Source organism: Fringilla coelebs, assembly GCF_963513975.1.
Source record: "Fringilla coelebs genome assembly, chromosome: Z".
Taxonomy (NCBI): domain Eukaryota; kingdom Metazoa; phylum Chordata; class Aves; order Passeriformes; family Fringillidae; genus Fringilla; species Fringilla coelebs.
In genome coordinates this window covers 54,094,799-54,155,746 of record NC_140031.1, presented here as the reverse complement: position 1 = coordinate 54,155,746, position 60,948 = coordinate 54,094,799, and the positions used below count along the sequence as shown (strand labels likewise).

Here is a 60,948-nt window from a genome sequence, read left to right as displayed (position 1 = left end):
TAATTTCAGATAGATTAAAACAGTCTCACAAATTATTAGAAAGAAGTGTGCTGTATAGAAATAATATACAAAATCTTTTTCATACCAACATTGTCTTTATATTCTTTCATTTTGATGGCTTTCCAAGTCTGGTACAGTTATTGAACTGTGAGAGTCATTAGGTTGTCCCTACTGTTTGGAGTTTTCCTTAGTTCAGAGTTTTCCTTAGTTGGGAGTCAATAAATGCATTTAGAAAAGAGCAAAATGAATTTCAATAAAACACGTTTTACTCTTTCATCACTAAGCTCTAGATGATAGTCAAAACACTCCCTAACCCCTCCACTTCCTAAAGAGAGCTGTCTTTCTCTGCAGATTCTGAATATAGCCACTTGTTGCAGCATTCCAGAAGCGAAAGTTATCCCACTGTTTCTCCATGATTGCTTACACTGTAGTATTTGGGATTCACAATATTTTCTGTTGGCCTAGATCCATTTTAGTCGGGCTATCAATCCTGCCACCTTTTTCGGGGACTGTGCAACTTCCTATGTGACTGTTCTCAGGTGCTTCCATGGTTTCTAACACTTCAAAACCCATCTCTGCTGCACAAATTAGTGCAGGGCCAACTGAAATCTGCTAGTGTCCACTTGCATACTACCCTTGAATATTTTTGATCAGGCCTGCTGCTGACAAATGGGGTGCACCGGTCTTAAAGTGAGAAAAGGATCTTCACTCAGGAGTTAACAGACCTCATTAAAGGAGTTTTAAACTAGATATGAAGAGGAAAAGGGATAAAAACAGGCTCACTAGAAATAAGCCTGGGAGCACCATGATGATCAAAACCCACAAAATTTTGCCAGGGACCAGTCTGATCAGTCTCAGATTCAGATACTGATCTGTTATTCTCTTGATCTGCTTCCTGTTTCTTCCTTCATCATTCCATGCAACGGGAACAATAGAGGAGAATTTTACATGCACTCCTTATCCCTTAACCAGTTAGTCTCAAGATGCTGAATTCCCTTTTTGATTACCCCTAGACTTCTTATTGCAATTTCATCACAGCCTGCTTGAAAAAGTATTAATATTTGTTAATATGAGGGCTGTACCAGAGTAGAAAGTTTCTTTCTAATGTCTTTAACACAGGCTTTGAGGGGCAGCAGACTTTCTTCAAGGACTGGATCCAGTCTGCATATTGATTTTTTTGTTCCTCAGATGAAAGTCACTATGACAATGACACATCTTTTTTTTTATTTTATTTTTCTGTATGGAAGCAGTCTTGACACAGGGAGTGACTTAAGCTGACTTAACCTCAGTGGCATCTCTGACCTAGATGAACAATCCTTCTCGTTGCTGTTCAGCTGCAATTGCAGAGCCTTGTACCTGTTATATACCAGGGCACTGGGAGGGTGGGGTAGTAATGAAGGGGATGCGCCACTGTGCAAGGCAGAAAATTGTCACCATTTCCCCCCTATCTCTTAAGTCATGATGTTCTGCAGATTAAAGATAGGATAAGGAATCCTCTGTATCATGCCTCCTGTCTGCCTGACAGATTTGTCCCTGGGAAGGTAGGGGGTTTTTCAAGTAGTCTGTCTCTCACTCAGACTCTCTGACACTGCTCACCTCCCCCCACAGTTCTGTCACTAAGCGGAGGTGTTCCTCTGCCTGGGCACACCTCCCACAGGTGTGCTCACTGCCAGTGTTCTCGCATAGGGCACATCCTGCGCCTGACACCTCGCCAGGCAAATGCACAAGGTGAGATACAAGTTAGCAAGACCAAGACGGCATAATAAGTAAACAATCTTTAGTGGTTCTTGGATGAATAGAGAAAGACTCAGTGTACTGCAAAGTAAACGTAGATGATAATAGCAGGAAGGTCCCAGTCTTTTTAATGTCTTTCTTCTCTCCTTCTATCTCCTCCTTTTATTTTATTAAAAAAAAAAGTAGTCTTTACTGAAAAGTTTATAGTAAGGAGGCTCTTGGCACAGTTCATACCTGTAACATGAAAATAAAAGTCAAGTTAGCGCCAGGAGAGAATGTCAAAGATAAAGTTCCATGAGTTAGGTGACCTGATTTAAAGGCTTGCTGTTAACAAAAGAAGAGATGCTTTACCATGTGCAGACATAAATACCCATAAACCAGCATTGTTAGTCACACGCTCTCAGTCTTTTGTACTTGCTCTGGCATTTTTCTGACCGTCTGTTGAACCAGTTCAACTTGCTAAGTAAGGCAAAAAGCAAACCCATGTACAATTACAAGAAGAAGTGATTGCTTATTCAACACCGATTCACAAGAATATTATTTTCATCAATTGCACCAAGAGAAATCAATTTTTGAATAAAAAAGCTGCACAGGTAAACTGTATATTTTTGTTATCGTCTGGGATCACATTCCCTCACTAGCCAAAATCACTCACTTTTCAGAGGTCTGCCCCCGGGTTTTGTGTAAGAAGTATCTATAAAAAGTACCTACAAACTGGTTTTGTAGGCGACAGCAATAAAAATGTAAGAACTCAGTGTATAGAGATGGAGAGTTCCTGTCTCACATGCAGTGTTAGACACCTGAAGATGTCACAACAGAAAGGAGCAGCCAGAATTTAACTTGGGCAGATTCAACTCAGATATAAGAAAGTGTCTTTTTGAGAAGTGTTTCAAAACTAGAATAAAATTCTCACGGAAGGAAAACAGGTTCTCCCTCTCCTGGTATTTGCAAATAATGACTCAGCAACTTTACAAAGTACATGTGTTACTAAAACTCAAGGATTTCATGTCTACACAAAAAGTTTGCAAGGCCAGCTACTAAAAAAATAGTGTAAACGTTAAAATGGGGCGTTTTGCCTCAGTCAAGACATATGTGTTTAACTTGGGATGCCAAGTGCAGGGTCACACTATTTCATGATATTATTGCTTACCTGATTATTACTTCCTATGGAAGACAATACTCAAAATAATTACCTAAGGAGAACAAAACTGCATTTCACTACGACTGGATTCAAATTCTTCTGCTCTGACGCTCATCACAGTGGCGGGAGAAAAAAAAAGTCAAGAAACTTCCCCGCTTTAACAGAAAGCACTTCTTCGAAGCAGCTGACATTCCTCCACTGGCAATGCAGAGTGCTTGTGAAAAACCTTTTTATACCTTTATTTGTGAGGTTTTCGACTACGGTTCCACGCCGCCGGCCGACATTCCGCACCACGGCACTGCCGCTCACCCTCCCACGGTCAGGCCATGTAGCGGTGCCGGGACCCGGGAGGGGAGGTGCGGGGCGGTGCCGGGGCCCGGGAGGGGAGGTGCCGGGGCGGTGCCGGGGCGGTGCCGGGACGGTGTCGGGAGCCGAGAGGGGCGGTGCCGGGAGCCGAGAGGGGCGGTGCCGGGAGCCGGGCGGGGCGGTGCCGGGAGCCGGGAGGGGCGGTGCCGGGGCGGTGTCGGGAGCCGAGAGGGGCGGTTCCGGGAGCCGGGACGGGCGGTGTCGGGGCGGTGCCGGGGCGGTGCCGGGAGCCGGGAGGGGCGGTGCCGGGTGCCGGGGCGGGGCGGAGCCGGCGGCGGAAGCGGCGGGGCCGGCGTTGCCGGGCGGAAGCGGCGGCGGTTGCTGTTTAAAGGCTCCGCGGCGGCAAAAGGGTGGCGGGTGGCGGCAAGGCGGGCCTGAGAGTGGCCCGAGAGCTCCCGGTTTTCTCCGCTCCGCCGTGGGAGTAGTCGCGCTTCCCGGCCCGGCCCGGGCGGAGCGGGGCGATGGTCTCCAGAGCCGCTGATCGGCTGCTGATCGTCGTCTCCGTGCTGGAAGGTGGGTGGGAGGGTCGTGGCCTCCCGGTTGTTCCGCGTCCCTCTGTCCCCAGAGGAAGATGAGGGCTGGTCCCGCCTCCGAGATATTTTATCTGGTGGCGTGAGCGGGGTAAGCTGAGCAGCGTTGAGTAGCCCGATGTTATTAATAAAGCTTTGGACGTACGTATCTTAAGGCCAGGGTTGCCTACCGTCTATTAGGTTTTGGAGGTATTCGCGCAATGTATTGGTTTAAGTGAATGAGAAAAGTAACAGTCGTTCCCTGAGGATTTGGGTTTTGTTGGTTTGGTTTTGTTGTGTTTTGTTTTTAAAGTGTTATTCTGGTATTTCTATCCCTTCGTTGTAATTAGCCTTAAGTGTTGACTCAAACGTATATCTAGTTTGCCATCTTGCATTTCCACAGGTTTTAGTTTCTGCCTAATTAGAGTGTGTGTGTGTGTACCTGAGTTGTTAGGATGTCTTTTTCTCTTTTGGGCTGCTTTGGAGATTAGTGGGGGTTAGTGTTGTTTTGGCTGAATGCTTCCTCTTTGTCAAGTAAATCCTATTACCTCCCTGTCCATTTATGTAGTTTGCCAGAGGAGCTCACAAATAAGATCCTGTCTTCTGATATGCTTGTAGTATTGTCTCCCTACACTGTGATATAATTAAGCTTTTACTTCCTTTTGTCATTTCAAATCAGAATATTGCATGATCCTGAGCGCAGGACTAATCCTCTACAGTTTTAGGTACTCTCTTAATCTGGTAACAATTTATTTTTTCAGCAAGTGGCAGTATGAAACACCATTCACTGCTTTTATAAGATTGTGTTTTTCTGTTTGGATGTCAGACAGTTATAACATTTTCACTTGAAGTAAAACATTCACTCTTTTTCTCACGCCTACTCCCTTACCTATTGCCAACCATAGGTTTCTCAAATAATTCTAATTGCTTGCTACTTTGCTTTGTTACTTAATTTCCTGTTTCTTCACAAATAGTCTGTTTCATGTTACATTCTTTCATATTTCTGCATAGCACAAACTCTTTTTCTCTAAAGATCAAAGCAGGGAAGGTGACATGGGAAATTAATTGCTTTTATGGCCTTGGGTATCTGATTTATGGCATCAGTCTGAGCTCTTGCATCTCTTTTAGTGATGGCACATGCAATGCCACTCTTTCACAGGGCGCTGTTTCCCAAAACGACCCAAGCACATGCTAATAGTTGAAGCCAAGTTAGATGGTGAACAGTTGTCTACTGACCCTGTGGAGCATACTGATCAGCCAGAATTTGCGACAGAATTGGCCTGGGAACTTGATAGGAAAGCACTTCATCAGCACAGGTAATGTTAAAAAGTGAAGTCTAATTTGCAGATAACTTGTCTTTACAGTTAGTGAAGTATAGTTTTTGGTTTACTATCATCTGAATTGTTTTTTAGAAACTTTCTTTTATCTACAATAATGTTGTAGAAAAATGTTCTAACGTACAAAAAAGGTAATGTGTGGGAAGTGAAGTGGTGTTTAAAAATTCTAAAGGGTATATTTCCACACTACTGAAAAACACCCCACAGGCACTTAGAGCAAACTAATAATTCCGTAATCCAAACATTGCAGTCAAGCTTCCTTATGTATACTGCGGCACAAAATTTACTTAATTTCAAGTCTGAAAAGCCTGTGTAAATAGTTTTTGAAAATTTCAAAGAGATAAGCTGAGAAATTGAATGTTTTCATAATAGTTATTTCATTTCACAAGTCTTACAACTTAGTTGTTGTAATGTTATGACCATATAATCAAAGAAGTTATAGAAATCTGTATCATTTTTATTTGACAGAGAAAGATGCCTACATTTGCAATGTGCTAGATGTCTCGTTTGTGCCTTGCAGTAGTCAGGTGCTTTACCCAAAAATCTTGTCCACAAGTCCGATTTTTAAGATGCCCTTCCAAGTGAAATTCAAATTTTGTGTGAGGCTCTGTATCTTTTTCTTTTATGTGAGTGATGTATTTATTTGTTGCTAATGTCTTTTTAATAACACTTGAGACTGAGGCACCAACGCACTCTTCTTAAAAAATTAAACCACTTGTTCATTCTCTCACTTAGTGATGATTTGATGTTCAATGTAAGTTCAGTTTCTGACCTAATGAATCTGGTTATATAATGAGTTTTGTATCATTGGCTTGCTGGAAACTTACGCACTGTCTTTAAGAACTAATTGCAGAGATACATTTTATATTTAATATTGCAACTGAGTTACTTTTTCAGACTGCAGCGTACACCTATCAAACTCCAATGTTTTGCACTGGATCCTTTATCTTCAGCTAAAGAGAATATAGGCTATATTGTACTGGATCTAAGGGCTGCACCAGAAAAGAAACAGGTACATTATGGGATATAAAGATTTAAAAAATAGTTTTGACAACAATGCTGTTACAGATAATATAATTTGAATTAAAGCACAGACTAAACTTTTGAGTCTCATTTTGGAGTATGACTGATCATATAAGGGGGATTTTGTGGCTTTTCTTAAGAGAAGAGACATCTTGACTCTGAAAATATGCACAAATGAAAAAATACTGTTGGTACTAGTCTTGTTTACTTCTGAATTGAATAATAGGATCACTAGCAACCAATTAATCTACACAATATCATTATTTAATCAACTGGAAAATTTTATCTAATCGATAGAAATGGAGCAATGGAATTGAATCTCCATTATCAAATCAAGTCTTAAGTTGTTTTTTTATAGTGGGCCGCCATGGAAAATGATGTGTTAGCTGATTGTTTCCAACCCTTTAATACAGCATAGAGTAAGCACAATACAATTGTTTTTATAAATTTCATTAGCCAACTCCCTTGTATCAAGCTTGATCAAAATATAGCTTTAATATGGGTCATATGAGGAGCCTGGTGTCCTATTTTGGAATCATTCCTCTAGACCATTTTCAGTGCATATGATTTACTGTGCAGTTGAGGACTTGAAGATTTTCCAAATAAAGATTTATGGTATATTTCTCTGTCTAACCTTTGCACTGTACAAGCCAGTGGAAAAAATCAAATATATTCAGGTAGTCATCCAGTAACCAGTCTATAGTATATTTTAGTACAATAGTGTACTAAATTGACCAAATTTTTAGAAATAAAAACCAAAGTGTATTTCTGTAGATGATAAAGTAGAAGTGCTGATTAAGACTGAGTTTTCTGTAATAGTATTATAATATTTTTTTTCTGTTGTATTTAAACTCTTTTGGGTCTAATTTTTGTTTTTTTACTCTGTAGGCACCTAAATGGTATCCTTTGCTTAGTAACAAGTACCCTAAGTTTAAACCTGAAATCCAAATTGGTGTTGCATTGGAGACAGATTCAAAAGCACTGGTTGATGATTTTAAAGCAAAGGAGGCACCTCCTAGAGAAGGGAAGGGTAAGTAACATGACGTTGCTCACTTGGAATTAAAAATCTTCCTGTGCCAGATGACGTATCACTTGTTGCAAATGTGTTGTTTTGAATCTCAAGAGAATTTTAATTTCACAGCAGTTCCAGTAACATCCTTTGCAGCTGATTAATGTGGTAGTAAGTTTTTCAAGGATTCTTTACTGTGATAATTGTGTGACTTTTAGGGGGACAAGTTGCAAACCAGCTGGTATTTAAAATGAGAATAATAATGGGCTTTGGAAAGTTACAAAAGAAATAGGAAAGGAGCTTTATCTTTATGGAAGGTAAAGTTTCAGTAGTATTGGCTTGGAACTCTAAAGTAGTAAAATGTCTCATTTGCTAGGTAGACTTTCTTCTTTTTTGGTGGGCTCTTCTAATCTTTACATACTTAGATTATGTACTATTGTTAAGGTTTTTTTGTAGTAACATCTTCTTACTGTTGGGACTCAATCCAATTCTGAATTCTCTTGTTTATTTTTCTCTAAGGAAATCAGTGAAATGTGTCAAAAATCTATTGGACCTCAAATGTTAACACTAGTAGGTGCCTTTCTGTGCTGTGCCTTCAAGTAATTTTTTCATCTGTGTGTTTTTGTTTCGTCTTTTTTAATGCAAGTTAGTAGCTGTTTAAAAAAAAAAAAAAACAGACAAAGTCTTAGAAACTTGATTTAAAGAGTCCCAAAACAAAAACATGTTTCCGTCTTGCCCTGATCTCTCACCCAAATGCCTATCTATTTAACTTTTGAAAAATGAGCCTTTTGGTACAATTAGTAGATTTTCTCTGGCATACCTTACAATACTTGTGTTCTTGCCTTGAAGGTACATTTTCCCTAATTCTAAATTTGTCATCTGTCTGCTGATGATCTGTGGGTGTAGTTTTGTAGAAGTAGAGTGGTCAGTGTCAGTAAATGTTTTATAAGCTTCTGGCCCGGACTTCACTGACTTGGCTACATTTCAAGAGTGGTTAAGACAAGATTTAAGTTTCAGTGTAAGATAGCTTACTCCATTCTTTCAGGTTTACAGCAAAACACAGGGAACTTTCCATATTGTAACATCTGTAAAGGAGGCAAAGAACTACTCTTAAATTATTCCTTTGTCTTCACTTCCCATGTGGTCTTTGTGCTTGAAAGTTCTCCTATCCCTCATGACACTCACAAAAATTTAAAAGAATACCTTTTTGCCTTTACTCAGCACTGTTTCCCATTTCGTGTTTTTCTTGCTACAAACAAGTTTGCCAGCTTTTTCCTTTTTTTCATCATGTTGAATTTAGTCAGTATCATATTTGTGATGCAGAAAAACAAACTTCTAGGTTTTCACAGTTGTAAAGCTAATGTTCCAGGCATTGGGTATGACAAAGCTGTATTACCCAGTTCTAGTCCAGTCAGAAACTTTTCCATTTAGTATTCATGCGCTATTTTTTTTTAACTGACTTAAGTTGTCTAAGGCTTCCAGTACTTGAAACAGAGCTTTTTTGTTCACAAAATGCTGTGTCACTATTTCTATTTGGTGTAACCTGAGGGCTGAATATGTTGAATTGCTGGCACCATAGAACAAAAACTAGCAAACAGAATACAGAGTTTTATGCACTGAAGACTCCAGATGAAAAAATCTTTAAATGAAGCATTCTAAAGATCTGTGGAATGGCACAGGATACTTCTTCCAATAGATCCCAGTTACCTCATATGCGGTTACTGTCCTGCATTTCCTTTAATGAGCAAAGTAAAGAAATAGCATGGTATACTCTAGCCTAGTGAAATAAACTTCCTGGTCACTGTAATCTTTCTCATTGTAACACATAATAGAAATAGGAACTAGAATTCTGTTTAGCATGGTTCAATGTAACAGTTGTGAATAAAAGTTAATTTCAGATTTTTTTGTAGCGGTTTCAAAGTGTACTGAGGGTCTTCTTTGTGTTTTGCAAAACTTTGGTAATAGGCATCAAGATCTTTATTTGTAATTTTTCTTTCCACATGTAATTTCCATGTGTAATGCTTAAAAATAAAATTGCAGTTATGTATCAGATTGCTGCAGCAATTACAAAGACCACTAGTTACTTATGTTTATTTCTTCTCTCTTAGTACTAACTCTTCTTCGTGGACTGGACCCTAATAGTATTGTGCCAGTCTTGAATGAAGAAGAGGGCTATCATCAAATTGGACCAGCAGAGTATTGCAGAGATCACTTTGTCTTGTCTGTAACCATTGCATTTGCCACACAGTTGGAACAGGTCTGTTTTCTTGCTATGTGTAGTTTTTAAGAAGTGTTATCCCACATTGGGTATGACATTCCTTGTTTCTAATTAGTTTTTTTAATGTTTTTTCGAGTTAATTTCAATAAGTAACCTTGTACCAAAGTGAATTTATATTTGTTTTAAATCTTTATGAAGTCCTTAACATCTCAGACTGCAGATGAAATATAATTCTTTTGAAGTACTAAAGCTGTATTTACTTCAAATTATGCATTCTTATGAAATGCATACCTCTCTACTGCAATATAGTGTAAGAAGTTTTTGTATGAATAATACCAGTCTTCAGTGTGGTGCCCATGCACTGGAATTCAAACAAGGTGAAATGCTTTTCAAGTATGTAAGATAGAGCTCATATATTGCCTGAGGGAAGGACTTAACTAGCTTGGATGAAGTGGCATGCTAATGGTTGTTTCAGCTTTAGACCTTAGCTGCTGTGTTTATGCTGTACTGACAACATTGTTTTAATTGGTCTAGAACTCATGGTGTGTGATAAACTCTCTTCAGTCATGTTTCTTTTTTTTCCAGGGAAAATACTTTTCCATGTCAGAATTGTAGGACCTTGAGAAGCAAAATTTACTGTGCTCATGCTTGTGGCTTGTGCCTCTTTGGGCATTGAACTCACAGTTGCCTACAGAATGAAGTAGCTGTTTGTCTGTTTCAGTCTTTAATTTAATCACATAAATTATATAACAGTATGTAATCTGCATTATTTAATAACTGGAAATATTTTATGAAGGCTGAGCTTATTTCTGAGTGTTTGGTGTTAGTAAATACATGTCAGTTACAGCCCTTGGTGTTGACAAGTCTTGTTCTTTTTTTACTTAAAAAAGTAAAACATTTTTAATTTGAGTATTAATATAATAAGTTATATATGGAGTGCAAGCTATGCTTTAGGTCAGCTGGTCACTCTTTTAGTTCTAATTTCCAAACTAGTGCTTCAGAATTACTGTAACTCTGCATCAAGGAAAGAGATGCATAATTCTCTTCTGCATCTCTTTCAGTTAGTTCCTAGTACTATGAAGCTCCCTGATCGACAGCCTGAGTTTTTTTTCTACTATTCGTTGCTGGGAAATGATGTCACAAATGAACCTTTCACTGATTTAATTCATCCAAACTTCGAGCCAGAAAGAGCTTCAGTTCGAATACGTAGTACAGTAGATGTTCTTCAAGTTTATCTTTGTGCACAGTCAAAATTGCAGGTAAGCTGTTAATTTCAAATGTGAATGAAAATAAATAATTAAAATTAAAGAAATAGAGTATGCCTCAGGTTGTATCTGTGAAGCATTTCTGTTTCCAAAACTAAGATGGTATTATAGTATTTTGGCTCAAATATAAGTTGATTGTCTTGCTGATATGGGGGAAACCATAGCAGCAAGTTTCTTAGCTCAGGTGGAGTACTGTATTTTTAATTAGTTACTGTTACAGCAAGCTGGTTTACATGTCATGATAAAAGCTGTTGCTGAAATATGATCTTCCCAAAGAGCTAATGTGGTTTTCTGAAGAGCTGTGAGCTTTGGGGCCTGCTCTGCACTCAGACCATCTGCAACCCAGAGTCCTGCTTAGTGCTACCCATGGTAATCCCATACCAGCTGCTCAGGTCACTCTTGCCTAAGTTCTAAAATCACTGTCCTCAGCACTCTTTGTGAATGATAAGGGAAGTCTGTCTTTTTTACCTGCTCTGTAGCCAAATGCCGTTTCTAAACACACTACAGACATATTTGGGCTGTTATGGGATATTGCTTGTCTTTTTTAGCCTTGCCTTTAAATGGAGGACTGTGGTGAGTTGGCACTGTTAGGTTAACAGCTGGACTCAGCAGACTTTAGGATCTTTTCTGAACTAAGTGAACCTATGATTCTAAACATCAGGTAGTACTTGGAGTATTTATGGCAATCTGTGTGTCTCGAACTAATTACAAAATTACAAAACAAGAGTCTGCTTTGTTGAGTGAGGATGGTGTAGGGTTTCTGTTAATGTAGCTGGTAAATAAGACAGTATTAGTTATACAAAGTAATTTGTGAATCTGGATGCTTTTGAAGTTATTTTTCTTTAAGTTTATACAAACCATTCTAGGGTTTTTATTCAGGGTGGTTTAAGAATGCTTTTGTTTAAATCTTTTATTGTTTCAAATTTTTTATTTTTTTGCCTTGAGTTTAAATATTTTTGGAGCAACACGTGCACTGGTGTGTTTGGAATTTATTGTTACTCTAAAACAGTCTTAAAACATATATGATACATATGTGGGGAATTATGCATGTTTGCATCATGTGTAAAGAACAATTTTTTGAACAAAAGTTGTTGTGTGGTCAGACCCACATTTTGATTTACAGTTTTGAGTTCTCACTCAGCATCTTAAGTCTTAGGATATAGGATCAGAGCACTGTGTTCTGAGTCTTAATTTTACCATATATTTCCAAAAATGAAGACTTTGGTTGTAAAAGGCGCTAGTTGCCAGACTAGAGTGTGTGTATATATGTATTGTATGACTGTATGTATATGTATGTACTATGTATTTATATATATGTGCACCTAGATATGTATACTGGCAGCTCACACCTTTCAGCATGACAGTTTTCCTTAAGTGCAATAAATATTAAGGATGGGAATACAATGTTCTGATCTGCTAAATCAAAACTGAAGCTACTCTTATTTGGGAAAAAGCAAATTAGTATTTGAGTTTCAAAGAGTATCTTTGAGGAAAATAGATTACCTTAGTGTGTGTTGGTTTTTTTAAGATCCATCCTTCACTTGTATGTATAGCTGTGCAAGGAATAAACAGTTGAGTCAAGTTTTCAAATTATTATGTTTACCAGGAATTAAAGCCACAGTTACTTAATTCCAAAAATCCTTTCCAGTTAAGTGGTGTCTGAATATATGCCCAAAGCCTTCAAGTAACCTTTTTCATTACTTTGCAGTCGTGCATTTTATATGCCTATGCATGGAGGGCAAGGATCTGTGCAGTGTTTAGAAGCCACAGAGTACTGAATTTATCCTATCAAAGAAAGGATATGACAGGACCTCAGAAGGGCAGTGCAGCGATTGCTGCTGCTCTGTCAGTGAACAAATTCCTCAAAACTGATATTTCATAGCTGCTCTTATTCTCAGCATGGAGGGACTAGGCTAGGGATGGTAACTTGTATTTATGCTACCTGTAGTGGAGGGTGCGCAGACGGTTCCAGTGTAAATCACACATACCAGTTACTTTCTAACACTTTTGTGTGTGTGCAGATCCATCTTTGCTGTGGGGACCACTCTCTTGGGAGCACTGAAGTTCCCCTGTCGGGACTGCTGAAGAAAGGAAATGTGGAGATTGACGAGCACCCTGTGGCAATAGAAGGACCATTTGTTCTTGTTCCACCAAATAGAGCTAAACAGAAACTGCCACAACTGCCTCTGGATCTGGCTCCTACTGTTGGGGTATCTGTAGTTCTTCAGAGGGAGAACTTGACTACCCAGGTATGTCTTACCTGTTCATTATTGGTTTAGACACAATTTCATGCCAAAAAATTATTGGTGTTTCTTAATCATATTTGACTGGGTTTTGTGTAAAAAACAAAAAAAAAAAAACAAAACAAAACCAACAACAAAAAACCTGAAAGAATCAATTGCTTTATATGAATAATCCTTTCACTGGCATTTTTCTGTGTCTGAAAAACAATCTCATACTATTAAATGTCATAGACAGAATTTTTCAATACAAGCTAAGAAAACTATCATTTCATTCAGCCTTTGATTCCCTTAAATGGTGCAACTGAACCCAAACAGCCACAGGAGAAAGTTCTTTCACCTGTTAATGGAAAAACGGAGAGCCAGCAGCAGAGATCCCAAAGTGTCCCATCTCAAGCTGACCAGTGTTCTTCAAAAGAAGATGTAGCAACAGAGAGTGAAGTGGAAAGTCTTAAGTTCGAAAAAGGCACAAAACCAAGGAAAAGGGGTATGTGGTATATAACTTCTTTGCCCAGTTGCTAAATATGGTCTTGGAGCATGTACTATTCCTTTCTGATATATTCATGAAATAGTACTCACTTCTATCTGGTGATAAATTTCAGGCAAGTCAGAATCATTTGCATAAACAAGTAACAGAAGGGGGATAAATGTTGTGATTTGAACATGAACATTGTTAAGTACATTTGCAAGATCCAGATTAGAGATTTGGGGGGGTGTAGATTACAAGCGATGTGGATGGTCCTAAGTTTGAAAACTCATAACAAAAGTTTCTTGGATTTTTCTGGAGTTGTGAATGAGAAGGTTTAGTGCAATGCCTATTAAGAAACTGACTTGCTCAGTGAGATGAAGTGGTCTAGTGTTAACTTATTCAATAGAGAAGCAGGGATAATGTGGGATTTTTGAGTTTTCCAAGGAATTTACTATGTGGTTTATAATTTGTGAAGACAAATGTTCATATAGTACAGATTCCTGAACAAAACCAAGCAGCTGGGTTGTTTTGTCTGTTTTTTCATGATCCTTTTGTTTGGACTTGGTAGCCCAAGCCCTAGGAAGACTTGTTTCTGATTTGAGAACTGGGGAGTAGAAAAGTAGAAGAGGAACAGATAAGAAATACCATGATAACCGAATAAATCTCAAAATTGTTGTTTTGCTAAATGTTATTGAACGTGAATCTTCTTAAGAGATGGTTTATAAATAAAGTGGAATTATTGTTTTTCTAGTGATATTTGTATTGCTGGTCTTTTGATCTGTGTCCTAAAGATAGTTCTGTAGAGGAAATTCCGTGTCCTAGAATTGGCTCTCAGGATTTGTCTGCTAATTCAGACAAATTTTCTTTTAATCTTATCTATGCGAGGATTAAGTCCTTTATATGGAATGTAAAAAGAAAGTATTGTGAACCCAGCAGCTGGTTTGAATCTCTGGTTAGGAAATCCAGGATTGTGCTTTTTTTATTAATAGTAATTTTATAATTCTGTTTTGCTAAGATGTAAAACATGTCATTTCACATTTGTCTTTCAGGGCTGGTGGCTGGCTGCCCTCAAGAGGTTAGCAAACAGTGTTTTGAACAGCTTCCAGCTTTGAAATCACAGACCAGAGCAAAGTCGCCTCTGACAGATCTGCAAAATCCCAGTAAGGCAAAATTTATTGAATTTAGTACATTAAATGAAATTTGATTATAGTGCCAACTTATATGAATTTTAACAGTAAGCTGTATGACTTTTAAATTCCATTCAGCCAATTCTTTGCACCAAGTAGTCTACTGACATTCTACCTGAAACACTTAAAATTGTTTCATTCATACATTGTGTTAACTAGCTGATGTTGAAGTTTTACAGCATTTTTCTTTCTTGTAATATTAGTATTAATGCAAGCAAAACACTTAGGAATAGAGTCAATGCTAGTAATGATGTATTTCTTTAAAAATTACCAAAGTGGAAATGGTTTAAATAATTATGAAGGAAGTATAAGAACAAGTAGCACTTGCCAAAGGCCGTTGAGTTCTTATCTGATACTTTCATTCACTCTTTTTGTAGGGGCTTGGTAGCCCAAATAGCCCTTAAAGACTTAAACAAAATGTCTTGAACATTTTTCAAGAACACCTTTCGGAGACCTGTCTGTGGGACTTGTAATTTGATGTTTTACTCTCTGAAGGCAGTATTGGGTCTCATTGTAAGGATATGAGAAGGCTGGATGCAATTGGGCAGGCACTCATTGTTGCTTCTCCTTTCTAAATTATAAAATGGATGTCAAAGTACATGGATTCTGTGACAGAAGCAGATGTGCTTTGCACATTTTAGTTTGCTTCAATGGCTAAACCTCAACTTGAGGCCGAGGATGATGCTGCCTTACATGAGCACAATTGACCTGTTAATCAATCTGATTGTCTTTGTAATTTCCCTAATGAAGTAAGTTAGTTTTTAAAACTCCTAAATTTCAAAAAAAATTTCTATTCCTCAAGTTGACTATGAAAAATTAGCATAAACTGAAGTCTTACACCATCTTTCTGAAGAATTTAATTTCTTTGATCTTACTGTAAACTTTTATAGGTGAGTTACACCTTACATAGCTTCGAAGATTAATAAAGAAAGGAAAAATATTACAATCCTGTAAGAAGATTTAAAGTATATTGGGTTTTGGTGGTTTTTTTTCCTTTGGAAGCAGTAACTTAGAGAAGGAGTGGTTATTTTTCACAGTATTCATTTATTTTACAAGGAATAGAAATCTTAGAGAAGCAACTGATCTACTTGCATTTAAAATGTGACACTAATCTTTGATATATTTTGTTACTTTGGGCAGAGCAAGTTATAGAAAATGCACATGAATTCTCTTTTGTGTTTTCAGCTGATAGTGGTCCAGTAGTGATATCTCAGCCTAACCCTGTGGGTGTGTCCAGTTCTTCTGAGCCTGTGTCAGCACAGAAAATTGTCATTCCAGCAGCCTCTCACCATTTTTGCTTTTCAATAGACTTAAGAAGTATACGTGGTCTGGAAGTTGGTTTTCCAATAAATTGCATTTTAAGGTACAATCTGTTTTTGTTATTCTTGGAAAATAAAAGCCTTCGTAATGTGAGTGATTGCTGGTAACATGGTGCCTCTCTGCTTCTTCATGCCTTTTAAAATGTAGCTGATTTTCAGTAGCAAAATACTTTAAATACTTTAGACTGTTCATCTGGTTTACCTCTAAACTGAGCATTAAAGATGGTGTGTTAAACTTTGCCTTTTGCTGTGGTTGGTATTAAATCTTTCTGGCTGTATTTCCAGTTCATCAATGAAGTGATTTTTTTTCCTTTGGTTTGGCCTTTTTTTTTTTTTTTTTTTTTGGTTTGGGGTTTTTTGTTTGGGGTTTTTTTCAGGTTTTTTTTGGTTTTTTTTTTTTTGTAGTTTTCCGCAGTCTACCAAAAACTCTTTACGGTGCTTCAGTAAGAGACAGATCACTGGTTTGTGTATGGATCCAAAGGAAACCCATTCTAGTTTTAATAAAGAATCTGTGTGGTTAAATGCATTTCTGAGAGACTTGTAAATACAGGGATGATTTATGATTTTGATGGTTTAAAAAAGAAATTCTACTTTCATTATAGCAATTATTGATGATGTATTTGAAGTGAGTGATTAACAATAGTTTTTACAATTTGTCTTCTTATTTCCATCAGGGTGCTTTTGATGTTTGTGATGAAATGTATCTTCAAATGGTGATTCAGTCAAATTTCTGAGTGTTTCTGACTGGGGAGTTGCCTCTCCATTTGCTCTACCTCTTTTCTGGCAGAGCTCTATTCATGTAGTTTTAACTAGTTACTGGGAAGTCTAGTTGTGGTGGTGCTTCTTGGGGTTTAGATTTTGTCTGAACTAGGTTGAAAGGATGTGGATGAGATATAGAGCTAGAATGTTTTAAAATGTAGCTACTATAGAGTGCATCATTAATGTCTTTCCATATTGGCTACCTTACTAAATGGTATGCAGAAAGCAACATACAGTGGATGGAATTTTGCCACATAAAATCGTTTATGTAACATTTCAATAGTTAATTTATTTCAGAACAGTAACAACACATAGGTTTTTTTGGTTTATGCACTTGAACTTTTATAGTCAGTGATGAACATGGCAGGAAGCTGAAGAGGAGAAACATCCAGATACATAAACTGGATTGCAGGGTAAAAAATTGCATATTTGCTGCAGGTTGGAAGCATTATTTTATTCCAGTCTAACAAGCTCTTTCAACAGCTCTTCACAAAAGATGAAGAATGCAATTTTTATACAGAGAGGCATCATTTGATACAGCTTTTATTTTATTAGGAGCTTCACTGACAGCTGGCATTATCAGTTTGAACAAAATGAAGTTTAAGAGGTTCATGACCTCCCCTTTGTTACAGTTTATCATAAACTGAAATGTGCCAGTAGAGTAGTTTCAGGCTACACTTAGTCATATTGGTAAAATGATTTGACTTGCCTTTCAATCAATTCAACTGTGGAAATGAAAAAGCCTATGAAATTTTCTAATGGTTCTGACACTGTGTATATATGTATGCCTAGTTATTAGTGATTGCATGTTAGTCTAGTCTGAACTGTAAGTGCAGTTACAGATGTTCTCAAGTAACAATCTACATGTAAGTATGAATTTTTCTTCTGTTTGTCTGCTCAGTTTATATAATAATTGCAGAGTTCTAGTAAAATAAGAGTTCATCTGGTTGTGAACATACAGGTTATTAAAACTTCTTTTGTCAAAGCAACAGCCAGTATAAAGAAGCTGGATTGTTCCTGAAGGAAATGACAACATGAATATTTGAGAGCTAAGTTCTGTTGTTGAATGTACTACTATACATTTCTCAAACTTTGATGCAGGTCATGCTTTACTAAAATGATGTCTAAACTGGTTTTCCTGTTGCAGAAGGTACAAAAAAAGTTACCTATTTATCGAATTATTATTTTGTTATTGTTTTTATTAGGTACTCCTACCCATTTTTTGGCAGTGCAGCACCTATTATGACAAGTCCACCTGTAGAAGTTAGAAAGAACATGGAAGTCTTTCTTCCCAAGTCATATTGTGCATTTGACTTTGCAACTATACCTCATCAGCTTCAAGATACATTCTTCAGGTAGTAATTTACAATTTTTTATCTTAATTACGCTTTTCTAGATTTTGTTGTAAATGCAAGTCCCATTAAGATTATCGATGCTAGAACTTACTAAATAATTCAAGGGCTAATGCTAATTAATACTTAATAGCTTACTCTTCCAGTTTCTCTATTATCATTTAAAGTCAGGAATTCTACAGTTCTTGATTTTTCTCTTTTGCATACTTAGGTGTTGTTGCTTACAGAAACAAGTACAATTGCCATAAATTTTAAAAGTAAAGCTTGATAGCATCACTTTTGACAAAGTACTTCTTGAAATATGAAATTCTTTTCTTTTTAATTTGCAATGCCTATATGATATCTTTGAAAATACAGCAGGTACCTGGAAAACAGTTTTCAGTGTTGAGGGCTGTAAAACAGTTCTACTAGTAGTTCTACCGGCTTTCAAGAAAACATTAAGATGTAAAAAAATCCATCAAAATAGCAGTATTTTGAAAGTAGCAGAGGGGGGAGCTGTATTTTGAATGACAGTGGCTAAAATTCGTTTGTAAGTATTTATAAATGAAGATGATCAAGTTGTTAGCATCATTCTGTCATTCACTGTAACATCGTTAGTCCCTAATTGAAGAAATGAATGATAATCTGAACCAAGTGATTAAGATACAAAGTCAGTCAGTCTCATTCCTCTAAGTGAAAGGCAGTAAAACCAACTCATATTTTGAGTTTTGTAACCATCACTGATTTAAGAAGTTACTTTTAGAACATGAGTTCTGAATAAGAATGCCTCCTCTTTCATTTTGGTGCCTGATACAAAGATCACTTCTTTGTTTCAGATTGCCTCTGCTGGTTGAATTGTGGCACAAGGATAAAACAGCCAAAGATTTACTTCTAGGAGTGGCAAGGCTTCAGCTTTCAAATGTTTTGGCTTCAGAAAAAACCCGCTTCTTGGGTGGGAATGGTGAACAATGCTGGCGTCAAACTTGTAATGAAATAGTCAGTTTCACAGCAGCACAAGGGTAAACTATTTTAAAAATACTTAGCTCTATAGCAAGTTTTCTAGAGTTGTTTGTTTAGTATTTCTCTGAAAAACTGCCAGTTTTTCCTGCATAGCTTTTTGAATAGGTAAACAGGCTGCAGAGTACTGCAGTATGCAGAGGGGGGAATAGGCATCCAAGAAATAAAAAGCTAAATTGCCACTTCATATTGAGCAATGTATACACTACTACCAAAGTCATTGTAATAAACCTTTATATAATCATGATCCTGGATAAGTTAAACTTCACAGACAGATTAAGAAATAAACAATTGAAAAAATGTTAGAGGCACTTCCTTAAGTAAGTTACTCAATTATAGAAAGGGTTGATATTCCATAATATATTTTACATTGTTTGTCCATAGCATGCTTTTAGATACAGCTGTCTTTGGTGAAAGTTAGGAGGGCAGATACACCCAGAGAATGGAGATGTCTCCTATTTAAGGATAGTAACAGGAGTTTCAGCTTGTGTACATCAGAAGGAGCAGTATTAGCTAATATTCTATCTGAAGACAAATGTTTTTTACATAGAGCAGCGATGGGGTTTTTTATATATATATATATATATATATATATATATATATATATATATGTATATATATATATATGTATATATATATATATATATGTATATATATATATGTATATATATGTATATATGTGTATATATATATATATATATATATATATATATATATATATGTATATATGCATGTGGGTTTTTTTTTTTTTTGATTGATAGTTACTTCTGTCCTGTGTCTTTGTTGAAGATTATTAGTGTTCACAATCAGTGTCTAGACCCTCATCTTTTCTGTGTAATGATGGAATTTGATTATGCGCATAAAAATAAACATAATTGCTATTAAGACTGAGGTCAGTTTTAAACTGCTAATGCAATGGATTTTAAAAAAGGCATTTTATACTTACAGGAAATTTCGTGTTAGTGTCTGGTGTTTCCTCTCCTCCCAACTTAATAAGAAATTAACCTCTGGCTTTACTTCAACTTCTCTGGGAAAGCCAGCATGGCCTGATTCTGTGAAGAGTTACTTTGAGGTCTCATTATACCTTAAGGTTCATCTTGTACTGTTAGTTAAATGAAACCTGGGTTTGCACAAAACATAACCACTAGATGGCATTCTCAAAATGTAATCAGGTCTGTGTTTTGCTGTGCTGGCCCCTTCTGATCCTTGCTCTTGTTGGTGTAACCTGCTTTTTACACTGGTATGCTCAACAGACTTGTTTAATCATTTACTCAGATTTCTGAGGTTAACTAATACAAATCTTGTTTTCTTTTTTAGTCAGTAGCCAATGGAAAGTTTTAAGAATTTAATGCAGCAATTTAAGTGAAGTACAAGCATTTATTGGGTATTTTTCCTTTCCAAATAGAAGTATAGTGTAGAAGGCTGCACCCCTTGTAAAAAGCATTTTAGTGTCATCTAATGTATATTTGCTGAAAGTGAATTTCTCTGAAAACTACAGCTGTGGTTAACTCCTTCAGCATCTTGTTGCTTGATATGTTCTGCAGCTTCCAGGTGACAAGTGATTGTGTAATTTGCCTTACTGAGTAATTATTACTGAAATGAGAGGTTTTGTTTTGACCAAGGTCTACACTTCAGTGTACTTTCATTTGAGACTTTTGATAATTTCCAGTTACATGACTTCTGTGTTCCTTCACTTGAATTCTTTCTGTGCAAAACACTGGCTTTTTTTGCTACAATTTGACTGTGATTAGAGATGAAGCAGTTCGAAACAAACTGTTCTTAAGCAGAAACCACAACTACTTTCAAATTAATTTAATAAAATATCTGCTATGTGGGTATTGTTCCACTGTATAAGGGCAGGTAGATATTTTAACCTCTTTGTGATTTAAAGTTGCCAGTTCCCTATCCTGAAGCTTTCAGAAATACGGTTTTTAGTAGTCCAAGGATGTTTTACCAGAAATTATATGCTAAGTTACTTACATTGTGGATAACAAGAAGGCTACTGTTAAAGTCTAAACAAAGAAAGCTAAGGAAATTTAATGAGTATCTGAAGTTGAAGTCAGCTGCAGTGCCTTTATATGAACAGTTACATCATTAGAAAGGTTTAGGACTCTAGGTACAATTTTGGATTATTCCCTTATTGCAGGGATGTGTTGATTTTAGTAATTTGTTAGTTCAATAGGTTTCCAATGACAAGTTATCTGTTTAAGTCAGAAGGCTTCCCATAGATTCATAAACTAGGCCCTAACTTAGCAATATATATAGGAGAGCATGTTTGAGCTCTCACATAGGCAACTGTTTAGAGATTCTGAGCGTGCACAGAGCAACTTCAGCTTTGCTGTTTTTTGTGTTGTTTTACAATTCTTTTTCTGTATCTTTAGAGAGTTTTAATTAAAGTAACATTCTAATGCTATTTATAGGTCAGGCAGCAGAATAGCAGAGCTTTCCTACACCATCACCTTGGAAGACTACGGACTTGTCAAAGTGCAAGAAGTTATGGTGTCAGATTCTTCTCAAGTAAATTTTACATAAATCTTTTCTTTTTCCTTTTAACATGTCTTTGACGAGTTGAGGTTCCAATGAAAAATCCACTCTTATTATATCAGGATGTAGGTGCTGGTCAGCAACGGCATGTCCCTCACACTCAGCTTTGCTGTGCCCCAGAAGACCATCCAGAACCTCGAGAAACTCTGGAATACAAAGCAGCACTGGAGTTAGAAATGTGGAAGGAAATGCAAGAGGACATTTTTGAAAATCAGGTTTTTACTCTTTTTTATTACCTAAATTATGTCATTGCCAGAGAAGTTTTAAAATAATTGGTACAGAGAATAACCTTAATTATATTATATTTTACTGTTTCAAGTAAGAACTTAATTTTAATCATACAGAATATTAAAATTTCAGATGTAAACTACTCCATTCACAAATTCCATGCTCTTACTTAAGGAAGCAGGTTAATTCTTAAGTGAAGAAGGTGCTGGGTTTGAACTGCAGAATACCATCTTCACAATTTCCCATTACTCTTTATAAAGTACAATAGATTCAAGATTCAAACTGCTGATATTAAGTATTAATTCTGTTTTCTGGTTTAGTTGCCTCTCAAAAACCATTGCTTTCTACTCTTGAGGTCGTTCTAGGTGTTTTTGTTTACTTCTTTTTAAAAGGTACTGAAAATCTAGTACTTGCTTATTTGGTTATTTTCTCAAATACACATTTACTTTGCATTTAGTACTTCAGTTTAAGATGTCTTTCACTATCAGAATCATATCTTGAGCTATACAAGTCAGCATACTGAACACTTTTGGTTGAAGAATTAGGTCTGCTAGTACTCTAAAGGTGCACTTCCAGCAATTTTGGTCTGGTCAGGGGATTTTGTTTCTTTTTTTTTTTCCTCCAAAAGCTTAAAAAGAAGGAAATGGTCCATATGCAAGCACTTGCAGAGGAATGGAAGAAAAGAGACAGAGAGAGGGAGGCGTTAGTGAAGAAAAAGGTAAGGAATTTCCTTCTTATATTTGCAGAAAGTCTAAATTGTTATAAATCTAACAAGGTATTTGGTAACATGTATCAAAGGGTCCGTATTGAAACTTTGCGCCTACTGATATGCACGCATCTAGTCTACAACAGTGCAAAAGAATTAAAAGTAGCTTTTAATCATAGAGTATTTGTTAGAAATTTCCTTAGATTAGTTTGCTGTATATGGGAGCTGTTTGATTGCATTTTACTTGGCTGGTCAAAAAGCCCTTCTATGGCCTATGAATTAGAAGTCCTTCATTGCAAGTTCTTAATCAAGAGCTGGAGATTTTTTTTATATGGAAATTTCTAAATAAAAACTATCTATATTTTATACTTTTCCCCCTCATTTTTTTAGGTAGCAGAATATAATGTTTTGGAAGGACAGCTTCAGAAAACGCTGAGAGATCTGGATAAGCGAGAGCGACAGCTTTTTAGTGCTGAGTCAGAGGTAAAAATTGATCACAATAAACAATGTAATTGTATTAGCTACTTCTATAAGGTTTGAGTTTTCACATAGTGACAACTGTACTTTGTGTCGAAGATACTAACTAGCCACATTCATAGCAATATGTAGAGGAACGCTAGCAATTAAGCCAAGTTTTTTACAGCTGCACTGTTTTACTGAAATAGAAATTCATGAACTTTTAAATGGGTTGTTAGGATTACAGAACTGTAAACCTTCTATTCTTGACAGAATTAATGTTAGTGCAGACATTTATGTAATATTAGCATATCTCCGTTTTAAGTTTAGCATTGTCAGGTGAATGTTGTACACATACACAAGAGCACCTCACTTCAAAAAGTAATTGCTAGATTGATTGTTGAAATAGAAGAAGGTGACAAGGAGATTTGGGAGAAACTTTAGGTTTTGTTATCCAACATTTTCAGAGTTCCTACTTCTGTTTATTTTTTTTCAATAGTGACAGGGTGAAAGAGGATGCAGGAGAAACCAGTAACTACCACTGTACAGAACACCCCCAATCTGGCAAAGTATGTGTGACTTCAGGGGGTGCTGGTCATATGAAAAGAGAAAATAAACTGCCTATTCTTGTATTTCAGAACAAACTCAAAATTATATAGGTAAAATACTGTGGTGTTTTAGTTGTTCTAAAAACTTTCTTTCCGCTTTGTAACTCAGATTAATTTTTCTAGCCTACTAATCCCTTCTGTGCTTGTAACAAAATTGAGAACTCCAACACAGAAATTCGCTGGCTGAGCCAGTGTCCTGTTCAGTACACAGGCTGTCTGTACCTCAAGATGAAGTTTGTGCTGTAAATAATGTTTTGACTTCAACATCTGTGCAAAAAAAAATCTGGTGCTCAGGTTTGGCCAAGTGCATTTCAGTCTGAGTAGAAGTAGTTATTTTGAATCTCATGTATATTTCTCTAAAAACTTTCTCAAAGTTGAGTAAGATTCTGACCTGAGAGCTAGACATGATGAAAATCAGTGAATTCAAAAATCATGGTGAAAATGATGTAGTGTTCACTTAGTAAATTACAGTTTGAGAAACAGGCCATTGGAAAAGTTTCTATTCAGCTAGCAGTTATCTGGGACAGTAGCATCTTTCTAGAAGGTTCAAACATGTCAAGGATTGTTCTTCTGTTTATCTTGATGAGAAATTATCTCAATATGCTCAGTTTGAACAGTGCCGTCTCACTGACGTAAACACTTTTTGGCTGTAGCTGTGACTTTCAGAGTCTCTGCAGTGAATTGGAGTATTTAGCTTTTCACTTTGTAGTAGGAAGGTGGAAGTAAAACCTGTCTTGAAGAATCATGTAGAATCATTTTGATTGTACAGAAGAGCTCCATAGAGCTCTGTTTTTACAGTAGTCAAGCAAGGATATATTTGTAGCCCAAATACAATAATTGGCAGATTGTTAAACTGAAATTCAATAAGAACATATATAGTACACAGTTGGATAATGGGAATTTCATTGTTTTGTTTCAGAAACTAATAAAAATTTTTGTCATTAATAGCAGTAACAGTTGTAAGACTTTTCAAGTGAAGCTCTCACTCCTGTGGATTAATGTAAATATGTGTCTTTTTTTTAGCTTCAAAGAGTAAAGAAGGAGCTTCAAGCAGAGCATGAACGAAATCTGCAGGTGCTTCAGGATTCTGTGCGTCGAGCCAGGGAGGAATGTGCACACCAGCTAGAGTTAGAAAGGTCAAAAATCAAACAACTGGAAGAAGACAAGCTTCGCTTACATCAGCAGGTATGTACACAATAAAAGTAAGCATTTTTCTAAGAGTACCAAGTTCAGTAGTGGTTTGGAGGCAATTGTATTCTGGCAACTTTGTAACAAACATTTTGTTTAAATTGGGGATGTCTGTGCTGAGATCCATCAATCTTGATCAGTTGTATGGCCAGTTTGTAGTGTAGTGCTTGTGTTTATTTTTTCAACGTTGAAAATCAAGTTTCATTTAAAAGCATACATTACACGAAGGACCTGAACAGCAGTGTACATTTCTGTTACTTTAAATCATTGGCGATTAACATAGAAGTAGTTTGTGCATGCAGTTAGTTTTATTCTTCTGTTGCAAAAGAGTATTTCTGTTATCCTTATTGGGACAGAAGGGGAAACTCTCTTGTTATTGTAGTCTTCTATTCTGAGAGTAGTACTTTCTAAACAGAAAATTTAGACCGTGTTCTGTTGTCCTGTAAGCTAACTTTGGCACTAACAACAAGGATAGTCTAGACATTTTTCCTGACTGTTAAAGTAAACTGTAAAAGTTAGTACTTATTTTTCTTAGCTGTTATAGCATTAAACACTTAATTTGTTATTAAGTAGATTAAATCTTACAAATGCCTAAGTGTTCTGAAAAGTATTTTGTTTATGTAGATTAATTACTTGCTTTGGTGGTTTTCATGTCTGATATGTGATAGTGATAATCCAATATTAATTTTCACTGTTTGAAAAACTGTATCAGCAAAAGCCATGTTTTTGTCCTTAGGAAGAGTTGTGATAGACTTTTGTGAGTTTTTTAGTTCTGTAATAAATACTGTTATTAACATATTTCTTTACTTGTTAGCAAATGTTAACCACAGTACAGTGAACTTTTTTTAAAATGTAGCTAATACAAAAATGTTGCTAACCTTGAAGATAGTTATCTTGACTATTCTACTTGAACACTCACCGAATCGAGATGAAGAAACTGCAGAATGCAGTCCTATTCAAAGTGATAAGTGAATCACTTTTGTATTTTATGTGTTGTTGGCAGCTGCCAGTAGTTCTCGCTCAAGTGGCCAAATGCCATCAGCTAGTATTCTTAATTCATATTCATTCTTCCAGCTCCCACTGACCATTTTTAGCTTCAACAGACCTTTTCTAAATAAAACATCACAATCACTTTATTTTTCCTATTCAGAACAGACATACAGTTGTCAGACCAAAGATCTTTTAGCTCAGGACTATGGTGCAGCAATGGCTGGATTTAGAGGATAAGAAAAAAGGAAGTGAGACTCTGAAAAAATGCAGTTTTGGTATATCCAGCAATACCATCAAGGGTTATATGTACTCTTCACCAGAATCAGTTTCATACTCAGTAGCCATCAATGAAAGTTTTCTTCATGATCTCATATGATTCCTTTAAAAAAGTATTTAGTATTGCAACATGCTATGGCAGTGAGTTCTAAAATTTAATTATGTATTTTATATTTAAAACCTTCTTTTTGTTAATTTTAAGCACATTTCTTACTAATTATGGAGAATCCTTTAGTGCCTGTGCAACATACTGTTCCTGATTGCATAGGTGGCTGTCATACTGTTTCTCTTCCAAACACAAGCCCCTCTGTTTTCTCTTGTTTTGTACTAAGGCCATTTTTTCCAGAGCATCCTGGCTGTCTTCCTCTGTGCTGTTCCTGCTATGCTTCAATATGCAATGGTTGTTGCCACATGCTGTTTGTGAGACAAGCTTTTTTCTTTTGCTTTGTTGGGGGTGAGATTTTGTTTGCTTACTTTGGAGTTTCACTCTAGGGCCCTGCTCTTTGTAATGTGCACAAGTAGAAAGTTTCTGTTGCTACCAGATGAATCTCTTCTTTTAAGGCCTTTTTGGGTGTGGAGTTTTTTGCCTATGTGGTATTTTTCAGTTTTTTAACACAGAATGTTCTAGAATAAGTAGTCTTATTCCATACTGTTTAAAGGGATTTGTCAATACACAATTTTCACACTTAAAACAGGTAGAATTCTAGAGTTCTCTGATGTAAGCCCCACTATGTACAAGAGGGGATCCTTGAAGCATCCAGCTTGAGGCATATCACCCTTATTTTCTGAATAAGGAAGTTGTGCTTTATTTGTGGGATTTTTATAGTTTCCTCATGTTCGCAATTCTGAGGTCTCATAAGAAATTCAATTTTTTCAAGTGTTTACAAACAAGAAGTTAAACATCGTTATAGAAGTTCAAGGGAGAGCTGATATTTCTAATAGCAAAAGAAATTGGTTATTTTCTTTGGCATTATGTCTCTGTCTACTTTAAAAATAAGTAGGTAAAAATGAAAGGTGTTAGCAGCAGCATCTTTTGTTCAAGTTCAGTAGGTTATTGTAGTTCTGTGAGAAAAACAGTGACAGCAAACTCTGCTTTTGTATCACTCCCTAGGAAATATCTTTGCTTTCTTACATCCATTCTGTAACAATTATAAATGCAAAAAGCAAAAATCTGGAAGAAAAGTAAGGTGACCCAATTAAAAGATCCAAATAGTTAAACTATTATTGTACTGGTAGAAATTGTTGGCTCTGAAACAAAAATAAGTTCTTTAAAGCATTTTCACCCAGTATTTAAACTATGGGATAGAATTTGTGGAAATACTTGCATTATCTAGTTCGACATAAACACAAGATCAGCACATGGGATCATTTTCTAGTATGGAATACTTCAGTTCTATCAGGTGTATTAAGGTATTTAGAGTTGAATAATATTTAACAGAAGAAAACATTACAAAAAGTTCTTAGTATTTTTAATATATTATAAAAAACACTGTTAAACATTTGACTTCCTTACTTTCTCTGTAGCAATTGGTATTGGTATCATTTTTCAAATTACCCATTGTGTGTAAAAAGCAAAGCACTCTCTTTATAAAAATCTTGAAACTGTGGAAATACACTGTGAGGGCAGAGGTACTCAGCATAAAGTCATTAGTCACTGAAGCCTTTCTGCTTCGGCCTTTCTTCCAAATCATTTGGCTGTACAAAGTATTAGTCGTTTCCTCTTGCAGACATTCCTAAAAAAGTTATGCTGTGAAATTGAGTAAGTAATAAAAGTTCATATAGTAGATAACACTGGCTTTCTTCAAAAGATGTGTAAATCTTAGTATTATGCTTTCTGTATTTCTTCTGCAAGTTGTTTTAGAAATGTGAACAAAAATGTGCATAAATCTTGATCTTATGTTTATGAGGACAGACTTGTTTTTTTCTTCCCAGTACTGAGCAAAGATCCTCCTTAAAACTCTTCCTATTAAAATATTGCTCTGTGCCATTATCAAGAAATCATTAATTATGAATGTGTAACTTTCAGTGTCTGTTCTATATCAGATAATTGACAGTAAAATGTTTGTTCCAAGGTCTAAGAAGTAACTTAAATTCTGTCATCTAATTGTTTGTCTGTGAATGGGCTCTTCTGCTAACTTGCATTTTCGTTTCTTTTATGTAGCTTTTTGAAGCAGAAAATAAGCATAAGACTTTGGAGAAGGAGTTCCAGCAATACAAAGACCAGCAAAGTAGCAAACCAGAAATCCAGCTACAGTCAGAAATAAATCTTCTCACTTTAGAAAAGGTATATTGGATTTTTCTAGTACTTAAAAATTGTTGCAATGGTGTGTCAACTGATAAAGGGGATGTAGAATACTACTGTGTGATGAAGTATTAATTTGTCCATTTTGGTTTACTTTTTCCAGTAATTTCTTCAGAGTTTAAATATTCAGACACAAATAACATCAACAGTGGCCTTATTTCTATAGAAGAAGCAGTAATGTTATAGGCTAACACAGGAAAAAACCATAACCTATATATATGAATCATGATTTATGATGGGGTCTCTGAACATTCTTTTTCAAAAACTAAAGAAAGATGATTACCTTCTTGAGGATTAATTTAAACTGGTTTTCCATTATTTGCATTTTCATAATTAAGTATGTCTGCAAAGAGGTTGTGTCACTTATCAATAAAATGTAATCGCTGTCATGAGTTGATTTGCTTAAAAGCCATATATTCCCAGACTAGAGAATTTAATTAAAACCACAGATAGGGGCATTTAATGCTCAGAGTTATTGTGAGATTTGAGTAAAATTGTTGGTGAAATAAGCTGAAAAAAAATTCAGCCAGGCTTGTTGGCATAAAATGTACTCACTAATACGGCCAGTCTGTATGTTGCTGCACACTTTAATAACCTCTAATAATGTGAGCAACTGATGCAAAATATTTTTGTGTTTTACAGACTTTCTAAGCTCTTACATGAAATATTTTTAGATTTCCTGTTTTTGTTAGATGAATTAAACAGGGCTTTAAGATCTTCACAAGTTTATTGAAAATAATTTTTGTCAGATTCAAAAAAAGCACTTCCTCAGAGATGTGAAAAATACTTAATTTTTTTATTGTGTTTTGTGTGCTTCATAAGTATTTTCAATTGTCTTTTTAATACAATTTTTTTTGTGTGGCTAATGAAATGAATTTTTTAGCAGTAAAAACGTTTAAAGATTTACTTAGTTATTAAGATCATAGATTCACAATAGATACAGAGATTTTAAAGAATGTTTAGGGCAGATGGATATTACAGAAAAAATTATATAGGCTATATCTTCCATCATCAAACTAAAAAAAATTCCATGTACCTTTTTAAGAGAGATTCATCCATCAGCATTTTCATGAAATTAGTGTTTATAACCTTATTTTGAATAAAAAAGAAATGAGGGGCTAGCTGATCTGAGAATCTTTAAATTTAAAGGTTACATCAGCAGATTTAATACTAAAAACTAATCTTTTTCTTTGTATAGACGGACATCCAATAAAAATAAGGTTATATTTTAAACAAGAAAATGTTCTTGTGCCATAATATTTATGTTATATTGTATAACAGCTTTAGATGATGTTGTATATTACACTACATAAACACTTTTCTTAAACCAGACCCCTTGTATATATACATCTTTCAGTGATTGTTACTGCTGTTATTGCTTCAGCTGATATGATTTTAATTGCTTTTAGGTTGAACTTGAAAGAAAGTTAGAGTCAGCTACCAAGTCAAAGCTTCACTACAAACAACAATGGACGAGGGCTTTGAAAGAACTTGCAAGGTTAAAACAGGTATGCAGGTTTTCATCATACGAGACAACGAAATTATTGTTGCATTGGAAGCTGCCTGGATTACTGTTAACTTCTATTTTCATGTTATTAGTGTTTGTTTTTGAGAAGTAAAGCTCTCAGCTATGCTTTTAACAAAAATGAGAACAGCAAAACTGGCTTGTGTTTGACTTTGAACTCAGGAAAGACCAAAGCTCAGACCTGCAAAAGAAGGCTGAACTGTTTAAAAGCAGATGTGATTAGAAAAATAAAAGGCTTAATTTAATTTCAAATAATTCTGCATCAGGACTTCCAGGAAAATATTTTGCCACAATCCCAACAATCTTGGCCAGTTACATAATAACTGTTTTTTATTTTATTTGTATAATGAATGAAGGGTAAAGATGAGAAACAAATCTGCATTTTTAGAAATAAGAGTTTAAGTTTTGATGAATGCATGAAATGAAGAAAGCTTAACTTACACTGGATGTGAAATTTTTCTCTGCTTTTGGAAATTCTAACCTCATACTAATGTAATATGCTATTTTACTGCTAGGTTTTAACAGAGCTCTTGTGTGTCTGTGGGCATCTCTGTAGATATAGTTATATACTTTTGACTTGAAATTACTGTGTCTAAACGTGCAGTAGGAACAGCTTCATCCTTGTTGAATCTGTATTACATGTTGTGTTTTGTCATCATCTGTCTTTCATGAATTCCAGTAAACATTAGCTAAATGATGTGCTTAAGAATGGCTAGCATTTCCATTGGCCCTGACAAACAAATTAGTAGATCATCAATCCCAGCTGATTAATGAACAAACCTTGACGTGAACACAGACCTTCAGTATTCACATTTAGTAAAAGCTTTTTATTGCCTGTCTTTACACCTACTTCCATCTTGAGGAACAGTGTTGGGTTTTTGTACAGATTATGGTACCTGCTTCATTTCTACTGATAGAATATTCAGGTTTTGGAGAATAAGAAGTTAAGCCCATGTTCTTCCAATTTATAATGCTTCTTTAGGCTGTATTTCTGTTTGAAGAGAGTCAATGCATACCACAATGATTTTTAATTAGTAAGTCAAAACTAACCTTCATTTGCAGGTCCTTCAAATTGGACCTGTTTTGCCGAGTGATAAAAAGAATCTGCATTTTGTGAAACATCTATGTTTGAGAAGGTGATAGGAGGAATATAAGTCTTACCCTCTGATTAAAATTTCTTCAGCAGTCATGAAATATCCAGCCTATTTTTTCTTGCCATGTTTTAAAATTTCCCATAGAATAAAAGCAAAGATTGTCACTTGCCACACTGATGTATATCACTATCAGGTTCTTGTTACAAATTTCATCCCAAAGACCTGGTGAACTGAATTCATTAATATATGTTGATGGTTTCAACTGAACCCCTTGATGAAAGTCTGAACCATGAAATAAGTTGGTATGTACAGTGGATTATGCTACCTAAAGCTTCTACAACAGAACAAACCCTTTCAATGCAGTTTCTTGTGGTTTTTATACTCCTGTGCTTAATCCAAGTCTATTGATGAAGATTTTAAGTGACTTTTAAAGAGCCAAATAAAAGTTGAAGCAAATCTGGTCCAAAAAAACTTATTGTTTTAAATATAAATTTGGAAACTGTAGCTTAAGGAATTCTAGATCTGCTTTAGTTCAGATGATTTGTGCAATTGTGCATAGTCTGACCAATTTCTTGTTTGAATTGGATTAGTACCATGTTAATTTTGTGTTGCCTCTGGTGAATAGCCACAGGGCTGTAATCTGTGCCAGTAATTTGTCACACCAAAGCTCTCTAGAGAACTACACAAAACATTTGTGTAGTGAGGATTAGACGCTGAAAGCCGTATCTTAGATTGTTAATAAATGTTAATGACAAAACCCAGCTGGTAAGTCTTGGAAATGAGATCTAATGCTTTGTGCCCATTGCCAAAAAAATGTTTAAACAGAGATTTCCATTACTTAAAGGTGACCTGGTGCAGTCAATTTGTGAATTAAAGAAGCATAATCTACAGGCTAAGCATTTAGTAAAATGCTCTTCTGATTTGCAACCATAAAAGTCAATGTTTCCTTAATTAAAAAGTTTTCTTTTACTTTGGAACTAGTTCTTAGCACACATCTGGGATAGTTTTATATTTTGCAGAATGAGAGACACAGCACATAACTTAAAGTATGGGACTGTTAATAGAATATGATCTAAGCTTCTCCGTGGGTAGGACTTTGAATGCTAAACACAGTGCCACTTTTATTGAAGTACATGAAGGCACGCATGCATCATATTTACCTGTACTTAGAAAATGCAGAAGTTAGTTGAATTTTAATTAGTTTGTAAAATTGAGTGACAATGGACTTCACCCAGCTTACTTTTCTTTTCTCTGTTACTCAGTAAAAGTCTGTATCAATGCTTCAATTGTTATAGCCCGGTTCAACTTTTAGGGAGAGAAAAATGTCATCAAATTAACTACATAATCTGTGCACCCAGGTAAATGTTATCATTTCTGGAGATTTCAAAAGCTCTTTCAATGTTTGATGATTGGGTGATCGAAATACTACACAAATGAGATTTTTTTTTTTAATGTGAGCATTATTTCTGTGAGGAATCATCACTATTTACATGAAATTGCATCCATGCTTACACTGAACTTAGATATCAAATTTAGTACCTGTCTGGTTGTAAGAAAGATTTTATCAAGACAAAAAAATCAAAATTGGCAGAGATGTCATTTTCAGCAGTTGATTATCTCAGTTAGATTTAATCTAAATAGCCAAAATCTCAAAATGTACATGCATCCAGTGTTCTGGAAGAAGCATTTTTATAAGTTTTCTAATGTGCTTGTGTCCTACATTAGAACCAGCACTGAGGTATTTGTTTAAAAGAGCGTAGACCATATTAGCTGGCTGACAATTCATTCTGTCTTGTCCAGTATCTTGCTTATCCACTCAGTAATTAGATTAATTTATAAGTAATTTAGCCAAGAATAGGATGTAAATCTTTGTTAAAAAAAATAAAAAGGCACACATATGCACACAAAAAAACCCCACAGTTGAAAGTCTAAATCTTGGTTAAAAACTGTGTCTTGAAACCATCCAGGCCCTCCTACTGACTTGTCAGCTCTGGGTTATTTTCAGAAAACTTTACTTGAGTTCCTTAGCTTCAATCGTAAGTTTTTCCCACAGACTTGCATGGTATGCATGAGTGGGAGAGTGAATAGTGGCTGCTATTTAGCCATTGTTTAGTCTAGTGTATGTATGTTTACATCTCCCTTTTGGATTTATAGGCAGCTATGGCAAAATAAAGATTGTGCTTCCTTGATTGAAGAGCCTCTTAACTAAAGCACCTGGTGGCATACAGGGATTCTTTAATGATCTGATTATAATTCAAATTTTGATGGTTTTTTATTATCGGGTAATTTTTGTTAAATGTTGATATTTCTGTAGTATCATAAGTTTCAAAATGTGATTGAGATTTCCACCATACAAGCTTCTAAAACACTGTTGCATTCCTCAGGCAGTACATTAAAGATGAAAACTGGTAATGAAAATCAGTAAAACCTTGAAGTATGTTATCTGATAACTAGAATGCAGACTTGTTTGGTATGGATTTATTTTGTTTGTGGAGGAGAATGGAAAAATATGAATTTAATAAGTGAAAGGAATATTGTTGATGAGTTTTATTTAAGGGGGTGAGTGAGAGGCTGAAGGAAAAGGAGCAAGAGAGGAGCAGGATTAGCAGTGCTGAGAAAGTAGTGCAGGAGAAGGTATCTGCACCAACTAATACATATTGCAGAGATAATTCTTGATGTTCTTACATATGATATTCTTGATTCATCTGTTGCTGCCTTCATGTGGGATAGGGGCTGAGGATTGTGTGATGGTGCAAGTAGAATATATTTCTAAGTGTTCTGAGTTTCTAGTGGGTTTTATATTCTATTCACAAAGTTGCCTTTAGTCCAGCAGCTGATGATTCTGGAGTGTTCTCTTGGATGCAATTTAAAAATGCAAAATGTTAGGAACAAAAACAGTAGTACTTCTTACTGAGATTTGAAATAGCCTGACTGTCTAGAATAAGCAGTTGGGAATATATCTGAAATATTCCTTATTTTAGGATATATTATAGGAGTAAAGTTTTGAAAGTTAGCCAGAAAGTCTTGACTGAGAGTTTTCTGCATGCAGCATGTATGTTTAAACTTGTGCATACTGAAATGCCCTTGAAGAACACCAAGTATTCAGCTATAACTCAATTTTTCAGTATACACAGAATAAAATGAAGGTTATTGTTTCAACAAGGGGATTTAGAAATGTTGTACTTAATTTTATGTATAAAGTAAATGTGCAGAAGTGTTTTATTAATTGAATTTTTGCTTTGAAACATTTCACAATAAATTCTGCTACATTTCAGGTCCTACTATACAGTAGAGGTCTGTTCCTTCTTTATTCAAAAAAGAAGAGTGCGTGTTGCTCAGTGGATTTTTACATTGTCATGGAAAAAGTGGATTTAATACCTGAGTGTCTGATAAAGTGACACCAGTTTCATCACTGAGATGAATAAAAAAGCCCTCCTTCTCTCTCACCATAACAAAATACAGTCTTTTTATGGTCCCTCAACAGATCATAACAAAATTGTATACAAATTAATTTAAAGTGAGCCTCCCTTCTTATCAAACTGTTGTAAATCCTTTGCCATCTTCTTGTATTGATGGATTATTAGGAAATGGGCTTCTCGTGATCTGCTATGAATGGTATACATAGAACAAGTTTTCTGTTATGCACCCTACAAATTGTTATGACAGACTTTTTAAAGGAGTCAAAGACTAATGTTGGGAAAGACATTTGAAAAGCGCAGAATATGAAGTGTGTAATGTAAATTACACACAGGATCAATCATTAAAGAATCCCTTCTCTCTTGTTTTAGTGTCTGTTTTCCAAGCTGGACTGTCATGAACTGAATAGTATGAAAATCTTGCTTCAGCAATTGTTGATTTTTTAAAAATGTAATATTATTGTGCTTAAATGTTGTTATTCTGGGCCATAGCATGGCACACCTCTAAAATTCTTGATTTTCAGTGACTTAAATTAATTTGGACTTTTCCCGTTACACCCCAAATAAGTGCCAAATGTTTGCCATGTTTACATCATAAATTTATTAGTAATCAAATTAGATATCAGATCACATTTATCTGAAAGGAATTTGTACCCAACATTAGCTTGGAGACAAAATGTACTGATAAAGGTGTTTCTCTTCTCTATTGAATAAACAAGAATTTAGCACACACTATATTTAATCTCGCTTCTCTACAAATCTAGAACTGTTACCCCTAGTGAAGAGTATGCTCACTAGTGACATTGGTTTTGGTTGGTTTTGTGTTTGTTGGGTTTTTTGATAGAATTTTTCTCCAGAGAAAAATATCAAAAGGAACAGGAACTGAACAAAAGATTCTACAGAAAAGCCTTGCTTTTCCTTCCTCTCTCCTTGACTTCATCATTTTCTGTTGTCTTTTTTCTTGATTTAATTAAACATTATTAAAGATATTTATTTAAAAGTTACAATTCTCAAATGAATGCGTTCATAAAGGACCAATCTATTAAATAATCTGATGAATATGAAAGTATTTGGAGTAGTGTGTCCTCTTTGTGGTCTGATAGATACAGTTTAAAATAGACATTGTTCTAATAACATTAAGAATATGTACTTCTAATATATAACTCTTCTTTAAGCTAGTCAAAAATACCTTTTTTGCTCTCAGGTTGCCATTGTGATCATGTTGCTGGACAGCAGAAATATACGTATCATTGAACATCCCTGCTTCAAATAGTAACACATCAGCATGTCATGAAACATGTGGTCCCATGTGCTGCTTCTGGCCAGCAGGCAATTATGCCTTTCTTCTGCAGTGCAGGTGGAAGAGCACTTCCAAAATTTCCCCTCATACATCAGAGTAATATACTTGACAAACTGAAGGACTGGGTTAGAAAGCTCCTACTCAGTGTAGTCACAGCTATATGATGGTTTGTGTTTATATGAGAGCATTGCTGTCCTACTAACAAGTGCTACTCTGTTTTGTATCAGTTTTGTAGTGTTTAGTTTTTGGTCAATTTTTGCACAATGTACCTTCAAAATTAAATTTCTCACAGAATTACTGAGATACACCAATTTTATGGACTTAGAGTAATACCCACTCTCTACCTCTTGTTTCAAGTACTTCAACAGTACTGCTTTATACGTAGCTTTTTTTTTTCCAAGCATAAATGTCAATCTTCATTGATAATTTTCTGTGGTGAAGAAGCTCCTCGCATGCTCAAGTATATTGCTTAAGTGATTAACTTCCATTCTTTTAATAACTTGAATCATGTCTCTAGTTGAAATACACCTACCTAGTTTTGAATTTCAGCCATACTTTTCATTGGGTGAGAAAGACCCAACTAGTGAAATGAAGTGAAATATCAGTCTGATCCATACAGATGCATTTCTAGATGCACAGATCCATACAGAAGCAGTAGATGCGCAGGATCTAGAAATGTAGCTTGGATATCTGAATAGCCTCTAGCAGCCCTCAGTCAGTCAGTTAGGTAAGCTGTGAGCCAGCAGCTGCATTCAGTGCATTACGTCTTTAATGGACGTAAGTGAATGTATTCTTTATTTATCTGTTTCCTTTTCATTTTTGTCTCCATAGTATCCCACTCTTTACACATCCACCTTTTCCCTGCTGAATTACATTGTATCAGATGCAAAGTTCCATAGTGATTTCTTCATTCAGAAATAAGCTGAAGGGTAGATTCGTGTGGATTTCTAGTTTCACCTTCTTGCTCTTGTGGAGATAATCACTTGCTGTCCTTTCTCTGGTGTTTTAAGCCCTGAGTCAGCTGAGAGTGCTTTTTGCTGTGACTGCTTTGTTTGTGTTTGGTAGGAGGGTTCTTTAGTGTGGTGTTTGGTTGGGTTTTTTAAGACTGGTGGAAAGAGTAACTTTTCTATAAAATCTAGATTAATTCTTCCTGGTGCCCCTGTGACCTGTAAAGTTTGGGTTTAGTTATGGTTTCAACCAGTTTGGCCACTATGGAAGTTAAGTTCTGCTGGTACTTTCTGGGTATTTCTAAGTCCTCTATTTAAAGAAAGAATAAAATTAAAAATGGAAAAATAGGTATTCCTGTGGTGTAAACACCAGTGTTGGTGATAGATTACGACTAACTTCCAGTCAGTGTCACAACTTTTTGTTTGGATTTCCTTATAGCTCTTGAAAATTCTAAATATCAGCAGTCTGTAGTAACCTGTTTTAAGTAACTTGTTTAATCTACAAATACACAATATACTGTATGTATCTGTAGATTATTTTCAGAATAAAGCAGAATAGGTTTTATTACAGTATTCTTCAACCCTTTCCCACAGAAAAGGTTTCTCTCATGTGGGAATGTCCTTCTACAAGGAATTCTTGATGGAGAAGGAAGGACCATGGCCTTATCTTCACTGAGTGTTTTTTCTATGCTTCAGTCATCTATCAGCTGTAGACTCTTTGGCATGATTCCTTCTTCTAGTTTTTTTATTAGTATGTATCTCTTTAGCAAGATGTTCTTCAAGATTTATAACCTGTCTTACTGAAGTTTTAACATTTAATTTGGCTGGCTGGTGTATTGAATTTAGTATAAAAACAAAGTTTTTAGAGTTTTTAGGGTTGATTTTTTTGTTGAATACTTCTGTATTGCGTTGTCTGTTCACATTAACAGTTGAAGCCTTTTTTTAATACTAATTACTTTTGAAATTCAGATTTTCTTGTGCACTATTGATCATCAACGGGGAGTGTTTAAAATGCTGACAGCTAGAATTTAGGAAACTACCTTATTAAAATCTTCCAAATAATATGAGGTTGACTGTGTAAATAATATGCTTACACATATAAAACAAAGAAATTACCTTTTTTTAACCCGCATAATAATTATAATACAGATTGTATTAATAATCAAACACTGAGATGAGAGCAATGTCAGAATTACAAAGATAAACTTGCACTGCACAATATACCTAGATCCAGGATGTTTGTCTAACTCCTGTCTTATTTCTTAACTACCTGAGGTCTTCTGTCTTATTCTGGGTGCAGGACTGACTGTGCACAGTTAGTGCACAAGGTCATATGGAAAATGACGGGGAGAAAAATAAGTGAAGAGAGGACCAGGTTTACTAAGCCACTTTACTGTCATGAAGTGGTAGTGGATTCAAGCCTTAGGTTTTTTTAAGTGTCTGTATAGAGCTTAAAAATTAGAACCAAGCAAACTTTTAGAATGGACAGACTGATTTCATTAAATCCACAAAGTAAGTTATCTAAAATTTTACTTAGTACAATACAATTGCAAAAGGACACATTGCCAGAAATTTGTTTCCAAGGATTATTTTTAACCACAAGTTGTAATTTTGAAAAGCAGTTTTTAAAGCTTTGATCATTAGTCTCTATGGGGCTGATGATGAAGTTTCCTGCAGCTATTTAGCTTCTATTTTTCTCTAAAAAAATTATTTCATATACCATATAATGAAGGAATAAATCTCAGTAGCTTGAGCAGTTCTAGAAGTGCAAGTTTTATGTCTACCAACTTAAGCTAGAGTTAGTAAGAGGGTTTGTTAGTAACTTTGCTATTTTGTTAATGGGAAGATATCTTTGTGATTGAGCTGCACTTGATCCAGCCTGGACAGGTTTACTGTGATGGTGATTGTCAGCGGTCTTACTGCATTATAGATATCACTAAGACATTCTGTTAACTCCTACATTTCTAAAACTCCTGGGGATGTAATTGTCATGGCTTCATTCCTAAAGTTCTGCTCTGTCGCTATAATTAGCACTTTTACATGTAATCACGTAGTCAACTGAGTTGTCTTCACCCTTTCCCACACAGCGTGAGCAAGAAAATGCAATGGCTCACCTTAAAAAGCAGCAACAAGAGCTTGAGCACATGAGGTTGCGCTATTTGGCAGCAGAAGAAAAGGAGCTGGGGAAAACAGACCGACAAGAGCTGGAGGATATCAAAAATGAACTTAACAGGTATAAAAAGTATTCGTAAAATTCCTCCCCAACTGTTGCCTTTTCCTTCTCTTTTCGTGCTGTGAGTCTCAAAACAGAAGATTCAATTAAATCACTATTATAATTCACTGTCAGTTCAGTGAAAGAACACAGTTTAGTGGTCCTTAGGTAAAGATTGCATGTTTGTAAAATGCAGCAGTACGGCAGTTTAGAAAAATCCATGTTTAACACCACATGGTTTATTTTTTGTTAAGGACTCAAATGTACAGCACCAAGCTTTTTGTCTACTTTAAATTTTCAGTTCTAAGCATAGCTGCTGGGTTAAGAAAAGAACAAGAAACATTTTATTCTTATTTTGAATACATTAAAATTTTGAATTTATCTAATGTTGTCCTCTGAAAGCTGTCTGCACTAGTTTTGTATATTGAACCATTTTAATTTGAGTACAGTTTACATTACCAAGCAGAAGCCCTGATAGCTAGTATAGTTACATATGCACATACAAAAGATTTTGTTAATATTTAAGTATTACATTTCTTTTAGTTGTAGTTGTTTTCTCCAGAGACAGAATTTTTTACCTTTTACAGATTTCTTTATTTTACTTTGTAGTTCAGTAGATGAACTAAAGACTTAATACAAAGATAAAGTGAGGATTGAAATTCTCTAATTATTTTTATCTATATCAGGCTAAAACAACAAGAAGAGGAGAGAAAGAAATTGCAGGATGCTAGAGATAATTCTTCTGGTAGAGTGGATAATCTTCATTGCAGAAAAATAAATGAGAATACAGATGATTACCTCTCTCGTCTGATAGAAGAGAGGGATACCCTGCTGAGAACAGGAGTCTATAATCATGAAGACCATATTGTAAGTGAACTTGACCGCCAAATCAGAGAAGCTATTGCAAAAAGGAACATCACTATTTAAAAGCATGCAAAGAGTTTAGAAAGAGCCAAAATCTGAATAGAGTGACATTTATAAGCCTGTAGTACTTTGGGAAATATGTAACATCATGCTTTGTTTTGCACATTATGGTCAGCTCTCTCTGAAGTCAATGTAAATGCTTGCAACATGTCAAGTGAAGCACAGTTGTAAGTTTTATGGGGGCAATGACTGTTTAATGTTTTTATACTCATATGTATATATATAATTATGCGTGTGTGTAAATATATTTATCTTGTGTACCCTCTTCTGAAATGTTTCCTACCTCTTTTTGTAGCACCCTGACTAGGTTTATTTGTAATATTTTTAATAAGGATTCTAAGAGGTTTTTAGTCAATGTTGTGATGATTTCATTCAATTTTTAAAAATATCTCTTCAGCTATGCTAGGGCAAAATGGCATCAGCTGTTTTCTCTGACAAAACTCTTAATTCTCAGCTGAACTAAAGCACTGACCCAATGTTAGTTTTTTGCTAAATGACAAATAATAAATTTTTGCTTCTCTGACTTAACATAACTAAGTTATGTAGGAAATAAGAGACAAGGTTTTGAGTGTCAGGGGGAAAAATCAAACTTTATGGAACTGAAGCCAAATCAGTTACTAACTAGCCATATTGTCCAGGGTTGCCCTAGCAGTTCTGCACATGTCCTGGTAAGGCTATACCCAGGAGGGTGAAGACCTTTTTCAGAAGTATATATGCGTTCTTTTATCAATCCCTAATGAGAAAAGATACCTGAAGCCGTAATTCTGAACACAAACATAAAACAAGATCTTTTCTAAGATGTTTTCTTTAATCAGGATGTAACCACTTTCAAGTTACTTAATATGTGTTTCAAAACATGTTAACTCATTACCACTTAAATTGCATGTAAAGTTTTTGTTTGATTGTGGAAGTACAAACAGCGTGCAAAGGAGAAATCCATAATTAATGTTAGTTTGTCCATAATCACAATTGAAAAGTCTTTGTTTTCCAGCTTTCATTCCATTTCTGTTAGGTTTGTGGGGATTTACTTAGTAACAGTAACTTACAACACTGTCCATTCAATAGGCATTCTTCTCTGTCCTGTAGTCACAACTGTTTCCATTTGGATGTCAAGTACAAAAATCATCTTATGATTTATTACTTTTAGAATGAACGAAGATACCAATGGAAAAAATAGTAGTTTGGGTTTTTTGCATAAAATCAGTGAACTTTCATAGAGAGGCTTGTGTACATGCGACCTTCCTGTTTTGTGTGGTATTAATTATAAGATGGGAGGAGGGGTATTTGTATCTGGCTTTAGCTCTCCATGCATTGTTTGTCCTCTTCCTTACCATGAGTGTAGGTCCTGCTAAATAAACTATTCTTTTAGACTCCTTAGAAAAGTTATAAACAAGCTGTATAAACATTGAGATCATATTCCCTGAGGAGTACTTGAATACTTATCAATACCAGACTTCATAAGAAATGCTTTTGTAAATGTATTTTTCTAAGTGATGTGCTTAGAGATCCCTCTCCACTAGCAAAGAAAATACCATTTAAGTCCCACAGAAATCCATGAAATTCAGTTTTTCAATACTTTTTACATCATGCAGTGTGATATCACTGATGCAGGGCTATATGCAATTATTGTAAATAATGCAGGAAGCGTCTCTCTTGACAGGACAACTTGTTCATGGCTTTTTTTCTTCAAATGCTTGCTCACTTGTGTAGTTTCTTCTCTAGACACTGGAGGGTGCCTGAGACTTAAATATTGCAGAGACAGTGTTGACTAAGTTTTCATAACTGGTTGCTTTTTGAACTGGTATTTTATGACTTTTTGGGTGTATTATTTTATGAAATAAAATTCAAATTCAACTACTCAAATATTCAAATATTAAGGACTTTGCATTTATTTTTTAACTATGGATTTGAGCAAATTTTGTTTACTATTTCCAGTCATATGGCAGTCTTTAGTGCTTGAATCTATAAAATAATAAACTTGTTAATGAAAGTAAATTGCCACTTTTGGGGTTTTTTTAAATAATTATTTTTTTAATTGAGTCTCTTCTGTGGCAAGTAAAAAAAATTACTATCATGTTGCTGTATGTTTTAAAAAGAAATTTGAGTTTTCTTTCTCACAAATCAAAGTACTGAGTAAAATGAAACATTGAATGCTTGTTTTTTAAAAACATTTATAAACTTCATCATTTAAGCTATTTTAGGTCCATTTAGCCACTTGAAAGATCACAGCTTACAAGGTGCAAAGAACAAATTTTGTGATTCTGAAAATAACTTACATGGAATATGTTTTGTTTTATAATCATTACTCTTAGTATTCATTGTTTGTATTAGAATGAGAAAATTATGGATAATCTAAGCTGTATGTTTTATTTTTTTCCAGCACAGTTTGTCTCTGCTTCAGTCTGAACTAGTCCAGAAGCAACATATATTTTTGTAGTAGATATGTATAGCAGACATGAGCTCAATATTACTGTCTTTCACAGAAAATTTTTATGTTGGGTTCCATTTGCCTTTTTATTACCTCAAAGGCATTTTAGAGCTTAGAGTTACTCAGTGGAAAAACCAAATACCATTTTTTAATCAGAAATGTCTCAAAATTTGTATCTTAATCTCTCTTCATTGCAAGAGACATGCCATTTCAAACAAATGAATGGAATAAAAAGCCCATTTTAATTTACCCAATAAATAAAGGCTGCTGGAAGTGAGACTTGTGTTTACAGGTTCAGTCCTAGTTGCATAGGCCAGAGAAAACGTGGTGGGAAGAGGAGTAACTGCTAGACCCCCCTGGAATTCTGGCAAAATGCTATTGATTTTATTGCACCCAGGTTTCACTAGGGAAGCTGTTGGAATTGTTTCAAACCAAGTACCCTTGACATTGTGTTTCTGTGAACCCAGGTGGTGGGGGTTTCACTTCCATGTCAAATCAGTTCAGCTTCATCTGCCTTAAGATTTGGGATTTGGGCCCAGAACTTGCAGTTCACTTTGCATAAGGAAACTTTGATTATAGCCTGGCCTTTTACAATCCAGTCTAGCAAAAGCACTAGTCCACTTTGAAATTAGGGCATTTAGAAGTACTGTTGTTTTCATTATGATCTTCAGGCAGATGATCCTTCCCTATGTCTTTATGTGGTAATTTTGCTTCCAGTGGTGAGGACTTGCTGTTGCCTCAAATTACTTACTATAGATTTAAATGTAGGGCTGGAAATCTGGATGTAGTGTTTGATTGATATGGAGCATTTGCTAAGTCGGGAAATCTTACAAAGAAATTGACTTTTTTCCCCTGATAATTGTTAGATTGTTTCACAGAAAAATTGTGTCTAAATTCTTATTTGTATATTAAAGCAGTGGAATGCTTATACATAAATCTATGAAAAAATATGTCCAATTATTTAGAAACAGTGCAGTTTTGCTTTGAATCTGAATTATTTAAGTATATAGTTACATTACTGATCTTTATAGTATTTTTTTATTTTGGAGTGAATCTCTAACCACTGTTTCTATAATATTTCAGCAGTGATCCAACACTTTTAACACTAATACACTTTCTAAATTGCTGTTGTGGAAAAGAAGCATTGTTATATCTGGCTCTGAGCTTTCAAGTATTCAATCTGCAGTTCTCCTTCACTGCAGTTTAAATGCTTCTCCCTTCCATCCACTGAGATAAACCTTAATGCACAGCTAAAAACAGAAGTCTTTTATCATATCTTCTAAGTGCTACTGGAGTATTTATACCAGTTATTACATATTTACACAATTATTTATTTTGCTACTACTGTGCCTAAATGATCATGACCTGTGTCAAGGCTTGGATGGGAAGCACTAGCCTCACTGTTGTTAAAGACAGAGCTGTAGAAAGGCGGCTGCATACTTAGATCTCATTTCATTTGTTTCTCCAGGGGGTTGTATTAGTAGTGTTTTCATTAGAAATGTTTTTACAGATGTCGGCTATCCAGATATGAAGTCCCTGTAGTGGAGAAGCAGTCAGGAGTTTGGCATTCAGAACAGAAGGGGGAAAAAAAAGTCATCTTTGAGAGACTAATTTATAGAAAAATAATTTACTGACTTTCTGATGCATAAATGTACAGTAACCCCATGGCAGCTTTAATGCAGAGTAATTGAATTCTTGCAAGTACAGTTATTTTCTATTCTGAACTTGAAAAAATGCTACAGCCTGTCGTTCCCCATCACTGAAGACTAAAATAGTCCCCATTAATAATGCTGCTGGAAAAGTGATGTCCCTTACTTTGTAGTCCAGTACTCTTTTTTCCAAGTGTAAAACTTGTGGTAGTTGGGCAGCATTTAAAAAATTTATGTATTACTACAAAAAGTTTTGTTCTAACAACATACATAGCGATTAGATAGTTATGGAAATGTAGTGTCACTGAGTGTTTGAGCAAAAGGTTTTAATGCAGTTACTGACGCATAACTGCATTAACAAAATAATATGGCATCAAACATTAGAGTAGGTTTACTGGGGCAGATAGAGTCTAGGAGAACAGTCCACAGCCTAATACTCTTTCAGCAGTTACTGGTCATTGCTCAAGGCTTTAAATGTACTATGAAAAAAACTATTAAAATTTGAAAATTGTTATGTACTGTGAATATCATATATTTTGGTATACAAAGGCAAATGTAAATAGAGCAGCAAAATTAAATCACCAGTGTTTGAGGAGCAGGCAATCAAGCTAATACATTTTTTGTAAAATTTAAGAGGTAATGGTAAATCTCCAACATTTGTGTATTCGTTTGATAGCATAAGTGAGGGTGTTTTTTAAGTTTGGTTTTCTGAAGGTACAGAGAATAATTTTATTGATCTCATGTTAAGAGATGTTCATTGCACAGACACCAGACCATCAGTACATTTGCCTGCAAAGGCTATTTTTAACAAGAAGATTAATACTATAATACAATAGGTCATCCACATCAGGTGTAGAAAGTACCATGAGCTACTATTTACTTTATAATTAAGCATGGACGCAGCCAAAGTTGCGTCCCATTCATGTCAGATATGAAGTGGACATGATGCTTTTCATCTGAATGAATAACACATCTGAATGAATATTCTGTTAGAGCCTGGACTGTGGGTATGGTGCCATAAATACCCATTTGTACCTGGGCAAACCACAGACCCTACCTGCTGCTCCAGGAGTCCTTTGGGCCAGATATAGGGCATGCTCAGTCTAGATAACATTTTTGATGTTTCCATAGCAATAATGTTTTTTAGTGCAGTTTTCCTGAATCTAGATGCAATGATTTAAATATTCTAACTTACTGGTTTATCCTGACTCTCTGGTAATAAAAAATTAGACTGAATAAAGGGGGCTAATAACCCAAAGTAAAAGGAAGGAAAAAAACCCCAAACAGAATATCAGAAGCAAGAACACACCAGTACCGTAGGGCATGTGTAGGTACATCTCTATAAAAAGGCACTGCTATTTGTGGAAAAAGTTGTGCACCTCAGCAACATGATTATGTGTCTCTTAAGCGAGTTTTACCTCCTGTCCCATCCTAACACATCTTGCAGAACATGTGGCTTTTTTTGTTTTTCTTTTGGCTCCCTGTCTATTGTCTTGCTGCATATATATAGCAAATCATTAAAATAATCCTGAAGTTTTACCTGAGGATACAGATTTTTATGCTACTGATCCCATTTAATTTATCTATGTCATCATCAATGCAGACAGCTTGTAACTGCCTAATTAGAAATAGGTAGGCTTAGCATCTTAAAAGCCATTCTCTCAAACACTGTGTAAGGGACTAGCAATGGTTTGCCATCCTGGCCGATAGCCTGTGTTGCAGTACTTTGTGCAACATAGCAAAATCTCTCCTGAGTTGCTCATGAAGGTGATCCCATTGGTAGGCTGAGGGTTGGACGCCAAGTCTGTGGTTTCTCTGCCCGTCTTGGTTATAGGGGTGTTGAGTGATCTTAAACAGGGCTCTGGGCTTTCACTTCCTATCAGCAAAATGAGAATAATGTGGGAAAAGCTTTTCTGTGTAAGTGGTTCACAAACTGCTTTAAACTCCAGCTATTTGTGTTGTTTGCAGTTGTCTTAATGCCCTTAAAGGGATAGATACTGGCTTCTACTGAGATGCTTCTTCAGCGAATGAGTACGAGCTATTTACTTTGCTCTTTTACAGTAGATAAATCAGTACATTCTTTCATTCTTCTTGCTAATTACCAATTCTCCTGAAACCTTTAGAAAAAAAAATTTACTTCAATCCTTCTAGGGAAGTTAAGGGAGTCTAAGACCGCAGATTTCCATAAAAGGTTAGATTAATCTTTTCGTTAAGAAATTAATTAAATAGAATTATTTGATGAGGGGAGGAGAAAGGACAATTTTTATTTTTTTTTTTTAAGTTTTGGGTCAGCCCCAAACAAGATTTTTTTTATTGCTAAGGGGTAGTGCTACTTACTCTGTGTCTCTCTTAGTAAGATGAAGGTGATTCCTCATTATACTGATACTTTGATGGATAGCTAGTTAATGTTTGGTTGTTACAGCTATTTGATAAAGAAAAGGTCAAGCATTTTTGCCATATCCCATCTATTGAGTAAATAAGTAATTGCAAGGATTTTAGTGAAAACTTTTATAGGAAAATCATTTAATGACTTATTAGTATTGAAATACTAATAAAAGCAAATTCCTATTATCCTAACAAACATGACATATATTTCTGGAAATTAATCTTGAACGTGGGGGAGGCCAACTCTTATCTAAGTAATTCTCAAATGCTGTGAAACCAGCAGGCCACTGCCCCCAAGCCAGACATGACTGTGCCCATGAGATGGTCACAAACTCTCTATTCTGATCTGGAGCTCAGTACAAAAACTCAGGGGATAGGCCACAGATTGTGCCACAGTGGGAGGATGAGGTGACTGCATCACTATCTTTTCCATCACATGGAAAAGATACTTTTAATGCAGCTCACAAAACCTTAACCTTGCCTCGTGTGGCAAGAAATTCCCACTTCTTTGCCAGAGTGCACTTTTACACACACCCATTTTTTTTCTCTCTCCTTTTCCTATTGTCAAATGTAATCATGATGATGAGAATAGCAGATTTCACTAGCAAACAAGTTAATTGAAATGTTTCTTGAATGTTAATGAAATGTTAATTGAAATGTTAATTGAAATGTTTCTTAGTGAGTTATAGAAAAGTTTGATAATTAAACATGCAGAGAAATTATGTGCTACTTTGTTATTGTATTTGATCAAGAAACCTTGATCAAATAATTATTTTTTGAAGAGCAGTATATGCATAAAATAAGTTTGTTTGCTTTTTAAAGAAAATTTTTATGCTTACTCAGGCAATGCTTACTCAGGCAATCTTTTTATGCTTACTCAAACTTACTCACAAGGATTGGGAGGTTTTCATGAGTTTTATTTTTTCCTTCCTTTTTCCTTCCTTTCATGCGCATGGAATAAGTAATTCACGTCATCTGCACCATTATTCCTGGAAGTATCTCGCGACTCTAAAGTAGAATATCTTAACTAAAATAAATGCTTGTAGAATAAAACAACAACAACAACATCGAAGAAAAAAAAGCCTGCCTATGTATTTAACTTGATTGCTGCTTATTTTTCCACACAAGTTTCAGATAAAAAGGCTTTTCATGCTTTATGGAATGCAATTTTTTACAGAGAACAGACAGCATACTAACTTGTGTACCACAAAATAACAAGCTTTTATGAGTACAGGCTGGATTGCTGTTTGTACTACAAGATTCAAACTTTTAACTTAGATAATTTTTGGCTGTGAAAGCACCTAGTCTGTTACTTAAACACCAGTTAATCCTGACTTAGAAAAAAATGAAAGACCATCTAAGGCCTTTAAAACCGTAGCTAACTTTTATACTGTGGTAAGAGATGACTTAGAGTATGTCACATTAAAGACTATAATTCTTAAAATCTTCCCACTGTTTTAGGCATTAGATCTTTAAATGCTAACACTTTTTTTACACAAAAATGTAAGAATTAAAACTGAGACAAAATACAAAACAACTTTTAGTGGGCTCAGTTCAAAATTTTTTCTATGCTCACAAGAGGAGAAAGCAGGCATTTAGTGTTGTCTGCTTTTTTAACAGAGGAACAAGGACTGTAATGAAGAGTAGCAGTATGAAGGAAATGGACTACCCTATGTGGTTTGAACAAAGGTCTACATGTGTGTGTGTGTGTGTGTGTTTAAATATGCTGATAAAAGAAGGAACATAGTGAAAAGAATCCACACAGGCTGGTTGTGGGTTTTTTTTAAGGCAGAGAAACTTGCTTTATCTCATGGTACTTTCTTGATTTTTCTTCTGTAGCACAGAGCAGTACTTCAATGGCTCAGCAGCTAGATTATATAAAGTCATTTTAATAAGAAAAATAATTCTCTTTGGGGGCACAAGAGGCAACTTGGAATCTGGTTCACAATATCTTCCATTTCTAATTCTCTTCTTATGAAAAAAAACCCAACTAAACCAAATCCAACCATCATTTGGGGGCTTCCTTGCAGAGATTTCTCAAATCTTGCATTTATTCATGTAAGTCTTATCAATACATATTTTTAAAATATCACAACCTCTACTCCCTTTTCTAACTCCATTTTTATTATCACAGTATCTGTTTTAATGGCTATTAAGCTACAATGTCCCTACCTTATCTTTGTCAGTTAATGTATCTAATTCCACCATCCCAGAGGGAATAAACCTGAAGCTAAAGCCTGCAATATATTATAGAATCAAGAACGCTTATGCAGAACAAACAGAGGATTTAGCTTGGATAAACAGCAGAGAGCTCAGTGTCTTTTATGTCCAGAGCTCAGGACTGGATGAAGAAAATGACTATAAATCATCCCTGAGAAACAACATAACATAAATGTTGTATGTTTATTTAAAACTTTATACAATCATTTATCTGGGCTATAGCTCAGTTTCAAAAAGTGGTCTGCTGTAATGAGGTACTGAGACTAGCAGTGATCAAGAGTTAAATGATATATAGTCTTCAACCAGAATTTGCTTATGGGAAGAATGGAAAGCACTTAAGCAGACACCAAGTATCTATAGCTAGTAGATCAAGCAAGAGGATAATGCAATAATAACAAAAACTTTGATAAATTTTTTCCTGTTTCTCTTCAAAATATCACATTTCTTGTAACGTGACATTGTTTTGAGAGCTAAGCAGCCAGCAATTTATGCCTAAATTTTCACATTTGAATAAAGACTGATTTGTTGTGAGTGTCTGAGGTTTGATATGATGTTCTACCGGACTTGAATTTTAAAAAAGAGACTAAATCTTTGTCTGGCCTTGCTTTTCAGGGACAAGAGCTCTTTAAAATGTGCTGCTGTTTTGTTTGGGTTTTTTTCTCACAGGAGCAAGCACTTCTGTGATTTCATGGCTAGTAATTGCTAATTTTTTTACTTCAGGAAATTTAAGAGCCGCTGATGATACATTGACTGCCTAGAGGAGACAGGAAAAAAATATTATGCAGCTTTTACTGCAGAAAGAGATTTTTCCTGCGAATACTTTGCACCCTGGAGTGTTCCAGAAGATGCCAGTGTGTGGCCCCAGGGGTGCCCAAGCAGCCGTGAGCTTCCAGGACAGGGTTTAGCCATGCCACCCGCGCAGGACTGGTGCACCTCCCGTGGTGCGTGGGCACGCTCTGGCACACCGCGATTCCCAACACGGCACCTTTGGCTTTGCACCTCAGTGTCGTCCCAGCAGATCTCCCTCAGAGGAGAAGATTCTGTGTTCGGTGGCACAGCAGGTCCCACCCAACCCGTGGCAAAGTGTCTTTGGCAGCGGCAGCTTCTGATGAGACTGCAGCCACTGTGCCTCTCCCCAGGTACGGCATGCAAAGACTTTCAACTCTGCCTGACAAATCTCCCGTCACTTTGACACTGCATTTGGGTCTGAAACCCTACAAAGTTTTCATTTCCTCCAGAGATGATCTGGTGGCAATTTAAAGCCTCCTCTCTGTCACCAAATTAATGTTAATTTAAGCTCTCTCTGTTCCTAAAATTAATGTTACTTAAGCTGCTCCTTGTTACTCTAGCAATATTGGAGGACTGAAGGTCTATTTGTCACACACTAAAGAACTGACCATCAAAAAGAAAAATAAAAATCAAGTCACACCATTGTCACCTAGATATTTTTATTTATTTCGTGGTTCATGAAGATGAGGGCCTGCAGAGTTGGGTCTGACTGGAACACTGTATCTCCTGACAAAAACATCAGAGGTGAAACCTTCTTCATCCTGTTTCCCTTCCACAGTTGACAGCACCCTGTAAAACAGTGCTGTAAAGAGCAGAGGCTCATAAATACTTCTATGCCTATGCAGCTCCGGATGTTTTCAAGAAAATATATTTATTATGTCAATAACTATAAAAAAAAAGATTACTTATTCAATAATTCATAATGGTTTCAGAGCTGCTGGAGGCTAATATGGCTCACTTTACTTTAGATAACTTATAAATGTAGATTATTTTCATGACAGACTGAAATTACTTTCTGGTGAATATTTACTTGAGCTTTAATTTTCCTATTAACCCAACATGTACTAGAAAAGATGATGTTGTTGCTACTGTCCTTGTGCTGCTCTCCCAGATGCAAGTAACAAAATCTCTGAGAAGTGTTTTGTGGAAACAAGGTCTTAAAAATTCCTCCATGTCATCAACAGCAGAGCAAACTCTTGTGTTTTTTGGTAGCTAAAACTGCTTTGTTTTTCCAGCATCTGATTATAAACAAACATCTCTACAAGAAATAGGGAGGGCTGGGCCGCTGCTCTCCCCATGAGAGCTGCTCCCAAACCCTGCAGTAGATCTTGCACAATGCCCAGGTGCCCAGGACAGCCCTGGCAGAGCTGGAGCATCCTTTGTGGCCAAGGCACCTGAGGGAGGGTTGGGACAGCAAGGAGCAGCTTGGAGACAAGATAAGGTGTGTTGAGCACATCAGGCATTCCCATATCCTGAGGCAGGACACTGCCACCATCAGACCCCTCCAAACTTCATCCACATGGGATAATGGCCCGATCCTGGTCCACCCTTTTCTTGCACATGGCACATACTGAAAGAAGAGGCATCCAAAATCCTAAAAATAGTTTAAATTGCCTCTGGAGTTTTCAAAGTAAGTAAAAGCTGGAGTACCTTCTAGGGAGGAGAAGCAGGGAATGGACAGGAAGAAGCAGGAAGAGGAGAGACCACCACACATAAAAACCCAGCCCTTGTCCCTATGACAAACTGACTTCTCTTTCTCCCTAGGTAAAATTGCAAATTCAAAATATTCTCTTAAGTGTGTGTCTATGTCCCAAAAACCATGACATTTTAATTGAGGGCTGCTGTGATGGTGCTTGAGCCATCTGAAGAAAGCATTATTGTACACATAGGAAAACATACCTGGAGCAAATTTAGGGTGGCTTTTCTAGCTTGTTGATTAATGTTAAATTTTACAAAGGAATAGGTTTTGAATTTACGAATGTCTTTTCCACAATGTCTTTATATCAAACAGGACACATCTATTCTATACTTTTTCAACATGAAATCTTTTTATTAATTTAATTTTGCACATGCGAGAAATATGCAAGCGCGGCAATCCATAAATACAGGCACATTAAAAATAAACCTTGCACTAACACCAATAAAAGCTAGCAAAAAAAAAATGTTTGAAAACTTGAACTCTGTACAAATATGCAAGAAATCAACTCGGAGCCTGTTTAGAGCCAGTTTCTGGGCAGGGAAGGGTGACAGAAGAGCGTGTCTGGGTCCGTGCACCCCTGGCCGGAGCCGGGGCTGTCACCTCGTGGCAAACCTGCCGGGAGGGAGCGCGGGGTGTGCCCGGGCAGCCTCCCTTCGCAAAGCCGCGCCTCCGGCTGCTCGCCCCGCGCCAGCCCGGACAGAGAGCACCCTCTCTTTAATCACTTAAGAAGTTACTTATGATATGCAACTAAATATTTAGTTGTGCAGAGGACAGCTTGTCACAGACAGCTTTGTTGCTAATGTATACAAATGCTGGTATGGCACTGGCTTCCTCCCTGCGCACACAGAGCTACACACACGCTGACCACAGCCTAAATAAGCTGATTTATTTGTTTCAGTTATTTGATAAGTGCATCATACCTCAAACCCTACGAAACCACTTTAAGAGGATTATAAGTTTTATGATGTGAAAAGATTACCCTGAGTGTGCCGGGCAAAGTTTATGTTCAGAGACTGTGCAGGAGGTGAGGCATTCACAAAGGCTGGAGAAAGAGGCTTGATAGATCAAAAAGGGATTTTTTTTTTTTTTTGTTGCTGCACCACTTGCTGGATTTTTTTCTTTTTCTTCTCTTCCATTAAAAGAATGGCCCTGGCAAGCCCCAGATTTGCTAACCTTGGCAGACACTCCTCAGCCTTACACTCAACAATGGGAATTTCAGGATCTACACTTTTTTAAAAATAAGAAGCCATCATTTCACTGGCAAATGAAGAGAGGGGAGAGTTGAGACTGGGAGTTACCTGCAAAGTGTGTCTGTGAGGCTCATCCTGAACTGGGAGTGTGGGGAGGGTGGCTCAGCCCAGTTTCCCTCGGGACTTCATGAGTATGCCGCTGCCAAGCACAGTGCTCCAGGGAGGCTGGAGCAAACAGGGTACCTGTAGAGGTGCTGGGTACTGACCCAGTCTTTGGGAGAGCTGTCTCATCGCTTGTCCCCGTGGCGGGAACCAGCATCCACCAGCCCCAGTGCAGCTGAGAGTCCAGAGCGGTCAGCAGGTGAAAAGAGAGGTGAGACTAAGGCTTGGCTGTGGCCCTTGAACTGACAAAGTTGTGCTCATGTCATGTGGCTTTGTTGGGCTTGACACTTGTGTCATGATGTGGCAGGGAGGGGAAAATAATTTGGCCTTTTTTACACTTATTGTTTAATGTTTGACAGATGCTCAGGGAATAATTGTAAATAGGAGGAGGAACAAAACTGGTGATTTATGTTTCCACCCTTTTTAAAGGAATGGTCTTGCACAGCAAATGTTTAATACAGTGCTCCAGTGAAGCTATTTTATTAATAGAGCAATATGGATAAAAAGGGCAACACAAGAAAGAAAGGAGGAACACAAGAGGAGGTAGTGCACACAGCATCATAGGGGTCTGCTCTCCTCAGAGGCTTTGCTCAGGCGCTGGGGCAGCACTCAGGGAGGATGCCTGGGGGTTTCACTTTCACACAAAGTTCTCTGGGTTCTGCCTGACCTCATCTCCTCTGTCCTGGCTGCATCAAAGTGGGGTCCCTATTACCCTTAGCCCTACTTCCCCCCACCACGCGACTGGGGAGCGCAGCCCCATAGAGCTCTATTAAAAAACATGCTCATGCCCAGCACTTCACAGCCCAGAGTACTCTGCTGTTACTAGAAAAGCATTTATATTATATCCTGTCTCCAGTGTCTTTCATAAGGGAGTTTTTATGTGTCATCAGAAAATACTGGGTAACACACTTTATTAGCCTCATGATACTGTGGCCCATCAATACTTGTCGAGGCCTGATGAGATCATGCTACAATTGTTAATCAGAGCAAAGGAAGGAGGTGGAGTAGTGGGAAATACCTTTAGGAAAGAATCAATTAGAGAGAACAGAACTGCAGGTAAGCATGCAATGTGTTTTCCAGTGTAAAACAGCAAGCAGCTGCTCAGCCCATTTCTGAAGTTTAAATATAACTTTCATTTAATAACAAGCATTCCTTTACTCAAGGAGAGAAGAAATACTGTGTTAGCAGAGCATGCTTGTGATCTGTGTCTGTCTCTTTCAACCATTGTCAGTCTCCTTAAGGTCCATTATTCAGGAAACTACTTAGGTGCACAGCTGGAGTGTTGTTGGGACAGTCTCATTTACTCTTTGTTAGGTTTCAGCTTAAGAGATTGCCCAGAACAGCTCAGCATTGATTACTCACTTGGAAGAGTCCTCTTGACTTGGGTTTTTCCTCTTCAGTGAGGACTAGTTTCCTGGAGAAGGAGGCTGAGCCTGCTACCAAAGTGATCTGAGTGTCACACAGGCAAGGTGAAGGATGTGGTGAGACTGGTGCCACACTCAGTGACCACCAGGACTTACTTTAGCAGTGTGGCTCCAGGTGATGTTTGGTTTTCAAAGCCTGCTACTGTTTCTTGGTACTGATAGTACACAATTCCTCTCTGATGTATTTTTCATCCTGTCCAGGGTCAGAGGAGGGTGAAGTTTTTGTGACAGGACGGTGAGATTTAATAGTCATATGACTTTTCTTGGATTGCAGCAGAAATCTGGAGCTCTAGTGCTAACCTCTCATCCTTCCAAACTCTTTCTTGAGTTCCTAGGAGGACCCTTTACTTTGTGGTGAGTGTGAAAAGCCCAAGATACTTTGATGACACCTTGGGTGAAATACAAAGAATTTACAGACCCCGTTTTGCACACCTGGCTAAGAATGAAACAAGGTGTTCAGTGGTTTCCACCCCACAAAGTAATGCAGACCAGGCTGATGACAGATGCCAGGTGATTGCTCAGTGCTACCAGTCTAGATAGCATTTTGTCTGACTTAAGAAGTACAAATTTCTGTAACTTAGACACTCCTTGCTCATTTGATGCCAAGTGGAGAGTTTCACAAAAAAAAAAATGAGGAAGGAATCAGATCAGACTCCGGTAATTCACACTGGCAGAGTGCTTGAAACACATCTCCCTGTGCTTTTCCAAGGATACAAATAAGAATGAATTTTGCAAGTCTGGGACCAGCCATGCTTTAGCTGGAGAAACCTAGAAATCCTATTGCATTATTAGTACAGCAACATCCTATTCTATTAATTTGGATCCCAGGAATTCATGTTGAGAAACAAATGGGTGCTCAACAGTCCTAGCAGAACAAATACAGAGAAATAAGAAGTAAACAAAAATACCTCCTCAACCAGCTGATTATTTCAGAGAGTCCCCAGAGTTATTTTAAGAAATTCTCATAGACAACCCTTCATCTGATCTACATCAGCACTTCTAAGAGATTCCCTAAGGACTCTTGGCAAAAGCTACCTCATCCATAGTTAATATGGTCTCTATCTTCACAGTGAATGGGCTCTTATGAATGTAGGACCCTGCACCAAACTTGGGGCTTTCATTAGAGGGCAGGAGTAGGTTGGGGTTTTTAGTGCATTTCTCCAAGTTTAAATTAAATACATGACCTCAGTAAGTCTAAAAAGAGCAAGAAATCTCAAAAACAAAATTCCAGGTGAAAATCCCCCACACATCCAAAACAACCAAAACAACAGAACAACCCCAAAACAGAACAAACAGAACAAAAAGCTCACTAGAAACCAGAGGGCAACAACCATGAATCTGTAGATGCTTTCACAAGCCAAGCATATATAATTTTACTAAAAGGCACCTTCCTGAACTACTGACCAAGGGAATAGAAATCAGTGCATCTCAGTGAGATGAAAATATGTTTCCCTGTGACCTCTAAGAGCTGCTTGTCTTGCTGTCTATCTGTATTTTCATCTGCCTTAAAAAGAACTGGGACTCTGCATTTAACAATAGCAACCTCATTCCATGGCTCTTCTAGAGCAGAGGTACTGTCAAATGCATTTCTGTGCAAGTCCTGGTGTACATGATGACTGCACTGGGTGCAGAAACAACAAAGTTGTTTAAAAGTATCAATTTACTGTCCATTGATTAGCACAATTCCTGCAGACCCCATGATTTTTTTTTTTTTTTAATGGATATCAGGTACAAAAACAAAGTTGTGAAAACAAATACAAACCTTCTTTGCTCAGGGCAAAATTTTGTGTTCAAAGTTTATTCCTGTGCCTTGTAGAACTATTCCAATTAACAATGCATCTGATAAATGGGAAAAAAATTCCTAAATAGTCCAGTCTTGGTGGAATATTTCAGTTCAGAAGGGACCATTAAGTCATGCAACCTCATTTTTGTTTGTCAGGGGGCTTTCTATTTAATCTAGCTAAACTTGGATAGGGCCCAGTGGTCCCTTTGGCTGGGGAACACTTGCTTTGACTCAACCATATCCTCCAGAAACATGCTCTAGCTTATTCTGAGGACATGGGTTTAGGCACTGAGCATTCTGCCTGCCCACATGTAACTCCTATGTATCCCTGCCAGGCTGATGGGAAGAGAATTCTTCAGAAAGTCTGAGAGGGTCAGATCCTGAAACAGCCAGCAGGAGGGAGACAATTTTTCTAAACCCATTTGCAAACAATTTTCACTAAACACTTCCGTAAACCTTCTGGGCTCTGTAATTCAACACTGGCTTTGAGCTCCAGCCTTTTATTGGCAGTGTATCTTGGCTTGATCTCATGCCTCCAATGTTAAAAGCCAAGTTTTGAAAATTAAACTGTTGGGTTGACTATGGTTTAGATACACTCTCAATCCAAGTACAGCAGTTTTTGAATCTGTTTGTGCTGGTTTACAATGAAATCAGTCTTTCAATAGGTTTTTTTTTTTTTCAGTTTTTCCTCTTTTTCTATAAGAATAAATAATAAAATCTGTTCATTTAAAGTGCCTTGCTTTCTATTGAATTCTGGAGTCCTTATGGTCATATGTGGCTCTGACTGTTGTAAGACTGGTGTTTCCAGTGCTTTCAGGTAATTCCCCTTCCCCAGTCCCTCTCATGGCAAACAAGTATTTGATGTGAATAGAGCAAAAGGTGATGGAAACAAATGAGAGTGTGCAATGGAGATGTACTTTAGGAATCAGATAAAGATGGGAAGAGTAAAGATGTCATCTGTATTCCTCCTGATCAGCAGTGAGGAGGCATGACAGTTTTTTATTTAGATCTTGGAGTTTACTTGTCACGGACAAGAGAACCTGGTGAAATTAAGTAACTTAATTTTGGATTTGCTACAAAGAAATCTTCACACAACTTTGTTTTATCATCTGTGGGCCTCATGTGATGCCTCACTCTCGTTTTTCCATGTGTTCTGCAGTTGCCATATAATGGCATTCACTTCTCCCTTGGTCCTTCTCATGGACAAGAGGTGAACTCTTTGTTCCCAGCTCTCAAGGCTACTGGGTGTACTGGCAGTACGCTGGACTTTCTGTGCCCTCAAAATAAAATGCAGACAGGAGGCAAACGATGAATGATTTGCCACCTGTGTCATGTGGTAAGATATATGTATGTATGAAATATGTATATGCATGTCTGGATTTTTTTTTTTTTTTAACTGGTGTGTGTTAGCCCCTTCATTTTTGCCTGGCTAATAATACAATACCGTGTTAGTTTAAAGCTAACTTAAGAAACTATGTAGCATAAGGGACTCATAACTTTGTATTCTTCTGGGAACTTGCCGAGACACTCAAAGTGTTCCCACAATAAGGTGGACTAAGTGTTTGCTGGTGAGTCATCATATGACAGCTTTGAGATGTCTATCACTCGTCGTACCAGTGCTCTATTTTTTTTCTTACAATTCACTATATCTCTTGGGAAAGTTTACCTCAGAAAACTGTTGTGGGAGTAGAATGAAATGTTTTGGTCTGGTAAATGGAAATGTGAAGTTTTGATTACTTTTCTCACCCTAAATACCACAGAAGCTCAGCACAGCTCTCCTGTCAACCATCCTCATCAAACAGACAGGTGCTGCTCTACTTTTGCACTCATTTAATCCAGGACACGTTTGCATTTCTCATTAATTTGTCAGCCTCCATTTGGGAAGCATTTTCTTTCACAAATATTTGCAGAGCCTGTGTCTAATGGGATAATTCAGGCAGATGCTGACCACAGTGTCAGGGGGACAGGAATACACCCTTGGAAAAAAACCTCATGCCCATTTGTGTGTGCACAAAGTTATGCACTCTTCCTCACACACCCCCTCTTTCCTCTGCTCTTCGGAAACGCTGCCCTGACAGGGGCGCACATGGACTCAGGGCATGTGCAGTGCTAGAATGTCACTGAAGCTAAACTTTAGCTTCCTCATATGAATAAAACTAATGGTGCTATTTAAATACAATAAAAACATGCAGAGCTTCACTGCCAAGTTGTGCAAGGTCACATTGCAATGTGTCGGCTGTAAAGATTTCTAAGGAGCCTGTTTTCTTGAGTAATAGCAGTTGGAGAAATGCACTTATCTGAAGAATGAGACTGTTATAGGTTTCTGTAAATCAAACCCTAGCCAAAGAGCAGTTCCTTAATATCCATTTTCCACTTCAACATTCTGACTGTGGCACACACACTGGGCTAAATCCTGCCCAGCTCACACAAGCAGCCCTCAAATCCATGCTGGCATGACCAGCCCTGTGCAAATGTAGAAGATAGCTCAAGAGACTCCACACAAGCAGGAATAAAAGGGTTTGCTGCTTTCTGCACATGAATTTTGGAAGTGGTACCAGTTCCAAATTTATCTTTCAGATGGGCTCAAGCCATACCGGGTTCCAGATAAACCAACCTTGTGGGAAGTGATGTAAATCTGATGGACTGAAAGTATAAAAAGCAGTGGATCCTGGCAGTGGAACAGCTGCCACCTTTTGGGCTTCTATCACCCCTTCTGCACTCCCAGGCAATGCACACCGTTAGTGGGTGTCCTTGGGGTTCACAATGGGTGATCACTGGAAGGTCTTCAAGGTGCTTTTGAGATGGCTCCAAGTACTTTTCCCTTTAAATTTCTGCTTGTGGTTGTCACTACCAGGGAAATGAGGCTTCCCCCCAGTGCATCTTCTTGCCACAGGTGTGCACGAGACCTGCTCAGCTTCCTCCTGTTTGGGGAACATTTGGGCAGCATGAAAAGAGCTGCTTTGGGGAATGCCCTCTTGTGCAGAGCTACCCCAAGCAGTGGGTGTCAGCTGGGAGGTGGTGTGGCAGGGTCCAGCATGAGCCCCCAGAGCCAGGGGGTGCCTGGGGAGTGGGAGCGGGCTGGGGGCACCACGCTGCTCCCAGCGTCGTGCCACAGCATGTGGGGCTGCCTCCTGTGACAGCCCCGCCAGCCAGGAACACGGGCATCTGTAGAGGGCTTTTTACAGATTCTATTAAGCACTATTATTCACAGGAAGCCTTAGAAAAATCTAACGCTACATTCACTTCTGAGGTATAATAGATGTGAAGTCTTTTTTTTAAATCATTTTAATGCGATCATTTGTTGGGCCTTAGGGTAAAATTACATTTCACAGCTCCCTTGTTCCCATGCTATGTTAAAAAAGAGATTGATGTCTGAAATTTCAACTGTATTTGTCTTACGAATTTGTCCGACTCCCTGGAGAATAATTGTCTCATATCATTTGAAGGCTGGTAATTCCTTTGGAATGACCTCTGTGTTATAATTACAGCAAGAGTACTAGCATGTAGCTAGGCAAAGTGAAAGTTAATGTTCTTGGTTTCTAGCTTTGTTATTTTTATTAAACTGTTCCCCTTTAAAAGAAATACCTGGAGATATGGACGCTTACTCAAAAGGGCTTTTTGCAGATAACACAAAATGTCGTTTTTCCTGCAAAACACTTACATGCATTAACAATTATCTGAAGGTTGCAATGTATTCTTGAAGTCATGTGCATTTCTGGAATATATTAGAAGAATTGGAGACTTTAAGATGTCATTTGCCTCAGGATTATTTATTTTATCCCACTTCAAATGTTTTGAAATTTTTTGAATATATATGCAGCCACGGCTCACGTAATTTTTTTATCGTGATATGGGATTGAACTGAGAATAACCTAAATATACCTTCTCCTTAGGAAAGAAAACCCTGCAGAGCTGGGGAGAAATCTGGAAAAAACTGGTGAGCAGATCAAAAGGCATAGAGAATTAGAGATGCACTTGCAGAAGTAACGAGAAAGAGGATGCAATTCAGTGTACAGCTTTGTCCTGTTTGTGCTGGTCTCTGTGGACCATCAGCCCTGAGTCTGAGCCATGCTGGGGCTGCGTGAGGGGGTGCAGAGGGAAAACCCTCCCTGCAGCCCTGGGGGCTCTCTCACTGATGTGCAGGCACTGGGATGTAGAATTACTGTTACCATTACCACGATTTACATGCTCGATTCCTGTCTGCCTCAGCAAGGTGATAAATACCTCAAAATATTATACATTATAGGGCCTATTCTATTCTTGATTTACAAGGTCAATTGCCTATACTAACCTCTGTTAATGTTGGGGGGAATTTACTTTATAAATTTTCAGCACACCCAGAAAGGACATGGGAGTTAATCTGTCGTGATTCTTCTCCCTAGGGGCAGGAACAGCATCTTACTTCCCCCAGACATAGTTGTTACACACATTTTTGGGTAATATTTGAAGGTAAAAATGTGGTTTGGTGAGTGGGATGGGACTGCATGCTTCATTTAAAAAGAAAACATAGACACTGCTTAATACATTTACTGCATTATGGTTCTAAAATGGGAACATTTATCATTTGTTCTACTAATAGCTGAGATATTATTAGTATTTTTTTAGCCTCTGCCCACTGTGAAACTATGATATCTTATAGTGGATATCCATTATTTATTAGTGGATAGGTTTTCATACAGGTTATGGCCTTAGACCAGCCCAGTTACAACTCTGAAACATTAGAGTAGCCCATCTTCATTATTAAGAGATACATATCTATAACTGTTGAATAATGACTTAAAGAAGAGTAACACTCCATCTTTTGTATTCTCTCGAACAATGCCCTTGCTCAACGTCCTTGAACAACGTCTTCTTTTGTCCAGTGAGCACGAAACCAAAACTAAGACTTCTGAAGCCAGCTGACGAATCTTTAGGGGTAGTCCTTGCCCTTGTAGGCAACAAGAAAGTTTTGATCCATGTTTCAGCAGCTGAGTTAATCTCTGTTTTTTCTTCATATTTTCTGATAATTCTGGAGGGCTATGCCTAGTTTCCAAGCTAGTAACAACAATATATAATTTCACTTTTTTTGGCTGATTTAAAACATATACGCTTTTTTTTTTAACTTAGAACAGGAGGGGCTCAGATTTGTGTCATAAATGGCCTAGAACACTCACAAATATATGGGCTTTATTTTCAGTGACTTATATAAAGTCACTGAAAATAAAGCTTCCATAAGTTCTTGTAGTTAAATGACTGCATATATTTGTAAAGCAGTCTTGCATGGAGGCAGTATGGTGACAGAATTAAAGGAAAATGAGAAACTTTGTTGAAGCTTAATGAGAATTAATGTTTTGGCCATTGAAGTTGATGGATATGTTGGAAAAATAGTTAAAGTGCTTGCTGTGTTAATGTCAGCTGACATAACAATTGTTTCCAGAGAACCAGACTTCTGAATCCTCATATAAAGCACTGGGGAACTTGAACAACACAAAAGAATGTAAGGTTTGGAGAGAATGGGGGCAGGGGAAGGAAAGAAAAACATTATATAAGTTTAGCTACTTCCAGCTCATTTTTCCCCATTGAAATAATGAACATAAGGG

General features: G+C 36.8%; 1 protein-coding gene across 2 annotated transcripts; it reads left to right on the top strand.

Annotated features, from left to right (window-relative positions):
• The first annotated feature begins 3,557 nt into the window (after positions 1 to 3,557).
• CEP120 (centrosomal protein 120) lies at positions 3,558 to 41,513 on the top strand. Of its 2 annotated transcripts, XM_084225099.1 has the most exons (21): positions 3,558 to 3,754; positions 4,910 to 5,066; positions 5,985 to 6,099; positions 6,999 to 7,140; positions 9,228 to 9,376; positions 10,399 to 10,596; positions 12,624 to 12,851; positions 13,122 to 13,329; positions 14,361 to 14,471; positions 15,684 to 15,861; positions 17,782 to 17,931; positions 18,744 to 18,926; positions 21,345 to 21,441; positions 21,531 to 21,683; positions 22,325 to 22,414; positions 22,793 to 22,885; positions 24,490 to 24,651; positions 28,082 to 28,204; positions 29,632 to 29,730; positions 38,592 to 38,737; positions 39,403 to 41,513. In XM_084225099.1, exons 1-21 carry the CDS (start codon positions 3,703 to 3,705, stop codon positions 39,641 to 39,643), a joined length of 3,075 nt encoding a protein of 1,024 aa, XP_084081225.1. In that variant the 5' UTR covers positions 3,558 to 3,702; the 3' UTR covers positions 39,644 to 41,513. The 2 variants fall into 2 exon arrangements, with proteins under 2 accessions (XP_084081225.1, XP_084081226.1); XM_084225100.1 differs by lacking the exons at positions 3,558 to 3,754; positions 4,910 to 5,066; positions 9,228 to 9,376 and having other exon boundaries at positions 5,987 to 6,099.
• The last annotated feature ends 19,435 nt before the right edge of the window (positions 41,514 to 60,948 follow it).

Coding starts and splice junctions, on each gene's coding strand:
- CEP120 (XM_084225099.1), top strand. CDS start 3,703: ATGGTCTCCAGAGCCGCTGATCGGCTGCTGATCGTCGTCTCCGTGCTG. Junction 22,415..22,792: donor AGGCGTTAGTGAAGAAAAAG/GTAAGGAATTTC, acceptor TCATTTTTTTAG/GTAGCAGAATATAATGTTTT. Junction 38,738..39,402: donor ATCAAAAATGAACTTAACAG/GTATAAAAAGTA, acceptor TATCTATATCAG/GCTAAAACAACAAGAAGAGG.